Here is a 72,089-nt window from a genome sequence, read left to right as displayed (position 1 = left end):
TCAACTTTCAACTATCGCAAGTCGTTCGTAAAAACTCCTCTAGATGAGGGAGATACAAATGATTTACCGAGTAATGGTCTGAGTTAATACGCATAGATAGGAATACTTAAACGTGTACAAACTATCAAACACATAATATATTTTCTTTTCTACAGAAACTCGACAATAAAGTAATACTAATATTTATAATGACAATAAAATAAAAATATAAGAGATCACCACATGCCCTCCTTGTATGAACATGCAATACATGCATAAGTAATGGGAATTAAGGGACTAAGATTAACATATCCTAAGAACTTTTTCTCAGTAGAAATAAAAGAAAGAGCATACATATATGTATTTATTTGCAACATTGAAGCGTGTGCATGCACACACACTCACGAACATATGTACACACACATGTATGCACCTACGCACAACCACACGTTTACACATAAATATGTGTGCTTATAGGTATACCAAACAGGTAGTTTTCTCAAAGATTTTTATTGAAACTGAGTCAGCCCAGTTCACTGAAGGACTGACCTGACCCATTTCTAAGGCAGTTCAGAACTGATCCATGAGTGAGTCAATTCCTCGAACCATACCCCGAACAATCACCCTATAAAGATTTTTTTTGTGTTTTCTCTTGTATCTCGAAAGCCAGTTATATATATATATATATATATATATATATATATATATATATATATATATATATATATATATATATATATATATATTAGGGACTGAACTGACCCATCCCACTAAAGAACTGGTCAGGTTTAATCATCAGTTGGATCTGAATCTGAAAAAAACAATTAAGAAATTGAATTAACAATGCATGCAAAATAACCAAATTCGAAATAGTCAAATCTAAGATTTTTACATTACTGATATAGAATCCAAATTAAAGATATAGAATCCAAATTAAAGCATGTCTATCATATTTGAATTCATATTGAACTACTTCATAGTTGAACAATGAGTGGTTCAGCCCTCTACAACAATCCATTATCATCCTTTACAGTTAAGGTCCTTTATCATGGTTTAAAAAAACAAGAACTGAAATAAAGCAAAACAATTCATACCACATAAGTTTTAACATAAATCGAACAAAATCATTCATTAAAAAACTTCATCAAACACCTATGATCAGAGGTTTTTCTGGACCTTAATCAGGTCACAACTCATGACAGATCCACCTATGGATCAGTCACTCCAATGATTTTCAAAATCGGTTTCCGAAAACATCGATTTCTGATTTTTATCAAAAATATTTTCTTTTCTTTTTTTAGAATTGATCATATATATATATATATATATATATATATATATATATATATATATATATATATATATATATATATATATATATATATATATATATATATATAGTGTAGTCGATCAGTTTCACGTTGAACAATGCTCATGACTTGTCCATACTTAGATTAGTTCATGAAATCAGATATCAGTCTTGTGACTGATGTAATACTCAATAGGTTTGAACCGACGTCGGCCTTCACATATATAATTATCAATGTATGGGTTCAACCATTTTCAGCCTTGGAGTATGCTTGTGCACACGAGCCCTGATTTACGAATATCGGATAGAACCTTTTACCTTGAAAAACTATAGGAAATCGTCGGAGTCGAAACTACACCAACATCGTACTATCTAACGTGGACTCGAACTAGTTGCCTCCTTCAAAGTAGTTGTACTCATTGGTTGAGCTCCCTCTAATGGAGTTTTAGGTCTCCTCAACTGAATAGAGAAAGGAGAGAAGACAATAGAGAGAAAAGGAAAAAGAGGAGAGCAAAGAGAGTGAGGGGGTGTGAACCGCTCTTCTTATAGAGGCTCTAATAAGCCAAAACCTACTCTAACTCCAGCCTTCATAGTTTTCATCAAATTTTCTCTCCTCTTTCTTTGGACTCCTAAATACCTTTCTCACCTATATATGCATATGTATATTATCATTATGTTATATATTATATTGTATGTTATATATATATTTTACAACATAAACATAAATTGGTTTACCTCTTAAAGAGGTTTCAACTAAGCACATGGAGCTCATAAGTGTGGGGTGTCCCCTCTTATGCTCTCTAAGTTACTAAATATTAAAACCATATAGTTTAGGTATTAATACATTAACATCTATAACTTGTTTAGCAAGTTTTAACTTTTATTACTATTTATTATGAGATATTATTTCAACCAAGAGAGTTTACTAAGATGGGACATCTCATCCTAGGGAACTTCCTCTCTATGTTTTAAAAGTCCACACAAAGTTTCATTTGTATTGGCTTTTGACATCTACTTTATTTCTCTTCTTTTCTACTTTACTTAATTCTTTTAGAAAACTTAGAAATATCATTTACTAGGTTTTAACTTACTAATTTTTAAACTTGATTTCAATATGAAATGACATATAGGATGGGCCCATAGAGGGGGATGCTCCACCTTATATATAGACCTCTACCATATTCTAAAACCTAATTAATCTATTGTTTTCATTCCATAAAATCTTATGTAATATTTTATATTACTTTCAAATTTGGATTTCAAATCCATCCAAAACCAATTTTAATTTAATAAAATCATGTTACATATAAATCAAATTAAACCTAAATTTATCTAAAATCATATTCGATTTTATTTATACAAAATTTACTATTTATTTTATTAAAATTCTATTTTTTTCATAAGGTCAATTTTGAATGCGAATTTCACTAAAATCAAACTTTAATTCTTCATAAAATATCTTTTATAATTCAACTTAAACTAAATTATACTTTTACATTTCTTTCACATAAAATTTATTATTAATACTATTTTATACATTAAAAATACTTTAAAAAATCACAGGTATTACAAGGATTTGGTCTGAGATGAGTCTAGGTAAACCATACCTAGTGACACTCATAGGCATCTAGACCCCTACCAGTTATATAACTATACCATTGGGTTTTGAACCTACAACGTCCCATTACAAAGTGGCGTGCACTAGCCTACCAGACAAGTGGTGGAGCGCCCATTGATAACAGAGTCTAAATATATGAAATAAGCTAAACATGGACTTTTTTTTCAAAAAAAAAAATACTAAAGGAAATCTTACTTGCGAGCACATTGGTGTAAAAGTCCGACGAGAATGCACCTAGCTTCAACCTCGCAAGATTGCACGTGAACTTGTGAATTTCAAATCATGACGGCCCTTCAGCGAGTGGCCACTAGTGCACTACCAAAAAGTACAGTTTCACGTCATATGAGATATGATGGGTTTCATTCTACATTCAATCTTAAGTGTCTAATCAGCGGTTAAGATTGGTCCATATTTTCACTTGGATGTAGACTAATCCTAGCTGTCCATATGCTTTCAGCTTGATGGTTAGGATCCACATAAGATGGAACCCGTTCTATGTCTCAAACGATTGGATCTTTTCGGCTACCAAATGAGAGGGCATTTGTGGGCTCAATCACAATTAAAAAAAAAAAAAACTCAAGACATTGGGTTTTGACTCCCTGACGCGTCGAATAATACAGCCGAAGAACACAGAAGCTGGGCTGTTACTGAACAGTCAAACCCGGAAACCATATCTTTTATATAATATTCGGTTCTTTTGCGCGTTTTTTGGTTAAAACCTTCCTCAGGTAACAGTACTTTTGATGCCGTCGATTTCATTGCATCCACACATGAGTCCCATTTTTCTTGATTCAACCTTCTCCCGAGTAGACATGGACACATACCGGTACAATTTTAATATAAAAAAAAAGTAGAGAAATTTTCAAAAAACACATCTAAAGTAGTTTTGGAGAATAAAAAACGATAAGTTTTAAATATTATTACACATATCTACAAGGGGCCGATTGTACTGGTATTTTTTTATTAGATAAAATGTAGGACGACTCGTAGATGTCACCAAGTTGACGAGACGTCACAAGTTCAAAACCGTCTCTTGCCGGAAGGTTGAAACTGGACTGGGTGTGTACCCAATGGACATCAAAGACTTTAAGGGTAATAATATAGGACTAACATGTAACTTCAGTGTCTTTTTTTTAATCTTACAGACATCAGTTTCTTCGTCGGTGTAATAAGGTGCAATGTGATTGCACACTTTGAGGCTGGGCGACCACAGCAGCACACTTAGAGTGTATAATCACATTGCACCTGATCATCCCTCATCGGCCAAGAGGACCTAGGGTTTTTTACACCGACGAAGAAACTGATGTATATAAGATTTAAAAAAAAAAAAAAGTATTTGATGTTACATTTTACGTCCACGTGTCACATTATATTGCTTGGAACATGGCACGTTTCAGTGCATCCATGGGGAAAAGGATTTGAGCCCCACCATGCACCGACTTCTATGTGTTTTATATACTGGGTTTGGTACGAGTTCCCTATCCAATTAGGTCACTGATCCATTTCAAAACCTGATTTTCAAACTTGAATCTATTATTAATCTTGAAAGGATCCAAATTTGATGATAGTTTAAGTGGTGGTATATCATCTCATTATGACAGGTAATAGAGTGCTGACAAATGCAGGCATCCAGTCCAAGCCCATGGCTAAGCCAGTGCTAAAAAGTATATATAGGTCCCATTACAATTGATCCGGTTGCATGTATATTTATTAATAAAAACCGAGGGTTTACACCTATAATTCCACAAAACATTTTAATGTCGTATGTCAATTCAAGGGGCTGCATCTAGGGGTGGCAATTGGGTCGGGTTGGCGGGTCAGCATACCTCAACACGAACCCGACCCATTTATTAAATGGGTCGGCTGTGGCAAACATGAACCCAACCCATTTATTAAACGGTTAACCCGACTTGACACGGTTAACCCGTTTAATAAACGGGTCGGGTCAGGTAAACGGGTTGGTGGGTCGGGTTCGAGTAAACGGGTTGGCGGGCGGGTCGGGTAAACAGGTTGACCCACCCGCCTAACCCGTTTATTAAACAGGTCAGCCGGGTTGGTGGGTTGGCATGCCCCTAATACGAATCCGACCCGTTTAATAAATGGGTTAGGTGGGTTGACCCGTTTACAACACAAACCCGTTTAAGCCAAACCCAAACCCAGCTAAGAAGCGTGTTGGCGGGTAGAGGTTGGCGGATCGTGTCAGATTTTGCCACCCCTAGCTGCATCAATACTGTTGATGAGTTTGGACATTCTTCCTATGGTTGTCAGTGGGTTGAATCTGTATTGAGCATCAGGTACAATCCGAACCCAAATATATGATCATGGGCATAAAATTGCTGACCCGAGTAATATATGATCAGGGGACCTAGGGTTTTTCACACCGACGAAGAAACTGATGTATATAAGATTTAAAAAAAAAAAGTATTTGATGTTACATTTTACGTCCACGTGTCACATTATATTGCTTGGAACATGGCATGTTTCAGTGCATCCATGGGGAAAAGGATTTGAGCCGCAACATGCACCGACTTCTATGTGTTTTATATACTGGGTTTGGTACGAGTTCCCTATCCAATTATGTCACTGATCCATCCCAAAACCTGATTTTCAAACTTGAATCTATTATTAATCTTGAAAGGATCCAAATTTGATGATAGTTTAAGTGGTGGTATATCATCCCATTATGGGAGGTAATAGAGTGCTGACAAATGCAGGCATCCAGTCCAAGCCCATGGCTAAGCCAGTGCTAAAAAGTATAGGTCCCATTACACTTGATCCGGTTGCATGTATATTTATTAATAAAACTCGAGGGTTTACACCTATAATTCCACAAAACATTTTAATGTCTTATGTCAATTCAAGGGGCTGCATCAATGCTGTTGATGGGGTTGGACATTCTTCCTATGGTTGTCAGTGGGTTGGATCTGTATTGAGCATCAGGTACAACCCGAACCCAAATATATGATCATGGGCATAAAATTGCTGACCCGAGTATATTCAAGATGCCCCAAAACCAAACCTGAATAGCATTTGATTGGAGTAGCAGGACATGTATTGATGAGCATCTAAGACACGACCCTAATCCGAGAATTGCAAGTAGTAGTTATTTTAACGGAAAAACGCTTATGCAGTAATTCGGGTCTGTTTGGTCGTGTTGGATATCCAATATAAATCACATCTCAAACCTGACACGGGTATCAATTAGAGTTGCATATATAATGCCCCATATGTGGGTATATCACATTTGTATTCGGACTGGTCGGTTCTACTGGATCCCATCTCCAGACCCATTGACAGGCCCAAACCATATTATTATGGTTTTATCAGTTTAAATGAGCTCCAGGATCCTGTAATCAATTATAAGTGCATTCAATACATACTGTGGGATGCAGCTGACATAGTTTCCTGAGAAAGGTGTTCATCATGGGTGCAAATGGGTTGGACTTAGTCAGACATTTGGTCCAAGTTTAATGCATATTTCTTGCACAGTGATTTATAAATAAAATCCATATGCATATTTAGATAGGATTCATACTTATATAATCGAACCTTTTAATATTCAGATCCGGATTCGAATCAATGTTTTTTTTGTCTGATCTGTGTTTGGATCTGGACTTTATCTTATCTCTCAATAATTTCTACATGTAGGACTCTTGCTTGAAATCTTCTTCTGACCATATCCAGCATTTCCATATAATCTGGATTCAATTTTTAAACTGGAAATATTTTTGATCCACAACTGGATTTGGTCATGTTGCTTAGAATCTAAATATGGACTCGGATCTGCCATAATCCAACTCATTTCCGACCCGTTTTTACCGTAGTTTTCATGTAACCAGCGAGGAAGTCCAACATGTGCACCGGTGGATTTGACAAGTTTTAGTTTGACCGACATTTTCTTACAGACAGGTGGCCATTCAGCTAGAGTATCCATCTCTCTTGATCCTACGGCCCACATCTAGAGTTGTGGGAGGTATTTCGGTACGGATGGATGCATCTCCCACCGTTGGTGTGCGATGATGAAGGGCTGAGCTTACATTGGTTGGTCCAAATTAACATCTTTGCTTGACGCCTACGCAGGACAAGGTTCGCCATCAACATCTCGAGTCAAGTGTTGACTACAAGGCCATTGTACATGCAAGATTTTTCAAAGCATTTACACCGTCCGATATTCAGAGTTTGCGGCTCTGATTCTATGTTTTAAGCATCCAGTTTTATGGAAAACCAGAGGTGGGGACTAGACCGAGCCGAGTGGTGAATTGACCCACTTGGTCTAGCCTAAGCTTAAAGCCTATACCACCTGACCTAACTAGTTGCTAGGTCTCTCTAACACACTTCACAAAGGCATGGGTAGGATGTCTGACACGAGTTCGGACCAAGACATGAGTTTCTAACTTTTTTTTTTGAAAAATAGGGAACGAATAAATGAGTTTTTAATAAATAAAAAGCTACCTTTTTGATATTTTAATACATAAAAATATTTTTTGAAACATAACTAAAATTATTTAAAAATATTAAAATAATGTCGGTCAAGACCCAACGAGGGTCCACTCTCTGGAGACCATGTTTTTGTTCGGATCTACTTAAGTTTTATACTTATTTATTCATTAATATTGCAAATCTAGATCTTTAGATTTGCTTGGTGAGAGAAATTCTTGCAACAAACTAAAATTTTATTGCAAAAAAATATTAGAGCAAATGATAGCATACATAAAATTAACAAAACAAAGGAATATTTATAAATGTAAAAAAGTATGAAAATATAAAAAATATTAAACAGGTTTCGTATAGCAACAAAATTACATGATATTTTATACAATAAATGTCATTGATATTTGCAAACTTGATTTTCATCTAATCTGGTTAAGGGAAGCACCTATTGAGAACCGCAAGACTCTCTCTCTCTCTCTCTCTCTCTCTCTCTCTCTCTCTCTCTCTCTCTATATATATATATATATATATATATATATATATATATATATATATATATATATATATAGGGATGGCAGTGGACCGGGGCGAGGATGGGAAACAACCCCATCTCAAAATCCTACCCTCCATCCCAGCCTCCATCCCTGCACGGGTTTTGATTTCAACCTCCATCCCCGGTCCAAATAAGGCGGGGCGGGGCCACGTTTCTCCTCTGTCCTCTGCCATCCCTAAAGAAGGATTGGGGATGGGATGGGGCGGGGCGGGACAAGGCGGAGATAGGGATAGGGCCGGGTGGTGAAAAGCGTAAGTCCATCCCCACACGGGTTTTGATTTTAACCTTCATCCCCGCCCCCATCCCCAGTCCAAATGGAGCAAGATGGGCCAGTGTTTCCCTCGGTCCACTGCCATCCCTATCTCACTCACTTAAAGAGAGTATGCCAACTGAAATATGCGAAACAACCATGCAAGCTTGGGATTTTGGCACCTTTTTAACAAAATCGACCAAGTAGATGTACTTGGCAAGGTTGATTCGTGTTTTTTTAATGAAGGAAAATATATGATTTTTTGAGCATTGAAATTTATGAAAAATTTGGCCTATTATTTTAAGTTATATAAAAACCTACTCACATGTCAGAATGAAACGATCTAAGAGTTCATCCTTAAGAAATAAATAACATCATGTATAGTCAAAATTAGAAAAACTAAGATCTTTGAAGCCCCAGTTCGCATGATTGCTTATAATATTTCAGTTCTTATATTCTCATCACCCATATATATATATATATATATATATATATATATATATATATATATAGAGAGAGAGAGAGAGAGAGAGAGAGAGAGTGAGTGATTACGCGTTTTTTGTGGTTGACTCGCAGCTACCACCAAAGCAATTATTGTGAGATAAAACTAAACAACTACAACCAATCTCTATATAAGCACACCTCCTCCCTCTCTTCTCTCACACTTACCAACAAAGAAGAGAGCAAGAGGAGCTCCCAATATGACTCCTTCCACCACCTTCTTCCTTCTCCTAAAAACCATTCTTCTCCTCTTCACTCTCCTCCCCTCTTCCTCCTCACAGAACACCAACACCACTACCAACACCACCAACCCACTCCCCCCATCCACCGCTTGCAGCGTCACCACGAACCCTTCCTTCTGTAAGTCGGTCTTACCGCCTCAGTCACGCTCGAACCTCTACGGCTACGGCCGGTATCTAGTCAAGAAGTCGCTGGACCAGTCGGCGAGGTTTTCATCCCTCATCGACCAAACCATAAGGGACAATGCCACCCTGACCGCACCCGCGCTGGGCGCGCTCAAGGACTGCTTCTTCCTCTCCCAACTTACCAACGACTTCTTGGTCACCTCCTTCTCTACCCTCAACTACACCGATTCCACCACCCTCCAAGACACACAGGGAGACAACGTACAGGCCCTACTGAGTGCCATTGTCACAAACCAACAGACTTGCTATGATGGGCTCACCGTGGCTTCCTTTCTAAGGACAAAGAACTCACTCTATGCCCCACTGGTCAATGGGTCTCAACTCTACAGTGTGTCCCTAGCCATGTTCACCCATTCATGGACACCTAAAACCAGGAGGTCCGGGACCAAGAAGGCCAACAAGCCGGGCCGTAAATTGCTCGACGATTTGAGGGTAGGCCGAGAAGGTTTGCCCGACTGGGTGAACCGCGACGTCTTCCGGCTTGACCGGAGGATGGCGCTTCAGACCGGTGGGTTGACAGTGAAGTCCATTGTTACTGTTGCTCAAGATGGTAGTGGAAATTACAGCACCATCGGCGCCGCCGTCGCAGCCGCGTCAAATAACACCGCCGTTAGCAGCGGATACTACGTGATCTACGTAAAGGCCGGCGTCTACCAAGAGTATGTGTCTATAGACAAGAAGAAGACTAACATTTTGATGGTGGGGGATGGGATCAACCAGACGATCATCACCGGGAACCGAAGTGTGGGAGATGGCTTTACTACCTTCAACTCTGCAACTCTTGGTGAGTTATTCTTCTTATTTAAATATCCATTGTGGGTTATCTCCTATAGTTTGCTGGCTTTGGTCATATAGAATATGACGGTAAATCGGTAACTGCTCTCGTCGGTGGGATGGCTGGTGGTCCAGTCCCATACACATTAATTGCCAAGCTGGGATGGGTGTGACCTCTTAATATGATGGTTTAGAGATTGACTAACTCGGATGACGTGTTTCCTGCATCAGCCAACTGTGAAATTAAAGTCAAGGCAAAGCTTGGGGAGGGCCCTAAGTCACAGATACCAGTGTTATTTTAAAGAATGTTGCGACTTTGCAACGATATTTTAAAAGGGACGTAATATTAAAAAGATGTGATATTTCAAAATATCGTCTGTTTTGTGAATATCATGCTCTTGTCATGTTAAAAAGCCAAGTAATATTTAATATTCTATTTATTGTTTTACATATACTTTGAGTATTCTTATAATTTCTATATATACTGATATTTGGGGGGGGGGGGGATTATTTAAGAAAAACTAAACTTTAATTTGTCACAACCGTAGTCACAAATATCGGGAATTTTTCGGCCAGGGAATATCTCGAGGGATTTTAAAAAAAAACTGTTTTTCTCAGAAAAATCCATAAATTAAAAAATAAAAATTAAGAAAATTAGAAGAGCACCAAATTCCACCCCCAACAACCTCTTTCTTTTCTCATTTTGTTAGAGACAAGGAGAGGGAGTCACTGACTCACCGCTGGTGACCCCTTATGGGAAGGGGGTTACTATCGGTGACCCTTTCCCTATTCAGTTTTGAGAGATAAGGTTACAAGGGTGGAGGGGTCACTGCCAGCAACCCCTATCTAGGGGTCTCAACCAGTCGGGTTCGGATCCTGTTTGAACCAAACTCTAAGCAGATTTGAGATGGTGGTATCCAGTCCGGACCTGGGTCTAATCGGACCTTAATCTAAAATAATATTTTTTATTACTTTTACATTGAAAAATTTAAAATTTCACAAATCATGAGAAATACTATACCCGGTAAAATAATATTTTTTTAGCATTTTTACATTGAAAAATTACTAATCTTAATCAGAACTTGGGTTGGGATAGGGGTCTCGATTAAAATTTCACAAGCCATACATGGATCCATGTATTAATCAGACCCGAATTCTAATGGGGTTTTCATATTTATCATCAAACCCTGGCCTTATAGGGTTTGGTATGGGTTGGGTCCGGGTCAAACCCGACCAGTTAACACCCCTACCCCTATCCCTCTCATGAGAGAGAGAGAGAGAGAGAGAGAGAGAGAGAGAGAGAGAGAGAGCAGTGTGATCAAGGAAAGAGGAGAAACGTATAGAACAAGGCCGCTCACCGAAAATCGCGGCTCATGATATTCAAAATTGCATGGGAAATTTATAGTATGGTCATTGCAAATAGATGGTGGAATACCATGACAAACACAAGGTCGACTTTGACTTTATAAAGTGGAGATAGTGGAACCAAATCAGTTGCTCAATTCGTTAAGTGTCATCATTGATGATTTTGAGAAGTCAACATGATTTGAAATCACCCACATCGAGTTCATATTTTGATTTAGAGTAATGCCACCAAAAATTTCAGAAGTTTGCCGTATTGGAGCTGAAAACAAATAAGCTGAAAAACGTAATGTTTTTGCGAAATTTGGTGGGAGACTACTTGTTCTTTGCGTTGCAGAAAAGTCTTGAACAAACAAATTAACAACTCAGTCAAGGTTAGATTCTCATGGGTGTCCCCATCTGCGCAAGCTAATGGGTAGCATAGGATCTGGGGGCTGGGGTCCTAGCCTCGGAGTTTTACATTGCTCGACCACGTCTTTGCATTGGGTGCGGTTTTCTTCGAGTTATAAATTCAAAACACAAATTAACAACTAATCACTGACTTGCAAATCTAGCCAGAGAAAACCTTTCACAATATACAATTTCCCACATGGTACAATTTTTCATGTTCTTCTTTTGAATAACAGAAATTAGCATCCTAAATTTTTCTTTAGATACATTTCTAGAAGTTGCGAGAGAGAGAGAGAGAGAGAGACGGTACAATCTTTTGTCAAATATTTAGATTTAATCATGTTGGTGTAAGCAATAAATCAAGTTTTAAAGTTCTCTGAAAATCAATGGCCCACAATATACCTAAACTTTATAGAAATAAAAGGAAAAGGTTTACCCTTGAAGTTATCAAAGTAAAACCCACAGAAATTTGCACCAAAAGGGTTTGGGGTAGTGGGATAGGGCCTAGGACACTAGGCAAGCGGTCTAGGTTGGGTGTCACTCTTTGAGCAAGCCAAAGCGTGGTGACTCCCTGGAGGCAAGCAAGGGGTAAGCCCACGAAGTTTTATGCTGTCAGGACAGTGATCGTAAGTACACCAGTATGAGCCAGCAGGGTTAGGTCTCTGGTCCTGGGGTGGTTTCTCCGTGTAAATATTAAAAAAAAAAAACCCCATAGAAAATCATGCATACTTATACACACATGCATGAATTAATGCTTTGTTTGGTCATGTGGTGGGTACCAAATTGTTTAGTTGAAAAGTCATAGCTGCAGGTTTTATTTACAAGATACAGCCGCATAGATGCGGTGAATGCAGCTTGCTTTAGTACTAAATACACCTTGAATGGGGTTATTTCATCATTAAACTTGGATAATTTTGCACACTAAATTTCGTTAATTGTATGGTTCCATTGTTTTTTTAAGCTCTTGAAAACCAAAGTTGCAATTTCACAACCCAGTGCATGTTTCTCACGGGACATGCCATGTAGATCATATCTGTAAGACTTGGCTCACACAGCAGTAAAAAAAAAAAAAGTCTAAAATCTGGTGGGGCTTGACTAGATAGTACGGTACTAATGTCAGTTTATAGAATTGTATAACGTTGCTTGTTTCACATATCTCCTATCACTTCTTTTCGGTACTCTAATGCCAATTAATTATCATCTTTGTGCAGCTGTAGTTGGACAAAACTTTGTAGCAATGAACTTAACCGTTCGGAACACAGCTGGGGCAGCCAAAAACCAGGCAGTTGCGGTCCGGAACGGTGCTGATCTCTCCACATTCTACCGGTGCAGCTTCGAGGCATACCAAGACACACTCTACACTCACTCACTCCGTCAGTTCTACAGAGAATGTTCTATCTACGGCACCGTCGACTTCATCTTCGGCAATGCGGCGGTGGTCTTCCAAAACTGCAACCTCTATGCCAGACTACCAATGTCAGGCCAAACCAACATGTTCACAGCACAGGGCAGAACTGATCCTAATCAGAACACAGGCACCTCCATAATGAACTGCTCCATTTTGGCCACCCCAGAACTGGCTGCCAATGGCCAAATTAAGTCATATCTTGGAAGACCATGGAAGAATTATTCAAGAACAGTGTACATGGATTCTTTCATTGATAGTCTGATTGATCCTGCTGGTTGGTCTCCCTGGTCTGGTACTTTTGCTTTGAGCACACTGTACTATGGAGAGTACAACAACAGCGGCCCGGGTTCGAACACTAGCAGCAGAGTTAATTGGCCCGGATACCATATCATGACTTCAAGTGATGCTGCCAACTTTACTGTGTCTAATTTTGTGCAGGGTGATGTTTGGTTGCCTGCCACAACAGTACCTTTTTCAGGTGGGCTCGCTTGAGTGGAGCAGATTTGTTAGGAGAATTGGGGTTGAGATCATAATGACATAAGCTCCTTCATTTCTTCTTTCTTCAACAAGCGGGAAGACGTTAGGAAATAAATTCTATAATATGTACCAAATGTTTGAATTCAATTGTTGCATACTATAATACTTTGAGAGCTTAGAGTGTTCTAGTATACCACTGGGTCTTAATTAATAAAACTTATTACCTCTCTTGTACTTTACAAAAGTAGGTCCTTGATTTTCAATAAATAACACCTACAAAAGTTGGTCCGTCCTAAATAAATTGATAGCCCTTATTGTGTAATTGATTGATTGTTAGTTTGGTTTTGCTTTACCCTTTGTATTAATGCTAGTATCTTATTCTGCTTGTGGGCCACCAATAAGTGGCAATGTCCTGAAAACCTCTCCTTGTGCCGGCATAAAAAAACACTAATCTTCAACAGCACACACATACACAAAAAAAATTAAGCCTAAAGCCTAGACAATGAGGGATGTCAATGGATTGGATTTTATTCGATAACTGAGTAAATCCCAATATAATTGAATTAGTTAGATTGAGTAAGCCAAGTCAAATCCGATTAATAATTGGATTTGGATTTACTTTTGAATTTTACTTCTGAATCTAAATGATGTCTAGATTTGACATATATCTCCAATTGCATGTAAAAATTGGATTCAATATGAGGTCTTCTTCATCTTGTTGCAAAGTCAAGTGTTGAATTTGTCAGTAATTGGGAGTTGTTGGTAGTTTTGTTAATGTGTGGTATGTAGAGATTTTATGGGTAAGGTGTAGATGAATTTACTTTCAAGATTATTGCACTAACAACCAATTTAAAGTAAGCATGAGAGATTCTTCAAAATTACTACAGCAGAGCCAGAAAGGTGAAAAAGATTCAACTTCAAACTTTGAAAGCCGAGTTTAAAGAACTTTGAATGAAAAATTGTGGGTTCATATCAAACTTTTTTCAAGAGTTATCAAAGTATATAATCAATTGTAAACAAATGATGAAAATTTGAGTAATGTCTGAATCATGAAAAATATTCTAAGATCTTTTGATACAAAATTTGATTTCATTGTTGTGGTTATAAAATAACCCAAAGATCTAGAAACTATGACAATACACTAATGCTCTTCAAGCTCATGAACAAATATTCGCTTGAAAGACTAGTTTTTTATTAGAACAAGTTTTACAAAGCAAAATATACTTAAAAGAAACAATGGGAGGAAGATGCCAAAGAAGTTATGGTCAATCAAATATTAAAGGTGAATGTGACTTTGGCAATACCAATAATGAAATTAGAAGATGACAAGCACAAGAAAATAAAGGTTGTGGTGGTAAAATGGGCCTACTAACAAAGGTTTGATCGTTCTAATGTCCAATGCTTCAATTGTAATAAGTATTGTTATATAAGTACCGAATGTAAATTTAAAGACTCTAATGAAAATTAAGAATAGGCAAATCTTATAAAAAATAAGCTTGATCAAGTAACTTTAAGTCACTTGTTGGCATGCAAAGAATGAGACTTTGCTTAATGCAATTCTTGGTATCTTGATAGTGAGGCTAGCAATCACATGTGCAAAAAGAAGAAGATGTTTGTGAAACTTGATGAATCAACTAATGACAAAGTAATTGTTGGTGATGCTTCTTGACTTTTGGTTAAAGAAAAAAATTAACATTTTAATTCGGTTGAAGAATGGTAAGCATGACTTTATTAAAATGAGGTAGCAGAAAGGAAAATGAGAATAATTCTTGGCATGACAAGAAGCATATTAAAGTGCAAAAATATGCCCAATGAATTTTGCGCCAAAGTGATTGCATGTGTGATATATCTTTTGAATATATGTCTCACTAAAAAAGACTGTTTTATAACTCCACAAGAAGCATGAAATAGTTATAAATAACCAAGTGTTAGCCATTTGCGAGTTTTTTGTTGCATCACGTTTGCTCACATGTTAGATTTGTGCTTATGTTTCTCTCTTCTAATGTATTTTGTCCTTTTTAAGGCAAGCTGTTGTATAACTCTCGTGCGATTTGAATCTGAGACCCCTTGGTTATGACTATGCGACCTAACCATCCAATTGGTTCAATAATAATAAAAAGAAGCATCCCCTTGGTTAGGATCGATGGTGAGACCTAACCATCTGGGCTGTTTCATTGGACCTCCTAGTGTGAACTAGTTTGCAGTATAAAAATTCTAGAACGAAGTTGTCTGTTATAATGCCATTTAACTATCTAAGAACTTCACGGTCCAAATACGACTTTACCTGAATACACTTTAATCACCTTTATTGACTTCCATCCCCTGAAGAGCGGCGATTTGGCCGATTGTTGATGAGAGAGAGAGAGAGCTACGCGCTTTTGAGGGTTGAGTCAAAGGCATATAAAAAACCTACTGTTCATGAATCAAGAAGTAAAAACAATCAGTTCTCGCCTCCTCCATCACCTGTATATAAACTGCTCCCCTCCCTCCCTCTCACTCACACAAACACATACAATCAGAGAGAGAGAGAGAGAGGAGAGAGAGCCACACAATGTCTCTCTCAACCATTATGCTGCCTGCCTTCACTATCATCGCCCTCTTCTTCACCCTCCTCCCCTTCTCCCTCTCACAGAACGTCACTACCCTAGTCACCCCAGACAAGGCCTGCAATGTCACCACGAACCCTTCCTTCTGCAAGTCCCTCATACCTCCCAAGGCACGCTCCAACCTCTATGGCTACGGCCGATACCTCGTGAAGAAGTCTCTGGACCAATCGGCGAGGTTTTCCTCTCTCATAGATCAAACCATGAGGGACAATGCCACCCTCTCTCCCCAGGCAGCAGGCGCCCTCAAAGACTGCCTCCTCCTCTCCCAACTCACCACCGATTTCTTGCTCTCCTCACTCACCACCCTCAACTCCAACGACACCACCAACCTCCCGAACGCGCAGGGAGACACGGTAAAGACCCTCCTAAGCGCCATCGTCACCAACCAGCAGACTTGTTTGGATGGTCTCACCCAGGCCTCCTTCTTGAGGCAGAAGAACTCCCTCTACGCCCCACTGGTCAATGGCACCAATCTCTACAGCATCTCCCTCGCCATGTTCACCCACTCCTGGGTCCCCAAGATGAACAAAACCAAGAATGTCACCACCAAGAAGCCCGGCCGGCAACTTTCCGACGAGCTCGGGATCGGCCGAGACGGCTTCCCTTACTGGGTGAACCGAGACATCTTCAAGATGAATCGGAGGATGGCTCTAGAGGGCGACGGCGTTCTTGTGAGCGATGTGGTGTTCGTCGCCCAGGACGGCACCGGCAACTTCACCACGATCGGTGATGCCATTGCCGCCGCTCCGAACAACTCCGATGCCAGCAATGGCTACTTTGTGATCTACGTAGCGGCCGGCGTCTACCAGGAGTACGTGACCATTGACAAAAGGAAGAAGAACGTGATGATGGTGGGAGATGGGATCAACCAGACGATCATCACAGCGAACCGCAGCGTGGGGGATGGCTGGACCACCTTCAATTCTGCCACTCTTGGTAAGTTTACCGACAGACATAACGTTATCTGCTTCCCTGATTGCACCCAGTTGCGACCTAGTGCAGCCAATCATATTGCAGTATTTTTTGTGGGGCCACGAAAAGCCTCCATGTGATTGACTGTCAACCACCATATGCTCGCATTCTGTCTTTTGAATGCCCCGGGAAAACCAGTGTTTCCCCGTCTTTTTGACAAGATATTTTTGGTCCCTATTATCGAAAAAAAGATACTTTTGGCCTTGGAAGAATCCAAACGCAACCTTTAGCGTAGTTCCAATCGACAGATCATAAAGAATTGGATTTTTTGATTGTTGCAAGCCCTTTTTTTGTCTTTTTCTTTTAATAGTTCCAACTAAAAATATCGGATTTCGTCGAGATATTTTCAGAAGCCAATATCATCTTGAAAATATTTGGATTTTTTTTATAAAAAAATATCAGCTATTTTGAAAACATCGCGATATTAATTGAATAAAAGATAATTTTTAAAATTTTTGAAATATTTTTAATACTTTTTAACGTTTTACATCTGTGGTATTTCCTCGATCCTTTTGAACATGAAAATTTTTAATTTATCACGATTTTCCCTTGCCCAGAAAATTCTGATGCGGAGTTTCCTGACTTTGGTCCATATTAAATTGAGAAGAAGTGCAGTAATACATAATTGGAGTGAATTTCCATAGGTTCCATGGCATCTTTTTATGTTTTTTTTTTTACAGAAGCTTCATGGCACTTCTGCTACTAATATGAAAACTTCCTCATGGTGCAGGTGTTGTCGGACAAGGCTTCGTCGCAATCGGCATAACCGTTCAGAACACAGCCGGGCCGGCGAAAGGCCAAGCAGTTGCAGTAAGGAGTGGGGCTGATCTCTCCACATTCTACCAATGCAGCTTCGAAGGGTACCAAGACACGCTTTATACGCACTCCATGCGCCAGTTCTACAGAGAATGCGACGTCTACGGCACGGTGGACTTCATCTTTGGCAATGCAGCAGTGATCTTCCAAGACTGCAATCTCTATGCCAGGCTGCCGCAGCAGGGCCAAACCAACATGTTCACAGCCCAAGGCAGGTCTGACCCTAATCAGAACACGGGCACCTCCATAATAAACTGCTCCATACTGGCCACCCCAGACCTGGCAGCCAATGGTCAGATTCAGTCATATCTTGGCAGACCATGGAAGCAGTACTCAAGGACAGTATACATGCGTTCCTTCATTGATAGTTTGATCAATCCTGCTGGTTGGTCACTTTGGTCTGGTGACTTTGCCTTGAGTACCTTATACTATGGGGAGTATGAAAATACTGGTCCGGGTGCAGACACTAGCAACAGGGTTCAGTGGCCTGGTTACCATCTGATGACCTTGAATGACACCAGCAACTTCACCGTGGCCAACTTTGTGCAAGGTGATGTTTGGTTGCCTACCACATCCGTGACCTTCTCGGTTGGGCTGGATTGAGTGGAAGAGCTTCAGGGGAAAACATGAGCTCAGTCTTCTAGGTCACTGAAAAAATGTCAACAAAGTTGTGCAGTTTCCAAACAGAAGAAGACAGCAGACTACTTGGCATGCCACACACAAATTTCCTGTCTAAAATATTTTTTTCTCCAATTATTTTTTAGTTTAATTCTTGTATGAATATATGGATTTGTTGATCCAACATGTATTGTTTTATTGTTGACCTGCCCTTCTATGATATTTCCTTAATTCACACTGCGTCTGCTTTTATTCAAATATTTGGTGCTTATTCCTAATTGAGTGCATGTCAAGCCTAAGCACCCAATGAATTGGTTATTGGCTTTGATTCAAAAAGTGTGCTGTTGGGAAAGGGTATATATATATATATATGTTAATATTTAGTGCCTTTGAAGGCACCAAAATTAGAAGTAATGAACTGAAAATCATATATTTTTGTTTTTTTTTGTAAATTAAATCTTATGAAGGTGATCTACAATGTTTGTTTGGTGAAAAATGAGTTCTGAATCATATGATTGTGATACATAAGTAGACCTTTTAAAGGCTTAAAAAATTAATGGTCTACATTGCATTAAAATTTCATGACTTAAAAAATCATATTTTTGGATCTAAATAACAAGATTTAAGGCTTGATCCTTGGCAAACAAACCTTCATGAATATATCTATGTGGTCTGATTTTTAGCTCAATAATTTGGTGCCTTCAAAGACACCTAATATTAACCATATATAGGCATATCAAGTTTAAAAAATTGGCAGTAAACAGTCTCCTGTCGAAATTGAAGATTTTGCTTTTATTAATTTGGAAATTCAGATCGCATCTCCGAAAACACAACAGTTTTGACATTCGTTAATAACCAAGAGAATTGGGATAGTTAATTAGCCACTAAACCTAAGATATTGATTATTCAATTATCCAATCGACAGTACAATTATGAGGTGTGCAACGAGCTGATATTGCTTATTCAATTAGCCGATAGACGGTGCAGTACAGTATTTAACTAGTTTCTTTTTTTCCTCTTCTTTTTTATATTTCTAAGGTTGTAAATTCTAACACGTTACAAGGGACCACGGGAGACCTGCCTCAGCCCAGAACGTTGAGTAAAACCCCATATGACCCAGCAGACCAAATTGATAGGAGCTTAACCTAAGCTAAAAGTTGGGCGTTTTTAGTAAAGGAATGCCCCACCTGGGGTTTACCTTGCAGGGAGGTGGGCCCATATTAAGTGACCCAGTTCTCGGCGAGGGTTCTCATCATTAAAAAAAATTAAGACCTATTCTGACCAGCAGCTTAAATTTTAGACTAGCTCAGGAGTTGAGGTTGGTTGGACCTGGTAGGTTTGTTAGGCTATTCTAGCCTTACATACACACCTAAGCTCCTTGGGTCGGATAAGGTCCAGTTTGAAAGAGAAGGCAGATGTAAACGGGTTGGATTCAGTTCAGATGTGAACCGGTCAGATTTGTATATGAAAGGGAAAAAGCTATTACTGAAGCTTGTGAATGTATCCAAATTCCGCTGTTAGTTGCATTCAGATTAGGATGTAAAACTCTAACCCAAATCTGAATCGGAATACTTATGGATGTGGTTTCATTCATGATTCTGAACACACGGTTTCAGATCCTTGGGCTTGGGTCTGATCCAACTCATTGACCGTCTAACACACACACACACACATATATGTGTGTGTGTGTGTGTGAGAGAGAGAGAGAGAGAGAATTGAACATATTAGGCCCCATTTCTCATTCTGCCTTATAGGTTTTAGGTGTTTTATGATAGATCTGAACCGTGAGATGTGTTTAGCATGCTAGATTTAGCGGGAATCGACTCTTTGATCATGTTTTTTCAATGAAAAAAACATATTTTTCTGAACCGAGAAAACTGGTACCTTCATAGCCATTGATTTTGGATCACCAGAAAAATCTGTATACAGATCAGATTCCACCAATCCAAAAGCCGATTTTCACTAAACAAAACCTATAGATCACATCTACAGTGTCAGACATGAGAAAAAATACTTAAAATTTTGTTTTTTTAAAGGGCCTAACAAGACCTAACGAAAAAGGGGGCCTAAGGAATATATATATATATATATAGAGAGAGAGAGAGAGGTGGAAGCTGCTAACTACTTTTCTAGTTAACTGTTGTGCTAATTGGAACAGTACAGATGTGTTCGGCACGTTCCAGTTACTTGGAAATGATAGTTGGATCATATTTTTTTTATGAAAATATAGTTTTTTGAGCTTTAAATATTTAAAAAAAGTTAGACCATCAATTTCTTATACGAAATAAGATGATCTAAAAGTCGATTCTTATAAAATCAAGCATGTAGAATGCATCTCTATAGTCAGATTTAAAGAAAATATGAAAAAAATCATCTGTAAGCCTGGTTGGAATGGCAGATAGCTAGAAAGTGGTTAGCATCTTCCACCTTCTCTATCATGTGTTTATCATTACTTATTCAATAAAAACCATGCGTTGGATTAAATCAATTTAACAATAATTCTTGATTTCTAATTAATCAAGTTTTTTTTATGTAATATGAATAGTTAATTTTTTATTGAGCTAAAAATACATATAAAAATAAAAATACTTTGACTAATATATGATTTCTATTAAATAAAGTATAAAGATCACAACTATGGGTTTATGTTGAGAAAAACACATGCAAAGTATGATTTTTAAAAAAGGTATGACATACATGGTATGAAAGCCACACATTTCTCTCTCTCTCTCTCTCTCTCTCTCTCTCTCTCTATATATATATATATATATAGAGAGAGAGAGAGAGAGAGAGAGATGAAAGTGAAATCCCAGTTACCCTTTAAAATTAAGTTAAGAATGTGTATAATCACTTTTTCTTCCAACAATGTCCCTTCATGCTTGACCCGTTGCAGCGTGCCTTCATAGAAGTTCAGAAAAGCAGAAACATGTCACAAGGACACGGATAAAAAGGACACGAGACACACCATTTTTGTGCAATTTTCTATTAAAAATAGTATACAAAGGGACACGACTACATACCCTCATCTCCTAACTTTAAAGAAAACTATCATGACATAACACACAAAGTTTCTCTACGTGATTTTCCAAATTTCTGAAGAAGCAGAGGAATTTTTCACCATGCTACGGCGTCAACTTTTAATATATTTTAGCTTTCTTTAAGAAAAAAAAAAAGAGAAGAGAAGAGAAGACAAATGGATAGGAAAAATAAAATAAAATATAAACAGATAAGGAAGGGAGTGGGCGACGACTGCCATTGCAAAAAGATGGGGCCAGGAAAGCAGGCCAGCCTGTTTAACGCGCAGTCTATCTACAGGAAGCTTTCGAACAACCATGCTTCAATAATTTCCTATCCAAACTGCATTTAAAAATCATTTTCATCAGGTTTGGATCAAGGGAATATGGTTGTTAATTAGAGATGTCAATGGATCAAATTTTATCCGAATCCGACTTCATTTAGTTGGATTTGGCAAGCTAAAACTATATCTGGTTATAATCGGATGCCAATATGGTTTTGATTTTTTGCTATGGAATCCATTGACTGTCTGGGTTTGATGGATATTCAGATTCAATTGCATGTAAAAAACTGATTTGGTATGAGCTTAATTTCTAAAATCCAAATTAATCTGTATATAAATTTGAAGTAACCTGTTTAGCCAACACCTAATTAGTCAAATCCGGAATTTACCACATTGGACTCTAATCTGAACCGTTTATGTCCTGAATTATGGTTGTACACATTTTGGCAGTTTTTTTTTTTTGGATCTCTTGAATAAGGATCCAAATCGAACAACTAGGGTCACACATGACCCGAGCTCGACCCAAGCTAAGGTGTGGTCAAGCTCGGCTTGCTTAAAAAGCAGAACTCTTGAGCTCGCGTTTTATAGGAGGACTATTAGGCCCGCTTTACTATATAGTACGGAATGTTGGGCTGCCAAGAGACATCATATTCAAAAAATGAGTGTAGCTGAGATGTGTATGCTGAGATGGATGTGTGGAAATACAATAAAAGATAAGATTCGGAACGAAGAGATACGTAAGAAGGTAGACGTTGCACCCATTGTAAACAAGATGAGAGAGAATCGTTTACGGTGGTTTGGACATATTCGACGAAGGCCTAATGATGCTCCAGTTAGAAGGATGGAGAAATGGGAAAATATATTAGTTAAAAGAGGTCGGGGTAGGCCTAGGAAGACATGGATGGAGGTGATAAGAAAGGATATGAATGCTTTGAACCTCACCGAGGACATGGCATTGGATAGAAATGAATGGATGAGAAGGATTCATGTGGAAGACCCATAATGATTTTCTTTGTTGGTTCATATCGCCGACCCCAATTGTTTTGGGATGAAGGCATAGTTGTTGTTGTTGTTGTTGTTGTTGTTGTTGTTGTTGTTGTTGTAGAATAAGGATCCAAATCTAACAACTAGGGTCACACATGACCCGAGCTCGACCCAAGCTAAGGTGTGGTCAAGCTCGGCTTGCTTAAAAAGCAGAACTCTTGAGCTCGCGTAGGGGTGCACACCAGTCGGGTTTGAATTAATAAATATTTTGTTAAAATTACTTAAAATTAATAAATATAAAAAATTACTTAAAATTATTTTGTTAATACTATTTTAATAGCTTTAACACATGTTGCATTCTGATTGACATGTAATATTTTTAATTATTTTTTGGCTGATTTAGAATGATTCACTTATCGGTATCGGCGTATTTACCAAAATCGTTGGCCAAATGACACAGGGCCGATACCGATCAGATTTTAGAAATCATGAGGTTCATTTGTGACACTGGGTTGGATAGTGGTTTACAAATCCCAATATTTAGATCCAGACATCCATTTTCCAGTTTAGTCATTATTGGAAGATGGGATGAAAATATGTCGGATCCAGTATTTGGGTTTTGTTATTTTTGGCTGTTCTGACCTGATTCGGATCTGACTCTTTCATGTATTTTAGTTGTTCGGATCTGATCCCTTTGCATCCCTAATGTGATCTTGATTGATGGTCAAATGAAAATATATTGATCAACATTTGTTATGGAAATGTGGCCCCAAAAAGGCAAATACATAAATTGAGTAACCTAAATATAGGGAAGACAAGATCAAGCCAAATGTACATAACTATGTGCTGCATTTGGCATCCCCAAGAAACCTAAGCTCAGTTGGTGCGTAAATCCCACACAAATCACATGATTGAATGGTCTAAATCGTGGGGAACCCCTTGTTTAGGGTAACACATGAATAGAAAGAGGGGTGCTGATTCTGTTAGATCCAGATCCAAGTCCAATTGTGTCTGAACTTGCAGGGGTCTACCTAATCTTAGTTTGCTTACCCCCAAATAAGAAAAAGACAAAAAAAGATATATCAAAGGTCCAGTTAATCGGATTATGTATGGATTTAAAAATTAGATGTTTATGTTCGAATTTACTTAAAATGTAATCATTTTCAATTTTTCACATGTAGGAAGAATTTTGTTTCGAAAAAATGATCTACCGTATGGAAAAAATGACATGTTTTCCGAAATTTCTCTTAATTTCTTAGATCTGCCCCATGTTCAAATTTGCAAATGCCCAACTTTTTTAGAACTTTTTTACCCTTTTCTTTCTGACGTTCACACGATACATAGGTATGCTGTCCTGATCTTGCAACCTCTCACTAAAAAGTTCATTTGCATGATGATTTTGTGAACCTCACGAAGTTTGCATAACTAAATTTGTGAACCTCCTATAACTGAAATCTCCAAATACCGTATGAAATTTGCATATATATATATATATGATATTTGTGAGCTATCGTGTGAATTTTTTTTAAGCAACTGATCATTAAGGAGGTCCTCAAATGTGTGGCAACGTTCACATATTAGTGTTTGTGAATGTCCTTGACCTTCGCACTTTGGTCGTTCTCTGCAAATAAGGTACTAACTTTACATATATAGTACAGCATTTGTGAGCTACTATGTGAATCTCTTTTAAGTAAATGATCCTCAAAGAGGTCAACAAATGTGTGGCAGAGCATCACTCTTATATGAAGTTTGCAAATATGGTGCGACCTTTGTAAAGGGTGCGCATGAATCTCCTTTGACGAAATTCTCTTCAATGAGATCCACAAATATGTGTTGACATGAACAAATTTTTAGCATTCAAATTTTTGTACATTCGTATGCTTGTTAAATCATATATACAGTCATTTTTGTTCTTTTTTTTTGTTTTTTTTATTGTTTCTATATAGAACTCTAACCCTTTTTCCTGTGGAACCCTTAACCCCCTCTCTCCTTGTTATGATTACCGTGAAATCTTTTTGCTTCATTTTGACAAGGTTGTGATATTCTCATCGATTTTCTTGGTTAGATTGAAAGGTGAGTTCTATACAAGCAATATATATGCATATTGTTTTATTTCATTCAGGATTTTTTCTTTTTTTATGTAGATATGAGCATTTAATATCCTTGTGGTTCGGTGTTTGGTTGTTGTTGCTGATATTTTTATGTATGTGTACTTGTGTTTTCACTACAAGAAAAACCCTGATTAGCGACAGACATTTGTGACAAATTTTTTCCGTCACAAATTAGCGAGAGAACATTATTCGTCGCCAATATTGGAAATATTTCTGAAATTAGTGACGAAACAAAGTTCGTCGCTAATTACCGACAGATTGGTGACAAAAAATTTTTGTTGCAAAAACTATAGCAACTTAGCGACAAAATTAGCGAGGAAAATATTTTGTCGCAAATATGTCAGTAATTAGCGACGGATTTACGATGGAATATTTCTCTTGCTAATTTTGTGGCTAATTTTTTATTAAAGCTACCAAATTAGGGCGCTAAATTCTCCCTCCCTATGTCTCTCTCTCGTTGCGCTTAGGGCGCTTCACCTCCCTCCTCTCCAGGTCGACTTCGTCATCGTCCGCATTATCTCCGGCGACGACGACGGGGACAACCCTTCCTCGCTCGCCAGGTTCTCTTTGCAAACTTTCTTGTTTGTAAAGGTATACTTGTGTTCCTCCGGGTTCTCTTTGCACACTTTCCTGTTTATAAAGGTATAATTGTGTATGCATAAGTTTTTTTTAATCTATTTTTCTTTTTTCTCTTTGGTTAATGGTTATTCATGTATTGATTATTGGGTTTTAGAGGCTTGATTGCTTGCATGATGTTTCTCATGTTATGATTTATACTAAAATTTCAAACTACTGAAATTTCAATAGATCTGTGTTTTAGAGGCTTGATTGCTTGCATGATGTTTCTCATGTTATGATTTATACTGCAAATATGCCTACAGCTTGAGATATCCCACGTTCATTTCCACATCAAAAGTGATTGAACCATAAATTTTAAGGTTTTTCTGGTGTTTGAATTTTGATATTTAGGATTCATTAAAGGAGTCAAGAAATTTGACTTTTGATGCTTAGAAGGGGTGACAACCAATATACAGAAAGACATGGAATTTGGAGTTGTATTTTTGACATAACCCATCTCCTCTCCTTATCATTGCTATTTTATTGGCCTCATCTCTGAAACTTTTTTTTTCCTTTTTCTCTTGAATCTTTTTCCCTACATATATGAGGGGGTTCATGCTTCAGATTTATTGCATGGACGAATCATCTCATTCGTGTGGCTCCATCACTAAATGCCCACTACTTCATACCTTTTGAATTTGTAAAACGAATTCAACTTTGGACTGGTTTTATGTGATATTCATAACCATTACACAAAAACAAGAAACTTCATGTCATTATGCAGCAAAAGGGCTATTATGAAAATAAACAATGAATGCATGTGAGACCAAAGACTCTTACCTTGGGATTGCACTTGCCACAGCTGAGGCTATTGCTTCAGTGGAGCAGATGGAAGAAGCTTGGTATGGTAGGGTGGGTGTCTCCTTTGTGTGGGTTATGATTGATGGAAGGCGAGGTGGTGTTGTGTTGGGACCTTAGTTGGAGAGGCAGCACCTTAATGTTGCCTTGGTAGGGTTGAAGGAAGAAAGCAAGGAGGGGCGCCTTTTAAGATGGAAGGTTTGCTTCAAGGCTGTAGGTGGTCTGCACCTTGCTGCTACAAAGGAGTTGACATGGTGGCTGGAGATACTGATTGGAAGAGGTGCTATGGCTGCTGCTAGAGATGCCATGGCTGCAAGGGGATGTTGCTTCAGTGGTGTTGGGCGTCAACTGAAGGAAGGTTGGTGCAAGTGGCTTGATGTAGCTGAAGGAGCAATGGAGGTGGTCAGCTGGTGTCTTAAAGATGGAGGTTGCTGCTACAAGATCGAAGGAAGCTAGGAAGGGTGGAAGCTGCTGTAAGTAGAGGTTAGTGATGGTGCTGCTGAAGCTATGTGAGAGGGAGTGAATGAGAGAGAGGGAGAAGTCTTAGGGCAGAATGGGAGAGCTAATGGGAGAGGCATAAAGGATAATGGAAGATAGCCAGTCGCGAGGTGTTGTTAGTTTTTCATTAAATGGCAAACTTAGGTTTTTTAATAAAAAAAGATAGTTAGGGCTGAAATGGGTGTTTTTAATCAATGGCCATCTGTATGATGCCTTTTAGGCATTTAGCAAGGAGGGAAAGGAAGCCAAGGGAAAAGGAAAGAAGGAAAAGGGAAAAGGAAAAAGAGAGAGAAAAAGGAAGAAAGGAGAGAAAGAGGGGGGAAGAAAATCTGATTTTTTTTTTTTACATGTGGCGCCACCTTGGAGTGGGCCCACATGGTTTTTCAAAAGGGGGTTTAGAGTGGGCGCCACATTGGAGTGGGCCCACACGATTTCTAAAAGGGGAAATAAATGAAAGCCCGAAAGCTCCAGTGTGACACCACTTAGAGTGGGTCCCACTTATTATTTTGGAAACCAAAAGAGTGAAATGGTTTCTCAAAAAAAAATTAGATGAAATGAACTATTTTTGGCAGTTTTTGAAATAAGCTCAGAATTTGAAGTTCTATACCCCGTTATAGAGCAAATTCAGTTTATAATTTAAAAAATCAAGTTTGAAAAGAATTCAGATTATTTTCTCGGAAAAATATTTTCAAATTTAGAATCCCGAGAGTAAAATTGTCAGTTTTGAAAACCTAGGGTTTGAAATTAATTTTTGAAAACTTTAAAACTCAAATCTGGATTGGAATTTTCAAAACTGGAGTTCTGGATCTCAAAAATGAAATGAAATGTGATGAAATGTTATGAAATGATGAGAAATGATATGAAATACCATGCAAAATGCTAACCCTGGATGAAGAAATTTGGATATTAGACCCTGATTGACAGTTGTACCAGTTCAAAAAATGATAATTTTGACAGAAATGGGCAAAATGGTTCAAGAAATGATTTTTGTTTCTGCCGAGCCAGAGTGACATTAAAAATTAGGGTTTAAGCTGGATTAAACTGAAATGAACTAGATTGAGTTGGGTTTTAGGGTTTCAGAACTCAAGTGGACTGACAAGACACTGACTCGACCGAACTCTCAGACTGAATTGTCAAGAAAAGCTGCCATTTTTAGAGAAATAGTCACTAGAGTGAAGTGAATTACAGACCAGAACTGGGTTTGAGCTGGAACAAAGATTATTAATACTGAGACGAACTAAAACTAAATCTTAAACACTAGCTCAACTGACTGGACTTAGCTCAATTTCAGCTAAATGAGTTGAAATTGGCTAAAATGGGCTCCTAGACACTTGAAAGTGGATTTGAACTGAAACTGGAGTACTTGAACTTCTGGTGAGCTCAATCTAGACTCAGAGGAATAGGATTGACTGGGAATGACTGACTCGAAGACAATTGGCTTGGATTTGAGTGAGAAATGAGCTCATTTCTGGATAAATGCTCTCATTTTGGCAGGAATGGTCAGAAATGAACATGGTCTGCTCATCGTGAGCTCAGGTGAGCTTGAAATGATTAACATTCTAATTGTTCTAAGCTTAAGAATGAGCTTGGTCGACTTTGAATAGCCAGAGGTCTAGGATGACCTAGGGGTAAAATGGTAATTTTCCTAATAAAAGTAGGTAAAATGGTAATTTTTTAAGACAAACTCAAGTTGGACTCCTATACTGACCTACCAGGGTTTACATACACACGAGGGGTGTGTCTAAGAATGGATGAGGAAAATTTGGGGTGTTTACACAACCTTACAACACATATATGCAAGATTTCATCACTATAAATTTTTCTTAGTGCCTTATAACACATATATGCATGATTGAATCACTATAAAAAAATTTGACTGCCTTAGAACATGATACACATGATTGAATCACATATAAAGTTTTTTGACTGCCTTAAAACACATATGAGCATGATTGAATCACTATGAAAGTTTTTTGACTGCCTTATAACACATATGAGCATGATATTAGCATATATGAAAGTTTTTTTACTATCTTATAACACATATATGCATGATTGAATCAATATAAAAGTTTTTTGACAACCTTAGAACACATATATGCATGATTGAATCAATATAAAAGTTTTTTTACAACTTTAGAACACATATATGCATGATTGAATCACTATGAAAGTTTTTTGACAACCTTAGAACACATACATACAAGCATGCTTTCATCACGATAAAATTGTTTTACTGCCTTAGAACACACATATGCATGATTGAATTACTATAAAATTTTTCTTAGAACACATATATGCATGATTGAATCAATATGAAAGTTTTTTTACTGCCTTAGAACACATATGAGCATGATTGAATCACTATGAAAGTTTTTTGACAATGTTAGAACACATATAAGCATGATTTTATCACTATGAAAGTTTTTTGACTGCCTTGTAACACATATATGCATGATTGTGATACATAACACATTTATTTGACAGCCTTATAAACCATATATGCATGCGTGAATCACTGTGACATTCTTTGACAACCTTAGAACACATATATGTATGATTGAATCACTATAAAAAAAATTCCAGTCTTAGAACACATATCTAAATTCTATTAATGTCCTTCAGTTTATTGTTAGTCTATGTGTCATTCAGCCATTTACTTTGTTGCATTAGATTAGGTGCATTGCATATAATTTATTTCATTATATTTTATTTATAAATACTAATATTTTGGTTCTCTTGTAGGATGCTGGAGATGATCAGCGTAAAGGAGCTGATGGAGGCATGGAGGAAGGGGCAAATTCAGAAAATGAAGAGGATGATGCCCATAATCTTGGTGAGGATTAGATTCATGTGTTTAATTTTTTTGACGTACTTGTAACTAATTATAACTTGGCAAGGATTGTATTTGGTTGTTAAAGTTGTTTAACTTAGAACTTGTGTTAAATTTGTTTCATCTGTATATGTATTTTTATGTGTACTTTGTTTTTTATAAGCAGGTTATATGAATTGTATAACGAGAATTTTTTCTCAAGTTTCAGAATATTGCAAATTTTTTTTTTAAATTAGCGATGGATTAGCAACGGATATTAAACATCGCTACTCTGTCGCTAATTTAAATCAGTCATTGATTTGTGATGGAATTTAAGCAGTCACTGATGTCCATCGCCAAATTGGCGATGGATATTAGCGACGGATACGTATCCCTTATTACAGATTAGCGATGGATTAAATTCTGTCGCATAACCAAATCAGTCTCTATTTAGCGACAGATTAGCGACGAACATGATCTATCCCTAAGTAGCGACGGATTGGCGACAGATAAATTCTACCACAGTTTAGCGACTAGGGTTATGCGACGGATGTTATCAGTCGCTAAGTCATCGCTAAACACGTTAGCGACGAATTTTGCGACGGATAGCGCCCGTCGCTAATACGTATTTTTCTTGTAGTGGTTGCTCTTAATTTATTTTGGTAAGATTATTATTATATTAGATTAGATTTTTCTATTGGATTATGGGCAGTATCTGTTCTACAAAATTAAATAATACCTTTTTTAGAAAATCATTAAAAATTTAAAAAAAAACTATTTAAAAATAATCTTAAAAATATTATCAAAATTTTTACAGAGTTTCCCCCCCCTGTAATAACTCAATTATTTTAAAACGAGTTCGAACTCAAATTCTAGTTGTACAAATTTAAACATGACTTTGTATCACAAATATTTTTATAAAGGTTTTTCAAAAAAATTGACTCAAATATCTAAAATTGATTTTGAAATTTTTTGACAGAATCTCCTTTATAAAAATCAAATTTTTCAGAAAGATCAATAAAATTTCTACATAATTTCTACTAATTAAATAAGAAATTTCTGAAATGTCTAAAGAACTTTTGCCAAAATTCAGATTAAAATAATTTAAAAATTCAAAATTTTTGGCCAAAACTACTACTATACTAATTCTATTTTTCAAAAGTTTATAGAAGAATTTTGCCAAAAATTCTGCTATAATAGTTCTACTTCTCAATAATTCTTAGGAAAATTTTGCTAGACCTACTATAATAACTTTGTTTTTCAAAAATTCTTAATAAAAGTTGTTAAAACTTCTCCTATAGAAGTTCTGAATACTTAAAAATATTTACGAAAATTTTAACAAAACCTCCCCTACATAAAGGTTGGGTTGGATTAAATTTTGGAAAAATTATCAAAATTTAAATCCGAAAAGAAGACCTAGGGGTTTAGAGGGGGCATAAGAGGTCCTACAATTAGGAATTTCAATCTAGAAGAAGGATTTGGGTACTAACCTGATTTAGAAAATTTGGGCAATGCTTCCGCGATCCTAATTTGATATTTCTGCTAAATTTAGCAAAACTCCATCAAGCAGTACTTCTGAGGTTGATTCTAACTCGTCAAAGGTTCTACGAAGAAACAAATCTTGCCTGGGAAGAGAGGGAAGAGGCTAGAATGAGTTTGTTAGAAAAAATTTCAGTTTTGACGAAGGCTTGGGTTTGAATTCTAAAGAGAGAGAGCTTAGAGCCAGAGAGAGAAATAGGAGAGAGAGAGAGAAAGAGAGAGAGCTCAGGTTCAGAACATGGGAGAGAGAGAGGCGGGTGACGGGGTATTTATAGGGGAGAGAGGAGTTGTCGCCCCATTATGGGCCCCACTTTTATGACAAATGTCACTTTTTTAATAAAAAAATTTTTCTGACACTTATTAGAAGAAGAGGCAAGCTTGGTGTCACCTCCTCACTATGAGGTGACACATGTCTTCTATGGGTTTGGGCCTGTGGTTTTTTCAAAACCATGGATTTTTTATTAAAATAATATAAAATATTAATATTATATTATATTTTAATCTCTAGTTTTTAAACCTGGTCTACCGTTGATCAGATTCCAACTTTCAGAAATGCCATATGAGAATTACTAAGTTACTCTTTTATCCTTTGGTAGTTCAAAATTTTACTAAACCTGCCATTGGAGGTGGAAAATTATTGTTTTGCCCCTAACAAATTTATTAATTTCCTAAAAATATCCCTAAAAAATTGCCTTTTTACCCTTATATAGTTGGGGATTTTATTAAAAAATGTCACTAGCTTGGCAAATTACTATTTTACCCATGACAATTTAATTAATTATAAAATTAATTCTAAATTCTGGATTTTGAGCAATTCTCTACTTGATTCCATCAAGATTTCAATTATAAACTCAAATCCTCGTTTTGATCAATAATTACTTCAAAATCTACGTTTTTAGGCTATGACTCATATCTAAGATAGATTGAAATTGAAATCTTGAATCTTTTTCATAATTTATTAATTATTAAATTTTACAGATATTTCAAAAAGTGTGTTTCATTTCGGAAAGAATGGAAAGTTCAACCCCCGGTTCATTGGTCTCTTCAAAATTTTGAATAGGATCAGAGAGACCACATACCGAGTAGCATTGCCACCATAATATATGCAGATATATAATGTATTCATGTGTCAATGCTTAAAAAATGTGTTCACGACCCTTCCCACATCATCCAACATAAAAATATTGACATCACAGAAGATGTGACGGTAGAGAAAAGACCAGAAAAAATCATAGACCATCAAGAACAAGTGCTAAGAGCTAAGGTCATCACACTTGTTAAAGTGAGATGGCAACATCATAGCATAAACGATTACACTTGGGAACCCGAATCTAACATGCAAAAAAAGTATCGAGAGCTATTCACATAGTAATCTTAATAAAATTTTGTGGACGAAATTATTTTAAGGGGTAATGATGTAAGACCCAGAATGTTTTAGCAAAAATTATGAATAAATCTATGAGATATTTTATATAAAATAGCATATGAACCCGAAGTGTGAAATGAATAGATTTCAACGAACCAATTATACTTATGATGTACTCATAAATATATGCTCAAACAGTCAGAGAGTCATAACTTCTTTTCTGAGTAAAATTAGGAGATTTTAACAAGCCAACTAGCTTAGTGTCATCGATACGAAGAAAATGATGCTCACAATCATTTACAAAAAATATTGATGAAACTCCAAAAATATGCGGGACCCACAAAAATATCTGGTGGGTCTCACAAAAATATCTCACCAACAATATCCTGTAGGCCCCACAAAAATAACTCATAGAATTATTAGGTGGGCTTCATATGGATATAGAAGTCATTTTATTATTTTATCACCAAGTTTGGGTCTTGGATCAAGTAAGAAGTTTATTTCAGATCCACACCATATATGGATCCAAGATCCACATAAAAACTATAAATAGAGGTGACTCGCTCTCTTAAAAATCATCTTCCCCTCCTCTCTCCTCTTTCTCTCTAGCTCCTCTCTTCTCTCTCCTCTCTCTTGGTTTTAGCCTAGACCAAGTCTACTTGTAGTGAGCTTGGACCTTCTTAGCCCAAGCTGAGCCTAGTTCGTTAATACTCACTTGACCTACCAGGTTAGCTTTTCTCTCTCTGCTTTTATTTTGGTCTTAGCCAAGGTCAAACTTACTTGACCTAGACAACCTGGTTGAGGTGTGCTTGGATCCACTTGACCAAGTTCAAACTCAATTAGACCTAAGGTAGGTCCAAACCAGTTCTTCATCTAGACTTTGTCGGATCATCATTTCATCGAAAGTTGTAAGTGACACTCTTGGTTGAGATCGTACTGGACGTACAAGACGTAATAGCCATGACCTAGGAGTGCATCAACTGTCTTGTTGGAGCACTATCGCATAGCATGATAGATTTGCACAGTAAATAGTGTCAAAGTTCTACTCCTCTCGATATATATGTAATTACTTACGCTTCTAAGATTGTCATCACGTCGAACGATGCCAAGCCTCTTACTTTTTACCATATATATGTATTTGCTTATGCTTTTAAGATTGTTGTTGCATCAAATGATGTCAAAGCTCTTACTATATATATTTGTTGTTGCATCGAATGATGTCAAGGCGCTTGCTTTTCATAATATATATGTATTTTGTTATGCTTTAAGATTTTTGTCATGCCAAACGATGACAAGGCTTCTGCTTTTCATAATATATATATTTGCTTATGCTTTTGAGATTGCTTTCGTGTCAAATAATGTCAAGGCTTTTGCTTTCTGCATATACGTATATATGTATTTGCTTATGCATTTAAGATTATGGTTGCGTCGAACAATGTCAAGGCTCCTGCTTTTTGCAAATATGTATGTATTTATTTTCTGAAAGTTATTTGGTTTATTTTTCTCTGTCGAACATTAAATATGCCTTCATTTACATCATCACACTATATCACACAGGCTCCTGCTTATATTACATGTGGCTGCACATAAATGAGCATTCAAATAGAGAACAACTCCTATCATCAAATATGATTCTTTATGTGTGAACACCCCAAATTTTCCAAAAAATCCAAAAAATTCCCTTTTGCCCCTCACTCACCTCTTCTGAATAATCGGGTCAACTTCTGATCAAAAATCCATTCATTTCTCGGATTCACTGGAATCCAAATTCAATTCTTATTTCTGACCCAATTTCAGATCCAAATCGGATATTCAGATCCAATTCTGATCTTGGATCTCTTATTGTTCTAAAAAAATAATAATAATTTCTTCATATTTTCTCAGAGTTTTTTCTCAATTCAGGGTTCAAACTCAATTCGAAATCCGAAATCTGAAATCCAATGCTTCATCAAAATTCCTGGACCCAGATCCATTTCTGAAACCCAACTTTCAAAATTAGCCCTACTTTTCACAAAAACCTTGTTTTGAAAATCCTTATATCTCAAAATCAAAAATTTTAAAAAATACTTCAAAAACCTCGTTTTGATGCCATTTTCCTAAAATCCCCCGTATTTTCCTCATATCTTTAGAACTTTTATCAAAAATATATATATAAAGAAAAATTTCTAGAAAATATAGCTTTCTACACCATTTTTAAGAAAAACTTGTAGATAAGCCCTCTTTTTGAAAATCCCTAAAAATTAGGGGACCATTTTTTAGAAGGAGCCTAACGGCTTCCTTCTATTTAACCAACTGTGAGGCTCTTGAATTTTCCCATCGCTTTTCACCTCCGCACCTTTCTTCTTCTTCATTGATCCCTTCTCCTCCCTTCACATCTCTCTTCCTCACACATCTTCCTTGGGTGTTTTCCCTCCATTGAGGAAGGCCCTCCTCTCTCCTTTAGAATTTCTGCAAAACAAGGTAAGAAACCCCTCCCTTTCACAGTTTTTTCATGAATTTCTTTGGTTTTCATAGATGTTTATAGTTCGGATCCTTCTATTTTCGCCTTCATCGTCCATTTACATGTAATTCTCCATCTACATTTTGATTTCTAGTGTTTATTTTTGTTTTCAATTCATGATGGATTTTTTATTTTAGTTTTTCTTACATACCAATGATCAACGATGCCTCGCAATGGTATCGCCGATTCATCTGGGTTTTGAACTTCAATTTTATCTCTGTATTTACTTTACTTTTTCCCCTTTTATTTTGGTTTTTCGCAGAAGCCTCATCTTAATGCTCTGATTCTGTTTCTCATTTTCATTTCATCAAGAGGCACCGAAGGAGGGGTCGACCTGCATATAGCAGGATCGACCCACTCATTGTAATATTAACGGAACATCTATGTTCCGACATTTGTTTTATCTACAATGCCCTTCAGAATTTTTTTTCTCTCTTAATTCCTCTTGGTGTATTTCAGCATAATTTGCAAGTTGTTTCTGCGTCTGTTTCCTTTACAGTATACTTTCCCTTTTGGTTTTTATTTCAGTAGATTAAACGTTTATGTGACCTCTAATCAATATCTTTAGTTTAATTTGCATTTGTATTCTCGTTCCATTGGTCTTCATTCTGTCAGCTTTTGGTTTTGTTGTTCCTCATATTTTTTTTTACTCGTACATCTTATGTGAATTCAATCATCCCTTTTAAATTTTCTAATATCAAGTCATGATGTATTATGTGTAGCAGTGTCGCCTATTTAGATATAAAGGTGACTTTCGTAGTGGCATCCGATCTGATCTAGTATCAGATCGGATCCACTCTATGGCAGTCCTTCAATGATCTTAGGCATCATTTACAATCATTTTAGACTGATCTTTTGAGTTGTCCTTGGAAATCAAGGAGTCCTCAATGTCGGTCCTTCCTTCACTATCTGGTTCAGGATCAGTAGTATCCATGCATCTCTTTTCCCTTCCCCTTCTTCACTGCCAGCATTTATACATCGGCTTTTTGCTTCTGATATCGTGTGTTCACCCTCACCAATATATTTTAGACCACGCGTTTGTGTAATGCTTTACATTGTATTTAGTTAGTTAATTCATCTGTATTTTAGTATGTTGGTAGATACGAAATCTAGTAATGTGTAGCTTATCATCCAGGCTTATAAAGTTTTGCCTTAATCAATGCAATTCAGTGCTTTAACAGGCTGATTCAAATGGTAAATTTTTAGTCAGCATTTCCTGCTCCACTTTGCACTCTGATGACTTTTATATATATATATATATATATATATATATATATATATTGTCTAAAGCTTGCTTTGTCTTACTTTCTTAGTATTTTGTCGCATTCTCATGTAACCAATAGAAAGGGCGTAGTTGCAGCAGGGCATTGTTTTCCATTTTGTAATTTCTCTGGAGATGCCATAATCTGTTCTTATCTCATTTCAAGATTAGTCCGTCATGTAAGAAAGGTGGATTCACGGGGCTCAACAGGGGTATGAAAATGGATTAGGTTAAACCTGGCCTATATCTGGATAAAATTTTTGAAGATTGGTTCCAAATCTATCTGACTCAGATCTCACATTATAATCCTAGAACTGGTAATTGTTTTAGTTCCTATGACACGGAATCTGCTTTATATGGGAAAAATATAATGATTTTCACGTGGAAAAGTTATAACAGACCAACATGTTGGGTTGGGCTGAATTCTGACCCAGATCTGATCATATTTGTTTATCTGAATTTTGTAGGTATCCCAATAGATCATCCATATTTATTCTTGACCTAACCTGGATTTAGGTATATTACCCAGATCTAGTAATATGGGTCAGATCGGGTTTGCACCAGAGTCTGATATCTGATCAATATGCATCCCTGGAATAACATATCACAATAATCCATAATTTCTTTTTGCATAAGGAATAGGCAATTGAAATTTATTGTAAACTAAAGTGGTATAGGAATTATGTTGAGGGTGTGAACAATCATGAGGTTTTTATGCAGTGACTTACATGAACCAAGAGCAACCTGTCATTGAAGAACAATAAGTAGTTCAACCATTCAATCCGTACTTGATAGCTTTTTAAGTCATCATGCAAATTTATGATATTGGTCTCCTTTTTTTTTTACCTTGCACAGTTCTAACTTTATACAATGAAGATTTTTTTTTCTTTTTTCATAAATCCCCAAGTGTTTTCCATTCCTAAATCACTAAATTGCAAAATTTGTCTTTGCTGCGAATTAGTATGATCAATAATTTCTCTTCAGTAGACAGTTCCTCCTTTATTTCTTTTGTTGAAGAGGCACTTTTTTCTTTTTGTTCTATTTTGTTATTTTCTGTAAATTTGCTGAAGTTTTTGATATTATAATTAATCTCATGGAGTCCACCACCCATCATCTCCAACATAGCATTCTTCTTGTATGACTTTCATTTTATCTCTGCATCTCCTATCACCTGTATATCCATCCATTGTTATACATGTATAGACTTTACTTCAGCCCCTCCATATCATTACCTCCATACTTATTCCCCAGCTTACCTCCTGCAAATATCACTTGCATATACCCACCTTCACAAGCCACAGTTTTTGCACAATCTTCCTTCACAGCTCTGCACACCCCTATGCCTTCCAGCTACTAACTTATCTTCTCTATAGACCAAAATCTACCTACCTCTATTCTTCAGCACCATTTCCTATCATCACTGCATTGACCAGACCTCCTTTCGTTACTATAGTATCATTCACAGTGACCATACCCTGCCACCTAAGAGCTTCATCCAGAATACCTACCATACACCAGCATATCCCCTATATACCCCCAACACTATTAACACACAACATCCATCATCCAGCATCCGCACTGCATACTGTAGTTCACACCATCTCCCAACAACATTTATGTCCATCTAACCTTCAGCATACATTTCATATCCCAACCATATTCATCACATTCTGTCTATTGCATTCCAGCACCCAGTATCACACGCAACCTCCCTTCATAGCTTTAGCACCACCTTCATCCTGCTGGAATTTCACTCGTTCACATCACACACACCTACTGTCAATACTCTTCTCAGCTACACTTGCCTATTACAGCCATTTCTAGCATCACCTTCCATATACAGTCCCTTACACAACTTCTCCTCCTTGTTGCATCTACTCATCCTCTTACATTCATATCACCAGTACCTACAACAACCACTTGCTGCAGGTTCATACTTCCTCTCCCTGCTATATCAAAGCATTGTCTCCCTCTTTTTATTTCAAACCCAAACTAGATGCTTGTCTCAAAATCTCATATATGCATTATGTATATAAATACAAAACATATTTTGGCATGCGCATGGTATTCATATATATCATTTCCTCTCCATCTAGTATATGAGCATCCTTCGTTTGCATAAAGTATAATATCTCAAGCACATGTATATAGATTCACATTTTGCTCAAGGCATTTCATATCTCTCTCTTATGTGGATATTCATGTATATTTTGACTTTCATCTTTTTAATAGCATAGGATATCACACGTGCATTTGCGTTTGTAACATGATACTTTTCATTTCTTTCTACATTTATATTTTGCTAACTCGGTTTTGCAGGAGACATGTAAAAAGTGTTATTTTCTTTCTTAGCTTAGGAATGTTAATTTCAAATTCAATTCAATGTTGTAATGGTTAGATATCAATGAGAAATTTTTCTTTCCAGTATTAGAATAGAATGTATGAGCACGCATCTTTACAAAATTATGTGTTTCATATCACTTTTCTATTTATTTCCCAAAAATTCACTAATGGGAACACGAATGACACGTGCACCACTCTAATAAAAGGTGATTAAATCCTAAGTTGATGATTTTCATCAATGTCTCTAGTCAAGGTGTGAACAAAACTTAGGATTTTCATCTTTTATGGAATAACATTGGATCCACACTGGATCTTTTTCAAAAATCATCATACTTTTTGAAATATTTTCTTCCTTTATCAAAGTTTAACTTGAAATTAACTCAAAATATATATCATTTGCCATAGTCAAGATATATTGAGAGTTAATTTCATTTTAAACTCTATAAAGGCACCAAAATGTGTTTTATTCTTCATCTGAATTTAAATATAGATTATTATATAATACATTTTATGGCCATAATCAGAAATGTGTTATGTCTTCAATCTTATTTCAATTCATACAAAAAATGAAATATGATTTTCAATATTCATTTTTCAAAATTTTTTAATTCATTTCATCATTTAGGATAGAATCACATCATTATTTTCAAATCATTTCAAATTTTCTTCAAAAACCCAAGTGATTTTGAGATAATTCTTCAAATACCTTCTTCATTTCTCAAATCAATTCTTATATGTAGATTTAAATTCATCTTTCTATTCTCAATTCTATCTCATTTCAAAATTCAAACTTTAATTTCAAAGTCCAATTTGACTTTGTAATTTCGAATTTACTTCTATATTCAAAATTCAATTTCCAATTCAAATCCAATTTCAAAGTTCAATTCAACTTTGAAAATTAAAATTCATTTCTATTTTCAGGATTCGGATTTAAATTCAATTCAATATCCCAGATCGTATTTCAAAGTTCAAGTTAAACTTTGAAATTTCCAGATTCATCTCCTGGTTTTAAAATTCAAGTTTAAAATCAAGTTTATTCTTTATTTTTCAAAATCTCTAAAGTTCTATCTAAAGATTGAGTCTTGATTCTCAATTCAATTCATTTATCCAAAATCAAGGTTTCGAGATTGATTCTGAATCTCAAAATTTGAGCCCACTTTCAAAATTAATCTGGATTTCCAAAATCCAGATCCTTCTTCAAAGTCCCATTTGGATTTTCAAAATCCAATTCCATCTTGGATTCTAGATTTAGAACCCAATTTCACCTTGAATTTCAGATTGCAAAATTCAATTCCATCTTGGATTCCAGATTTCGGATCCAATCCCATCTAGGATTCCAGATTTCAGTACCAATTCCATCTAGGATTCCAGATTTCAAATCCCATTCATCTAGGATTCCATATTTCAAATCCCGTTCCATCTAGGACTCCAGACTTCAAATCCAATTCCATATTGGATTCCAGATTTAAAACCTAATTCCATCTTGGATTCTAGATTTTGGATCCAACCCCATCTAGAATTCCATATTTCAAAATCCAATTCCATCTAGGATTCCAGATTTCAAATTTGATTCCATCTTGGATTCAGATTTTTAAATCCAATCCCATTTTCTAATTTGATTTCCAATTTCAATTTCAATTTCAATTCCTATTTCCAAAACCATTTTTTCAAACCTATTTTCTGAGTCTGAAATCAATTTGATTCCTATTTCAGGTTCTAAAATTAAGGATTTCTTTTTCAAAATTGATCCATTCAAATTCAAATTCCATTGTTTGACTTTAAGACTCCATTTTCTTCAAAATTCTATCTCAAGTTCCAAAATCCTCCTTTTCTTTTCATTTCTTTAAATCCAAGAGCTATTTTCAAATCTTTGACTATTTCAAGACTTAGAATTTCAGATCTTTCAGATCCATTGTTCAAAATTCTAAGTTAGATTCAAAATCTAACTTTTTCAAACCAATTTCAAACTCTTCGAATCATTTCTCTGAGCATCTTCAAATTTATTTCAAAATCACTTGGAAAATTCTAAAAAATTCTGAATTATTCTTAAAAGAGCATACATCTTTGCATTGCACAAGCATGATTCTTTGTGCATCTTTTTAGACTTAGAATAAATTCTTAGACAATATTTAGGCAAAGCAACAAAGGCATAAATTTGATCCTTGGTTTGATTACCCCTAGTAAAGGCGTCAGGAACGGTTGAACCTCGTACCGACGAGTGAATCTCATCTCTTCATCATTTTCCTGCAAATTTTCAAAATAAATGCGAGTAATTTTTTAAAAAAAATCAAAATTTAGGTCAAGTGAGACCTTTGCAAAAGAATTTCTCTCTTTCTTTCTTTTTTCTTCTCTCTTCTTTTCTATCTTTTATCCCCCTTCAAAAAGGGAATAGAGGCTAGAAAGGGAAAGAGAAGAAAAAGAGGGAACACGAGAGGAAAAATTTTATAATAATCACAATATGCCACTACTCGGTCAAGATTTTGATTGGCGAAAGAAGCATCTATTGTAAAGGCTTCGCTCTTGCGCAAAACAACTTTTTCATAAAAACCTAAGTCACTTGCGTAAGGCTTAGCTAAGGGCTAAAGGTTCTAACAAACCATGATAGATACGAACTATACACAATGGTGCACTTCTATTCCCGAGTTAAGCATAGCATTTTCTCCATCAAAGAGAGGAAGTGTTCCTGAATTTTCTGAAAAATGCTCACCGAGTTTAAAAGAATGCAACGCTTTCTCCGTCAAAGAGAGGAAGTGTTGTTGAATTTTTTGAAAGAAACTCAACAAAGTTTAGAAATAGCATAGCATGTACTCCATCACACAGAGGAGGTGCTGTGAAAATTCTGACAAGTACTTTCTACAAGTAGAAAGGGTAGTCACGCTTCCTTTGTCAAACAGAGGAAGTGCTATCAAAATATTTGGCAAAAGGCTTGCCTGAACTAGTTTGAATGGCACGATGATGCCCTTCTTGTCGGAACCCTACCGGGATGGCTTGTTCCTCCTTCGCATGTAAGGGCACCCTACTCGTAAAGGCCGGTGTGCCAGAGTAGCTGTTCCGCCTTGACTAGGTCAAATGCTCGTTGTGGCTACATATGCCGAGCAGTCGATCCGATGTGATAATAGTATATGCATGCTCATATGAGATACAGTTATACAATTAAACTCGTAAGGGCCAGAGTAATGGAGTTTGTTGTTCACATGAAAGAGGTGAAGCACTCGTGAAGGCCATAAATACTGAGAGTGGAGTCATGCATGCATATGAATAAAACTTAACAATAATCCATTGGCCACATGATTGGACCGTGCTTCAAAATACTGGATGGGATTGGGGTACACATTTCCCTTAGTGCAGAAAGCACTGGTTTGCTCGAGTGGCATTTGAATGTCCTATAAAGAACAGTTATGTTATTGAAGCCCTTCGAGACTATTGCTCATCGTGAAAGATGGTGATAGTATAGCCGATGAGTGACATGTATTTATTATGAACTAAAGAGTTCAAGGAACCTTCTGTCACTCAAGAGGTTTGGAGGTCGGGTTGTCCTTAAGATCTAAGGATTAAACCCCACTACTGTAGTAAAGGATGCATCCGAAATGACCTGATGGGGTTATCTCGGTATGAGTTCTACCACCCCACCATAGACAGGGTCATCAGGCCTCTAGGATATATAAAATACATAGAATAATAAATCCCCAGAATGTCACGTTGATGCTGAAGTTCAAGCTTCTCTCATGTACTAGGGGGTGAACGGTTAATATCGAAACAAAGCATTAGTTTTAGGTTCAGCGATGTATGAATGAATGTACATTATTCTGAGAAGTCTTACATAACCTTGTGGAAGGTGTTGAGATCGGTATACTACTGGACCGATAGGGAAAAGACACATGTTATATCCGTATGACTAAGCTAAGCTCGTTGAGCGCTTGCTTGGATTTGTGGGATAGGGATGTCCCAAGTCTTGGAGACTTTAGCTTGATGTTCTAGTTGAGGCCCTAAAGAGGCTCACGTGATATATTCCAAGTCTTGAAGACTTAATCGTAATGTTCTAATTGTAGCCCTAAGGAGGCTTTCGTGATATACGCTAAGTCGTGAAGACTTGAGCATTGTTATTGCAAACTATGGCCCTAAGTGGTTCATGTATTTTAACGAGTTTATACTTAATTTGATTTGAATGCTTTTCTACCAGACCAGTTTTGGTTTTGACCTCATTTTATGAGGAATACATGTATTGAACCTTCGATGCGATATGCAGAGCAAGGCGGCATCGAGTTCAAGGGTTTCTCCAAACAGTATTGCACTACTTCCTTTATAAAACCAGTTTTATAGAATACTGCTTTTTTAAGCAGTGATATTTGTAATAAACAACTCATTTTGATAAATAGAATACTTTGGTGGTTAATGAGTGCTTGGCCACATACCTATGACTTGCCCAGTGTTTTCTAAAATTGACAAGTTATTATAATCCATTTTCACTGCTAAAAACCTTTTTTTTTAAATCCGTTGTGAAGGAAAAAAAATTCATGAATTTTTTACTAAGTATTGTTTCAAAAATCTGGGGTGTTACATAAAATTAAACAAAATGCAATTGGACATGATGTATAAAAAACTATTGATGAATAGAATAATGAAAATCCTATGAAGAATATGGATTTATCTCAGACACTATCTATTTAGCTTAATCCTTTGGCGAACATCCAATTGTTTCAAACAGTTGGCAATATTGATGTTCCAAACATTGAGTTCAGACACACAAAGGTCATACAGTTGCCAAAACTAATTAAGAATATAGATGTTCAATATGCAGGAAATGAAGAACTTCTACGAATAATTGATATTATACATGATCAAGAGATCGCTGAAGAGGATGTGAAACTATGTAGGCAAACCAATGCTATTGATCTTTATTGCAATAATTTGAATGGCATACAACCTTTCAGGGCAAATGACATAACTAGGTATAAGTTGTTGGACTTTGTAATGTATGCTTGAGATGTAGGTGTGATAATGGAGGCGTTATTTTTATGATTAATCTTGAAAGTTTGAAATAAAGGAAAGTTGCATACATCAAAGCAAAGAAAGTGATAGATACGAAATTTTTTGATCCAATTAGTGGTAGCAGTGATCTCGTTGACAGTGAAAAATCATATGATATTGATTATAATGACTATACCATATCAACTGAGCATGGTCAAGACACTTATGACCTGTGACAAATAATGGCTGATGAAAATGTTGTATAAATAGCAATTAGAAAGTCAAACCCTTGATATGTTGTATAAGTTATACGAGCATTTGTTGGAAAGTGGAACTGTTTTATGTTTTTACACTAATGAGAGATGGTTGAATAGGTTCTCGTTCAATACATTCTCATATAATAAAAAACAGTTAAAAATTATTGAAGTGGAGGCATATCAGTTATATGACTAGTTACGTAACGTAAAACTTAATGATTGAGAACCTTTCTAGCGGGTAATAACAGTCTCAAATGATTGAGAAATTATTTTTGGTCGAAGGTTTAATGATATTCAGTACTGTCATGAGTTTTTGAAAGATCATATTATGAGGAATAACTATAAAGCAAAATTTGTAAAGAGCTACACTGATAGAATCAATGTTATATACACAAAAAAGAACCCACAGACGACAGTATTGATTAATTGAAATGAGTTTGGATCCAAAATAATAAATGTTTGTACTAGATTAAGGGAAAAAGACAAAAAAAATGAGAATTGACTAGGTACCCAACAAGTTGGCAGATATTGGCCCGTTGTCGGTTGGGATCAAGTTGCAAAATGAAGAAGATCAGATTCGATTAACTTGGGGCAAGCTCGGCCAGTAAAGTAATTATTTTTGAAACCATAGTGACAAAAGTTTAAGATGACAAAACGTCAGCTGCCAAAAACTCGTGAGAATTTTTTTTTTTTTGAAAAACTTGTGTTTTTCATTAAAATATCGACAATAATAAAAAATTTAAAATATTACAAATTAAAAAATTATAAAAAAAATAAAAATAAAATCTATTTAAAAATTAAAAATGTGTTTTTTCATGATAAATAACCATTAAAAACATAAATATAGCATTTAAATCATGATGTTTATGTTTTGTACGAAAAATGCAATATTTTGAATATATCAGGAGAAATTATCGTTTAAAACGTTCGCGATATTTGTCACTGCTCGAAACAAGCTGGCCCCATTTGTAAAAATACAGACGGCATGAGCCCGATTACAATTGAGTCGGGCCGGGCCGGCTCCACCCCTATCTACACAAACTCAAGACTTATTGCTTGCATTTCGGATTCGGATCAAGCAAAATTCAGCACGTGTCTGATCCGTTTGCAGCCAAAGCCGTAGGGTCAACTGTGTCAAGCATCCCAACACCGTTTGACGTACCATTTAACTAAAATTCCATGACAGATGCCATTTTTTATGAAATTCCTGATATAGTTCTAAGTTTTCTCTGACAATGAGGTGCAACACACGTTTTAAAGTGTTCTAAAATTTTATTTAACATGCATATATTTCACTAAAAATACATGGTTATTCTTCTTATATCTTATGAACTTATATCCACCCACTCTTAAATGTTATGAACTTACAAATAATCAAAACAGATCAGAGTCCTGACCAAGTCTGAAATAAATCTTATACATAATTTCAGTTTTGGATAGCATGTATCAGAATTTGGGTCAGATCCTAAAGGATGAATACATTTAACTAAAGTATTTAAAAATATTTAACTCAAGTTAATTTGCTGAGGATAACGTAGAAAGATATTTTTAGTATTTTAAAACATTTAACTTATAGGTCAGGTAAGTGGGGATAAGATAGGTTAAAACATGTCGTTTTTAATACCATTGTTAGAATAACCAAGGACTGTATCAGGAATTTCAGATGAATGGTAGGTCTGCTCAAGAAATTGCCCTAAAAAAAAACCGGGTAACTTCTCTCGCTTGAAACTTCATTGAAAATACGCAAAAGATCAGATCGTAAGTTACCGGTTGACCCGGTGCGGTAAATGTGGCAAAGGGGCTCCACGATAGACAGCACCTAGTTTTCTGGAAACCGGGGTGAAAGGCTAAACCGAATCGACCCAATTATAGTCAGAGTCAAGTGATAACATGGACTAGACCGGATCAATGACCTACTCTAGTCTCGGTAACGGTTGAACCCTAGTGAATTTAAGTTATATATTAGGCTCAACTCTATGCTGGAATATTAAATAAAAATGTCATATTCTTAAAAATAATGATATATATATATATATATATATATATATAGAGAGAGAGAGAGAGAGAGAGAGAGAGAGAGAGCTGCTACTGCTAGCTTAACGTACGCAAGCGAAAGGGTGTTTCTAGATTGTTTTTCGCAAATCTAATCATGCAGATGTGTTTGGCATGATCCATTTGTTTGGAAATGATAGTTGAATTGTGATTTTTAGATTAAAAAAATGACCTTTTAAATGGCTCAGCCCATGATTTTTATGCTTTGCTGCCCAATCTAACTATTGCAACCGAAGAGTCGGCTCAACGAGATGAATTAAACCGACTCGAGTCGAATGTGAGTGTGTGAGTTCAACACGCTTGCGTACACAATTGCACACGAAGTCTGCAGCAGCGTGGAACAATCAATCAAAGTAAACGCGAAATCAGTATAAATAGCTCTCTTTCCCCTTCTCTCGAGCTCACGTACTAACACAGAGAGATTGAGAGACACCTTCAAACACGAAGATGGTTCACTCCACGACCCTCTTCATCACCTTCATTACTCTCTTTTTGCTCACCCTCATCCCCTCTTCCCTCTCACAGAATGTAAGCGCCCCACTCACCCCAGCCAACGCCTGCAACTTCACCACGAACCCTTCCTTCTGCAAGTCCCTCATACCCCCACAATCGCGCTCCAACCTCTACGGCTATGGCCGGTACCTCGTGAAGAAGTCCCTGGACCAGTCAGCCATGTTTTCGTCCTTCATCTACCGAACCATTAGAGAGAACAGCACGCTCACAACACAGGCAGCAGGCGCACTCAACGACTGCCTCCTCCTCTCACAACTCACCACCGACTTCTTGACCTCCTCCCTCTCCACCCTCAACTCCAACGACACCACCAACCTGCCAACCGACCAAGCCGACTTGGTGCAGACCCTGCTGAGCGGCATCATCACGAACCAGCAGACGTGCTTGGATGGGCTCACCCAGGCGTCATTCCTGCAACGAGGGCACAAACTCTACGCCCCACTGGTGAATGGGACTCAGCTCTACAGCGTCTCACTGGCCATGTTCGCCCATTCCTGGAATCCTAAGAACAAGCCGAAGAAGTCTAATCCGGGCAGGCAATTGCTGGATGAGCTGAGAGTAGGGAGTGATGGTGCCCCTCTCTGGATGAACAAGCACATCTTCCGGTTTAGTTCCGGAAGGAGGATGGCTCAGCAAAAGGTGGGCAGCGTTGTGGTCGCTCAGGACGGGAGTGGGAACTACCGGAGGATCGGTGACGCCATTGCTGCTGCTCCAAACAAAAAAGACAGTAGCAAGGGCTACTTTGTGATCAAAATAAAGGCTGGTGTGTACCAGGAGTACGTGACTATAGACAAGAAGAAGAAGTACATAATGATGGTGGGAGATGGGATCGGGAACACAATCATCACTGGCCAACGTAGCGTCGGGGACGGCTTCACCACCTTCAACTCTGCAACTCTTGGTGAGCTCACGTCTCGCTGATGCTTAGTTCATTTATGCAACTCTATGGAAAAATGAATGAAATGCAAGGTCCGCTATATGGAAAGTTCACACGGCTCTTTTCCATATATATACTAGGCAAGAAATCCTTACGAAAGATAAGATACAGGACCAGTTATTTATTTATTTATTTGAGAGAGAGAGAAACCTGTTATTTCTTGGTACAACCCGTCTTCCTTGTCCCAACTGATGGAAAGAGTTGGCCTGGGAACATTTTCACCAGTCACCCGCAGCTTCTGCATCCTTGGACACTCACTTCTCTGCCTGTTTCCCAAGCATATACAAGAAGACAAGGGTTCCGCTCATATGGTAGAGGCGACTTGGGAATGTCACCAAGCTGGTGAGACGTTACAAGTTTGAAACCAGCGATGGCGTCCCTTGCTACAAGGTCTTAGCTGAGTGTACTCGCCGGTGGGGGCAGGAAAGACCTCAAGGGCAGGGCAGGAGGCCAGGTAATGTGCGGTGTGATGGGGATTTTTTTTTTTGAATTATCCAAAAAAAATGTGTTTTTCTTCAAGCATCTGAAAACTTCATGAGAAGCTCGCTTCTCAAAAAATGAAAAGCAATTGTTTTTTAGAATATGATGCGGAGGTTTTTTGACGATGAAAATGCATTTTGACGAATAGAACTTTTTAAATTATGTTTTTATTGTCAAACATTTTTTTTAATGAGAGAAGTTTTTATTGTAGAACTTAAATATATGGTAAACAACTTTCGGTAAATCTATGGTAGACAACTTTATTATTTTATCACTTTCTACTCGCTCAATGGCTACTTTTCCTGCTGTTTCTTGAACGCTTCGCCCTTGTCACATATATATATTTTTTTACACACGCGCTTTCACTTCGAGCTTTGTATTGTATATCGCACCCAGTGCTCTCCACTTGTTCATGGTTTGAGTCGCTCTGCTTTGACTCTGCAAGGAGTTTAACACTTACAAGAATGAAACCCTGACCACCGGTCCAGTAGCCAAGAACCCTTCCACTGGGCCAAACTCGGAACTTACTCAAAAAGGTTTACTACATAAAAACTCTCTCTCTCTCTCTCTCTCTCTCTCTCTCTCTCTCTCTCTCTCTCTAGGAAAAGACAAATAGTAATATGAATAAGGTTATCAATGGGCCGGGTTTCATTCGGATCTTGCCCATATCAAGACCTATTGGGTCAGGTTTTAGTGATAAAAGAAGCCCAACTGGAATTTGGGACAAACCCAAACAGTCCAATTAGTATATGGAGCCAGATATGGTTTGTTAAATTTCATACAAGATTCGGGTTCCACTTGGGTTTCAATTAGGATCCACAAGCTTTCAATGTAAAAAAGTAAAAAAAATTGCTAGGGGCGCCTCTTGTAGCTATAGATTCATGTTGATAGAGAGGGTGCTTTTTATTTAAACTTTTTCTGTGTGGCTAAACAGGTTAAGAGAGAGAAAGAGAGAGAGAGAGATTTTTATTGTGCTAAATTTTGGAGCCTGATATGGTTTGTTAAATTTCATACCAGATCTGGGTTCGACCTGGGTTCCAATTAGGATCCACAATTTTTCAATCTAATAAAAAAAATGATAGGGTTGCCTCTTGTGGCTATAGATTCATGTTGACAGAGAGAGCGATAGAGGTTTCCTTTTTTTTATTGTGGTAAACTTTTTTCTGTGTGGCTAAACATGTTGAGAGAGGTTTTTTTATTGCCGTCAAATTTCTTTTGTGGTATACTCGTAACTAACGGTTCGTGTTCCACTAAGTGTCAAAGATTCAAGAGAGAGAGAGAGAGAGACCGCTTTGGGAATCTAAAGTTGCTCTACCCATTGGAGGTGGCTCCAAGCTATATAGCTATAGCATTTCCCTTTTAATATTGTGTTGAGTATTTTGATGTTAGAAGTTGCGTGGAGATATAGCGGTGCTGCAAAACTCAAATGAGTTTAGCATAAAATGGCACTCTAACTGTGTTTCTAACATAGTATCAATCTTGGCATTACTGCAGCTGTACTTGGTGAAGGATTCGTAGCAATCGGCATCACAGTCCGCAACACGGCAGGTCCAGCCAAGCATCAGGCAGTGGCAGTCAGGAATGGCGCCGATCTCTCCACCTTCTATCAGTGCAGCTTCGAGGGATACCAGGACACCCTCTACACCTACTCCCTCCGTCAGTTCTACAGAGAGTGCGACATCTACGGCACCGTCGACTTCATCTTCGGCAACGCAGCAGTCGTCTTCCAAAACTGCAACATCTATGTCAGGCTGCCTCTTGCAGGGCAGTTCAGCACGGTCACAGCTCAAGGCAGAACGGACCCGAACCAAAACACGGGCACCTCCATCATAAACTGCAACGTCTTGGCTGCTTCAGATCTAACTGGCCATTCCAATGTCAAGACCTATCTGGGTAGGCCATGGCAGCAATACTCGAGAACCGTGTTCATGCAATCCACTCTTGGTAGCTTGATCGACCCTGCCGGTTGGACGCCTTGGTCCGGTAATTTTGGTCTGACCACGTTATACTACGGGGAGTATAACAACCTTGGCTCGGGTGCAGCTACTAGTGGGAGAGTGAAATGGCCTGGCTTCCATGTGATGACCGCAAGCGATGCGACCAAGTTCACCGTGTCCAATTTTGTGCTAGGAGATGTTTGGCTTCCCAAGACAAGTGTTCCCTTCACGGCCTGATTAGGATGAAGGATAAGAAGATTACAACAAAAGGGTACTTAAACCATCATTAGATACATTCTTTTAGGAGGATAGTCAAATAAATGACCTTGATTTAGTTTTTATTTTTATGTTTGTCTTTCAGGGCACAACCCTCCTTATATTTGATTAATTTGTTGTACAAGCACAATTGCTGCGAAGTATGTCTCCTTGTTTTTTCCACTAAAGATTTAATGCATCATTATTTTGACAAAGTATGACAAGAAAAAAAACTCCTCCTAATTTATCGATTTTTTTTCTGGTTTTACAATACAAGAATACATAATAGATAGAAAAGCAAACCATATATTTACAAGAACATTTAATTTGAGTATGTTCTATATTCATATTTACACAAATAATATCAATAGACACAAGATCATTACAACCGATCCCAATTACACATGTAGAGGTGCCGTTCATCTTGAGGATGAATGGTCATAAAGGAGACTTGGCCAGGCTGCTTGGACCTGATCCACTGTCATCACCTGCCTGGTTTGGGTCAAGAACGGTTAGATGTTGGAATTATATTCATAGGTGGAGCCACATAGGGGCTAATGTGGCCGTGACTCAAATAATATATACATATAAATATAAATAACTTACGGTTGTATACACTTTATTTAAATAGATCTAAGCTCAAAAGTCAGAATCTAACACTACAAGGAAGAGGGTCAATAGCGGCGACTCTGGTGACTCTTTAACAGCGAGACAAAAACTCATTGCTATTGATCAAGCAATAACGGTGATAATTTTGTCCCCACAAATTGATAGGTAATAACGACAACATAAATATGTCGCCGTTATTACTGTACTAAGTCCATGAATCTCATCATTATTCCTTCATCAATAACGATGAGCTGGATGAAGCCTGAATTGAATGTGTTGCTAGAGCTAAAGATCTCACCATTAAATATTGTTGTTAAAACACTTTAACGACTATATTTAACAGGTAGAAGATCTCATCATTATAGGGTTTTATTCTATAATGGCAAGAGGTATATCTCTCTTAAAGACATGTATAACAGCGAGATTCTCTGTTAATATTTAACGGCCATAAAATCTCATTGTTATAAATCAATAACGATGAGATTTGTATCTCATCGTTAGAAGGTTTTACTTTATAACGACGATGGTTATGTTGCCTTGATAAGGTTTTACTCTATAACGGTCACACTACAAGGATAAGGGTCAATAGTGGTGACTCTTTAACAGCGAGACAAAAACTTGTTGTTATTGATCAAGCAATAACAACGAGAATTTTGTCTCCGCAAATTGATAGGTAATAACGGCGACATGAATATCCCATCATTATTAATGTACTAAGGCCATGAATTTCAATGTTATTACTTCATCAATAACGGTGAGCTGGACAAGGCCTTGAATGCCTTGCCTGAGCTAGAGATCTCGCCTTTAAATATTGCCATTAAAACACTTTAATGACTATATTTACAGGGTTGAACGAAATGAACAAAAAAGGATAGAATAGAACATTAGTTATGTTCCTTTCATAACAACTATTCCAAGTCTAACGTTAGTTTAGACCATACACAGATGTTATATTTCAAATGTCCGTTGTTTGATGTCTAGTATGGTAGGAACATCTTCTTTCTCATTTTCTCCACTTGCGCCCTCTTTGTCGCATAGTGCAACTCATGTGCCAAGCTGAAGTTTGCAAATTTATTTGTTATGACAATCAGTATAAAAGATTTAGGTGACATAACCTAAACACTCAAAGAATCTTAATATCTTGCAATATGGTATTTGATGAATCTAATTTCAGTAGTCGAGAAACGTGTAATAATGTCCCAAACTGAGCATCCTGAAGGAAACAAGTATTTTCTGTTTCAAAAAAAGACTTATCATAGGGTCATAAATTTTATAAACTCTAGATCTTTTAAAATACCCAACAAAAATGGTAGTTAACCGTTCTTGAGTCAAGTTTCTTTTTATACGGCTTGTATGGCCTAGCTTGAGCTGAACATCTCCAAAAATTGAAAATACTTCACACTATACTTTTTACCTGTCCACATTTCATATAGGGTCTTTGTTACTGCTTTAAATAGTACCTTGTTCAATATATAAGCTGCAATCTTGAATGCCTCTCCTCATAGAGACTCTGGTAAGGTAGAATGGGAAATCATACTCATTATCATATCCTTTAAGGTCATGTTTCATCTATCAACAACATCATTCATGCTAGAAGTGTCTAGTATGGTATATTGAGGGACGATACCATGTTCCTTTAGGAATTTACCAAAGAGCTCTGAACGTTATTCACTTGATCCATCATATCTACCATGATTTTCACCACCGCAGCCAAATTTGACGGCCTAAATCATTTTGCCAAGTTGGTTTTCAACTTTAGCCTTAAATGATTTGAAAGCATCCAGAGACTGAGACTTTTCATGAATTAAATATAGATACTCATAACAAGAATAGTTGTCTATAAACATAATAAAATATTGTTGACCATTCCAAGAAGTCGTAGGGAATGACCCACAAATATCTGTATGAATTAATTTCAAGACATTTTTTCTACTTTCGATACATAATTTTCTTTTGTTTGTTTGTTTCTGTTTTATATACTCAACATAAACCTAAAAGTCAGAGAAATCAAGGGAATCAAGAATTTCATTTGTCACAAGCCTTTAAATTCTTTGTTTAGAAATATGACCTAAGCGCTTGTGCCATAATAAAGCGGAATTCTCATTTGTTAATTTTTATTTTGTACCACAAGAACTTGAATGCAAGGTTTCATTATATGCGGCTACAGTATTAAGCAAATATAAGTTATCAACCACAAATAAAGAATCGGTTCCAATAAGATTTGAATCAAGAAACTATTTAAATTGACTATTTCTAAATAAACAAGAATAATCAGATTTGTCTAATATGGAAATAGAAACCAAGTTTAGGGTTTAGGGTTAATTTAGGGTTTAGAGTTTAGGGTTAGAAACCAAATTTCATCTAAAAGATGGTACAATGTATGTTTCTTTCAAATCTAAATAACTACCAATCTTTAATAGTAACATATATGTCTCTATTGCTTTAACTTTAACTAATTTGTCATCGCCCACATAGATGAATCTTTCAGCATTAATTGGTGTTCGATAACTTAGTCAACCCTGCAATGACACACTTATTTGAGTGGTAGTACCAGAATTCATCCACCAAGTGTATTTGGGTATAGAAGTCAAATTAACCTCAGAACAAACCAAAGCAAAGAGCATACCTTTCTTTTTTATGCCAAGCATGATATTTGGTACAATCATTCTTCATGTGACTCTCATGTTTGCAAAAGAAATAATTGGACTTTTGATCCTGATGTCTCTTTTGTTTCTTCGGCAATTGAGGATCCATTGTAGCTTCCTTATTCCTTTCTTTTTCTTAAATTTGTCCTTAGAGGCTATTGCCAAGTGAGCACTTTATGTTTTTTCTTGCTTCATCATTTTCAGTTCTTGCACACAGTGGAAAATAAGCTCGTTAAGAGTTTATTTGTTCTTGTGGCAGTTATAACTGACCTTAAACTGATTGTATCGTGCAGAAAGAAATATCAAAACTAAGTGCATGAGTAAGTCCTTAGACAACTCTAATTTTAGTGTCTTTAGTTTCAAAGTAAAATGGGATATTTTCATAATGTACTATCTGATGTTCCATTTTTTTTATACCTCATTGAAACAAGACTCGAAAGGAGAGTGCTTGTCTCATCCTTTTCATTTTTAGCAAAACACTTTTCAATTTTCTCAAGAAACCTCTTGGCATTAACCTCTTCAGACATAGTGCCCCTGAAGGATTTCAGAATTGCATATTTTATGATCATAAGACTCATGTGAATGGATCGATCCCACTGCTCAGAGTTTCTTTTATCCTCAACAGAACTCCTATCCGTAAGTGCAAGTGGTTGATCATCTCGAAGTGCAAGATTCAAATTCATACATTCGATAATATTCATAACGTTCTCTTTCTAGTTTTTAAAATTAGAACCACTCAAAACAGGGATTGAATTTATATTTGCAGATATCGTAGAAGCAGAAATATTAACTAAATCAAGAACAAAACAAGCTCATAATTAACATATATTTTTACATGCATTTTAACATAAAATAACATATTTAAACTGTGGTTAACCTCATCACAAGATACCCAGGATAACATTGACATTTAGTCTTTGAACAGAAATGTCAACTTGTAAGTGGTACTCTCATTACAGTAATCAAACATGGACAATTAATCCTATCAAACAACAAGCATTTCTTTAGACCGACTCGTTATTCACATAGAAAACTGTACAATTATCTTATATTTATTACTAAAAAATATATATTTGGGCTCAGCCAAATATTAATTTTTCTTTGGGCTAATCACTATTCGCATGAACCCCAAATATATAAACATCTCAATATTCGAAATGAGTCAATCGACATAGGAGATGTTACTTTTGTAATATATTATTTCAATCAACTTAATTAGAATATTGAACCCTTATTCTGAAAAGAATAACATAGTTCAAATATGTAAATACATGCATATGAACAAAAAAAATATAATCGTAATCCATATAAGGTCAAAAAGTAACCGAAGTCGACCCTCTAAAGGGACCCTTAATGCATACTTAATGGCCCTGAATTCAATAATAAAAGTCCTTATAATTTTTTTTTTAGTCTCAAGGTACATACGAGGGTCAAAACAGGTCTAACCCGTCACAAGTCAGATTTGAATGCACCATAGCTCGGTATAGGGCTACACCAGGCCCGACCCACACAGTGGCACCGCCTGACTCAGTTCAATCCTTGCAACTAAATGAGGACTGAATCGGGTCAACTGCCCCCTTCCCCAAATGAAACCTAAGCTGGCCCAGTCCCAGCTGGAGGCTGAACCCAGCTCGGGTCACTGGTGAAAGCTTTACCCAGCATGATGCAGGGTCGAACCAGTCCCAGTCTCGGTCGATAAAAGGCCAAATCGGCTCTGGTTCGGTCGGCTAAAGGCCAAATCATCCAAGGCTTAATGGCCGAATCGGCATGGCCCGACCCGAGTAAGCAGAATAGGGTCGAATCGGCACTGCGGATCATTGCGGTGGCTGAAACAAAATGTCTCGGGTCATCGATTCGGCTTATAGCTGAACCTACTCCTACAGACAGAGGCTGAATCAAAGAGGTCTCCGGCTATCGCCAGTCTTGAGTCACCTAACGACGGTGACTAGAGTGAGTCGGATGCACCCTCGTCGGTCACGACTGGCCCCGTATGGTCACCGACGGTGGCTGGGGCAAACCGTATGCCCAGACCACCGTCGGTTTTCATATGGTTTGCCATGATCCTCTTTCTCTAGTATCCTACGACCTGGACAACGACAACCCCCCATCTGGCGTTTGGGAATCTGAACGACAGCAACTCATCATCCAGCAATCGAGGATCTAAACGATGATAACTCTCCCGAGTCCGATGAACGAAAAGAGGCAAACCTTTTTTTATCCGGCGGCAACCCATCCAACAAAGAGAAGAGGGAGAACCAAGTAAACAGAAAGGGGAAGGGCCGATCAGACCAAAAATGTCTTTGAATAACCATCGGATCCAATATCGATGGGTCGGCTTAGTGTCCGCCCTCCCTCCGTCCAGCAGGTAGAGAAAGAAAGACCATCATTTGCCGCCCAGCGTCTGACGATCTGAAGGAGGAGGAGGGTCCTCCCATCGTTCGATGATCAGACTTGCAATGGCACTCCTCGCCAGAACGAAATGGTCTATCGCCCGATGAATCGGGCATCAGGTGAGCGATAATTGTTCTGTCATTCGACAAACAGAGGAAAAGTTGAGGGAGGGCCGAACGACCCTTCCATTTGATCTTTTGAAGGGGAAGGGCCTTTCGATCGTTCCCGTCTGATCCACTGAAGGGCAAGGGCCTTTCGGCCCTTTCCATTCGGCTAATCGAAAGGAAAGGGTCTGTCGGCCCTTCCTGTCCAACTGACCTAATAAGGATAAACCCTTATACGGTCGGCCATGATCCGGTATGCTAAAAAGAGGGGGGACGATCGGCCCTCTCTGCATTCGGGTATGACCAAATGGTATGAGAAGGGTCGATCAGCCCTCCTGGGTCTGTGCCCTAACGCCGATCGTACCAGATTGATGCCACCAAAAGAAAAAGAAACATAATATATTGAAAAGATCAATTTTTTTAACGATTCAGCATAAAAGAAACAAGTCGCTCTGATGCCAACTGTTGGATTTTAAATATACCAAAAAAACTAAAAGGATTGTCAAACATGTTAAAACTAAATTGTTGAAAGCAAGACAAACCAAATCTTAATGCGGAAACGTTCCTGAATCTATTGGTTCTCCAACAGATCTTTAACAGGTATGATCTTTCATAACCTATATGCGTGACCCGTGCCTTTCTCTTAACTTTATGACAGAGGGACTGATTTTTCTTATTAATGGCGAGGAGCCTGAAAAGAAGGCTACTATATAAGGTTTAAAATATCATAACCTAATTTGTAACCAACTGAAAGTCGTTCTTCAATTCAGACCATTATAAAATTAAAAATAAACAGATAAGAGCATAAGAGGTATCTTCACATATTAAGATTATAACATATGAGATATCATATGGGCCAACCAAATTAGATCATATAAAGAGGGCCTAAACCATAGACAGCATATAACGTGTGACTTATCATATATATATGCCCACACAATTTTTCCCATGTTCTTCAATGCAACTATTTAAACTGGGCCTTCAGTAGTATCATAGCTATGTCTGAACACCAATATCACAAAATCCATGTATGTTTTTATCGTTTGGGTTTGCAGCCCGTCTGAGGCATTTAATCTAACACTTGATATGCAAATACTTTTCTGCACACGTCTCTCATGTTTTGTGACATCATACATACATTTACTTCATGTAATGAGCATGAAAACTTCAGCACATACATCATCATGCATATTTTCAAATGCACATACATGATGCATATGAAACAAGCATAACACATAAAACACACATGGTTCAAGCGCACAAGCATGTCCCACATAAATGTCATGATATTATGACTACGAAAAATCAAATACATACATCAGTTTAGATGCATATATACATAGACACTTGTATACAATGCACAATTTTATAAAAAGAAAATCATATTTTGTTTCATAGATGCATGCCTGAATCACTTGTACATATATGAATTGGAACATGCGGTTTTGCACAAACATACAACCTAAAACAATTATTAATATGAAAAATAAAAAAAAAAAGTAATTTTGGGTTCGTGCTTGTTTTGTGCAACACGGTTTTCCTTTTTCTCCATGTTTTCGACATCAAAGAGATTGTTGTTCCATACTTTTTGAACAACCGACACTCAATAAAAGGAGATAATAACAAAGAAAATATGACAAATAATAATAATAATAGTAAACTCAAAGGGAAGATAACAAAAAAAGGGGGCAAATCAGAGAGCGAAAAAAGCCATTGTTGTGAGGGGCTTATCTGGTACAGATATGGGTGTCAACAGGTCAGGTTTGGTTTGGACCTAGGTGCAACCAGACTTGAACCAAATTTTCGGGTATGGGATCGGGTCTAATATAAGAGAAACCATAGCCAGATCTAATAAAAACTATATAAAGCAGACACGGACCATACTCGGAAAAATAATATTTTTTATCATTTTTATATTGAAAATTTAAGAGTCTTAATCAGAACTCGGGTCGGGTCCTGGTCTGGTATAAAATTTTACAAATTATACTCGGGTCCATGTATTAATCGAACCTTCAAGTTTGGACCTGGGTCTTAATCAAGTTTTCTTATTTGTCACCTTACCCGCACCTTATAGAGTTTGGTTTGGGTCGGGTCTGGGTAAACTAGACCCGTTGACACCCCTAGGTACAGAGATACAACGGCTTATCCAGTAACAAGAGATTTTTTTTGTGATGAAGGCTAACCATGGATAAATATAGATCTTCATGAATTACCTAACTCATTATCAAATGTGTTGGAATTATTACACATAATTTAGCATGCATGTAAAAAAAAATAGGTATAATCTCCCTATTTCTGTGTCTAGCATGTTGCATGAAATTATTGAATGTGTAAGCATATAATAACCATTCATAATTCAGCCATCATACAATAAGTTTTTATATATTACATATTGTGTAGATTTAACTTTGTATTTTTTTTTTGTACACATATGACATAGATTTGACTTTGTACTTCCAAGTATCGATGAGGTATCATAATAGGTTTTAATCATTAAACCTTTGAAGAAGAAAAATTAACAAGATTATGATTGAAGTTAGTGTCATCTTTCATGCATGATCAAAGTTTACGAGTTAAACATTTATTTGAGTTTTTTTGCATTTTTTTGAGTTATAACAAAAAAGTAAAGAAGAATGAAATCCTCTCCCGATCTGCCACTAACAAAGATCTTCCTAACAAAAAAGTAAACAGCAGCCCACGATCTTCCCCAATCAAATCTGTTGGAAAAAAACTCACTTTCCCACAAGTGTGAATCAATTGAGGCAATACAATGATGACAGTGGAAGAAAGGTAAATCAACAGCGAAAACAAAAAAAGCACACAAAGATTTACGTGGTTTCCTCTCAAACTGAGATACGTCCACGGTGACTGATAGGTCAACACCTTCCACTATCTCTAAACAAAGTTACAAAGTAGCCAAAAGGCATAAGCCTTACAAACACACACGGTGTAACAAAATTAAACAAAGAGTATATACCTCACTGAAGAACAAAGAACAAATGCTCTGAAGAACCAACCTCACGAAGTTGTCCTGAAAGAAGTATAACAACACTTCTTGCTTTATTCTCTTCACACCCTTTTGGTGCCCTAAAAGTGTTTCTCACACTTTCTTTTTGCTTTTTCAGCTCTCTCTTTCTCTCTCTCTCTCTCATCCATCCCTTAAATAGACGACGAGACCCCATTTAATGCAGAAGACTAAATGTCTTGCATAACTTACAATGCGCCTGAATCGCCTTATCATAAATCGCTATTCAGCGAGTACTACAAATCGCGATGTAGCTTAAAGCACTAACCACAAATCGCCATTGACAAATCGCTGATCCTCAAAACTCTGAACAACTGAATCATCATTCAGTTGTGAGGACTTCTACAAATCGCTATCCAGCGAATACTGAAACAAATCGCTATCCAGCGAGTTTTGAAGTCGTCCTCGAGAAGATTAAGCATCGTGCTTAAACATTATGTTGCGATAATGAGTATACGTCAAACTACTGATGATACCATAAATGATCAGTTATCAAACGATCCATTTTCAAGATAGATGGGTCCCATAAGGAGGGAAACCCAACAATTCTCCCCCTTCTCGACTTATGGGGAGGCTTTAACCATTCCTGCTAGTAATCGACACTTCTCAAGTTTGTCCTTGGGCAATGCCTTAGTCAACATATCTGATGTATTATCATCAGTGTGAACTTTCTCAAGTTGCAGCAATTTGTCATTTAAGACATCTTAAATCCAGTGGTATCGAACATCAATATGTTTTGATCTTGAATGAAATGAGAAATTCTTACTCAAGTGAATTGCACTCTGGCTATCACAATGAAGAACATATCTTTCTTGTTTTAAGCCCAACTCTTGTAAGAATTTATTCAACCACAATAATTCCTTACTTGCTTCTTCAATGGCGTTGAACTCAGCTTCTGCGGTGGAGAGAGCTACACATTTTTGTAATTTTGACTGTCATGCAACTGCTCCTCCTGCAAAAGTAATCAAATACCCAGAAGTAGATTTCCTACTATCGACATCACCAGACATATCAGAATCTGTGAACCCATCGAGAATAGGTTCACCATTTCCAAAACACAGACTCATCTTCGAAGTGCTTTGAAGATACCTTAAAATCCATTTCATTGTTGCCCAATGTTTTTTCTTTGGATTTGATAGAAATCGACTAACAACTCCAACAGCATGAACTATGTTTGGTCGAGTACAGACCATAACATACATCAAAGAACCTACTGTCAAAGTATAGGTAATTTTCTACATCTCGATTTCTTTTTCATCATTTGTAGGACATTAACTTTAGCTAAGTTTGAAATGCCCTCCAAGAGGATAATTGACAGGATTTGCTTTATCCATGTTGAACCACTCAAAAACCTTTTTGATATAATTCTCTTGAGATAACCAGATCGGCCTATGTGATCTGTCATGAACGATTCTCATCCCAAGAATCTGCTTTGCTGGACCTAAATACTTTATGGCAAAGGTCTCACTCAGCTCCAACTTCAGCTTGCTTATCCTGCTGATGTCTTGGCCTACAATCGGCATATCATCCACATAAAGCAAGAGAATGGTATAGTTTTCATCTGAAAATTTCTTCACAAACACATAATGGTCTGTGGAGGTTCTTGAATATCCATGCTCAGTCATAAAAGAATCAAACTTTTTGTACCACTGCCTTGGTGTTTGCTTCAATCCATACAAGTTTTTTTTCAGCTTGCAGACAAGGTATTCTTTACCCTTGTCAATGAAACCTTTAGGTTGCTCCATATAAATTTCTTCTTCCAAGTCACCATGCAACAATGCAGTCTTCACATCAAACTGCTCAACTTCTAAGTTCATGCTTGCTGCTATACCGAGCACAGTTCGGATGAAAGACATCTTCACAACTGGTGAGAAGATCTCATCAAAGTCAACTCCTTTTTTCTGACCAAAACCTTTCACAACAAGTCGTGCCTTGAATCTAGGTTGAGACTTGTTCCCATCAATCTTCTGCCTGAAGACCCACTTGTTCTTCAACACCTTCTTCCCTTTAGGTGCCTTTACTAGATCAAAGGTGTGATTCTCATGCAATGAATTTATTTCTTCTTTCATTGCCTTGAGCCACTCAGACTTGTTTTCATTTTCCAAAACTTCTTCAAAAGTTTTTGGCTCTCTTTGATCTGTTGTCATCACATACTCATTTGATGAGTATTTTCTAGATGGTTGTTTATCTCCAGTGGACCTTCTTACCGGAGTCTGAGGAAGTGGCTATTGGAGTATTGACGCCCCCTTAATTTTTGTCTCAGCGCTTTTTTCCTCTGCATCATTATGAGATCGTGGCATCTCTTCCATGAAATCATGAACAATGGGTGCATCAAGGAGATCTAAGTCAACAAGATCACCTTTACTGGACTCTGATGACTCATACTTACCAATGTCTTCAATGGTCTGATCTTCCAAGAAAACAACATCTTGACTTCTGATCACCTTTTTATCAATAGGGTCATACAGTCTGTAGTCAAATTCTTCATGGCCATAGCCAAAAAATATGCACTGCTTGGACTTTGGATCAAGCTTGGACCTCTCTTTCTTTGGAACATGAACAAAAGCTCTGCAGTCGAACACTCTTAAGTGATTATAGGAAGCTTCTTTCTCAGTCCAAACTTTCTCTGGAACATTTTCCTTCAAGGGAATAGAAGAAGACAAGTTGATAAGATCAACTATTGTCCTTATTGTCTTATCCTAGAAAGATCTTAGCAATTTAGAGTATGACAGCAAACATCTGACTCTCTCAAGAATGGTGTGATTCATTCTCTCAGCAACCCCATTCTGTTGAGGCATCATTCTCATTGTCCTTTCATGCTTGATGCCATGATTGATGCAATACTGATCAAATGGCCCAATGTATTCGCCATCATTATCTGAGCGAACACTTTTCAACTGTCTGTCAGTTTCTCTTTCAGTCATGGTCTGAAAATGCTTAAATACATCTAGAACTTGGTCTTTATTTTTCAATGTATAAGCCCAGACTTTCCTAGAGTGATCATCTATGAAAGTCACAAAATACAATGCACCACCAAGTGTCTTGACCTTCAAAGGTCCACACACATTAGAATATATAAGATCTAGAACATGAGATTTTCTAGATACAATGTTTCTATGAAAAGAAACCCCATTTTGTTTACCATGAAAGCAATGAACACATGGTTCCAAAGATGTATATTTTGCCCTTGCTAGGAGCTCTTTCTTGACCAAGACTTGCAGCCCCTTCTCGCTTATATTCTCGAGCTTTTTATGCCATAATTCTATGGATGGGCCATTCTCCATAGCATTCACAACACTCTTGCAGATCTTCGTTTGCAAAGTGTAGAGGAAGCAGGTCTTCGTTTCTCTTGCTACCACCAAGGTGCGTTTGGTTAGCTTCCACCTTTTGTCACTGAATGTGTTGTTGTAGCCTTCATCATCCAACTTTTCGGCAGAGATCAGATTCAGTCAGATGTCAGGTACATGCTTAACATCTTTGAGCAACAATTTGCAGCCAATATTTGTTTCCAAGCAAATGTCGCTTATGCCAATAGTCTTTGACACATCTTCATTTCCCATTTGGACATTCTCGAAATCACCTTGCGAATAGAAAGTAAAGAAATCAGCCTGCGAGGTAACATGAAATGAAGCTCCAGAATGAATTATCTAATCAGTCTCTCGACTAATCAAATTGATGCTAGTACCATCACAAATAACCATGAGCTCTCCATCTGTGACTGCAGTTGTGACCCTTTGCTTTTCTTCTGAGCTTTTCTCTTTGTTCTCCTCCTTGAACTTGAGTTTTCTATACTCCCGCTTCATGCGCCCTTTCTTGTGGTAATAATAACACTTGACGTCTTTCTTTGAACTCGAGTGTGAGTGACCTCTAGATTTGTTATGATAGTGCAGAGTCTTGCTCTTACTCCTCCTCCGATTTTCAATCACAAGTGCCTCAGAGAGGGAAGGACCTGATGATTTTCTTCTAGTTTCTTCATTCAACAGACTGCTGGTAACTTGGCTCATCATTATCGTTCCATCAGGTGCAGAGTTATTAACTGTGACCACCAAGGTTTTTCAACTCTCAAAAAGGGAACTAAGGAGCGACAAGACTTGCAACTCATCATCAAAAGTGATTTTTATTGTAATTAACTGATTTACAATGCTTTTGATCTCATTTAGATGCTCTGCAGTGGAGCTGCCCTCTTTATATTTAAGGTTCACAAGCTTTCAAAATAGAAAGAACTTATTCACTTCCATCTTTCTATCATAAAGACTTTTCAGTTTAGTCCAAAGATCATGCGCAGAAGTTTCTGTAGATACATGATAAAAAAACACTATCATTGATCCATTGCCGAATGAAACCGACAACTTTTCTATCTAGCTTTTTTCACTCATCATCTTTCATCTCTTCTGGTTTGCCGCTATCACCCTCTATAGGTTCATCCAAATCTTTACAAACTAAGAGGTCTTTCATTTTGGTTTTTCAGGTCATCCAGTTTATGTCATTCAAACTGATCATACGATCGACGTTATTCTTCATGACTTCACAAACAAATATAACGAACTGAGACTAGAGAAACCATGGATTTGATACCAGATGTTAAAAAAAACTCACTTTCTCATAAGTGTGAATCGATGGAGGTAATACAACGATGACAATGGAAGAAAGGTAAATCAACAACAGAAACAAAAAAAGTACATAAAGATTTACGTGATTTCCTCTCAAACTGAAGTACGTCCATGATGACTGATAGGTCAGCACCTTCCACTATCTCCAAACAGAGTTACAGAGTGGCCAAAAGGCATAAGCCTTACAAACACACACGGTGTAACGAAATTAAACAAAGAGGATATACCTCACTAAAGAACAAAGAACAAATGCTCTGAAGAACCAGCCTCACGAAGCTGTCCTGAAAGAAGTATAGCAGTACTTCTTGCTTTGTTCTCTTCACACCCTTTCGATGCCCTAAAAGTGTTTCTCACACTTTCTTTTTGCTTTTCCAGCTCTCTCTTTCTCTCTCTCATCCATCCCTTAAATAGAGGACAAGACTCGCATTTAATGCAGAAGACTAAATGTCTTTCACAACTTACAATGCATCTGAATCGTCTTATCACAAATTGCTATCTAGCGAGTACTATAAATTGCTATCCAACGAGTACTGAAATAAATCGTTATGCAGCTTAAAGCACTAACCATAAATTATCATCGACAAATCGCTGATCCTTAAAACTCTGAATAGCTGAATCATCATTCAGTTGTGAGGACTACTACAAATCGTTGTCCAGCGAATACTGAAACAAATCGCTATCCAGTGAGTACTGAAGTCATCCTCAAGAAGATCAAGCATCGTGCTTGGGAATTCTGCTGTGATAATGAATATGCATCGAACTATTGATGATGCCATAAATGATCAGTTATCAGACGATCCATTTTCAAGATAGATGGGTCCCATAAGGAGGGAAACCCAACAAAATCCTCTTGCGATCTGACACTAACAAAGATATTCATGATAAAGAAAGCCAATCCCTAGTTGGAAGACAAAAGAAGAGAAACCCTAATTGGAAAAACCTTCTAGTGCCACAAGATCCAAACCCTAATGGGAAAACAAACAAAAATGATCTGACAACTGCAAGATCCCAAACATGCCACTAATGCGAAGAGGGGGTCGGATACCTACCTTGGTGGGCAAAAATCCGACAGGCACTTAGGAAAAACAACAAATCAGAAAAAAAAAAAACCGAAATAAAAGGTGAACAAGAAAGAATAGGGTAAGCATATGGTAGTGCATCAATCTCACTTGGAGCCCACCATCTGAACTCAGATTTTGTTCATGGGGCAGGTCCATTAAGTGGCTCGTTTCTCGGTAAGGGTTCCTCTTCATAAAAACAAAATAGACAAAACAAAAACTCTTGCTTTTTATACTTATATATTTTCTTAGTTACCTGTATGCGTAGGTTGGGGTGACAATTGGTTTGGTTTGGTTTGGACATAGATGGAACCAAACCTAGCCCCAATTTTAGGGTATGGTATCAGGTTCAAACCCAAGTCTAATCGGACCCACCATAAGAGAAACCATACTCAGACCCGATAATAACTACATGGCCCTGACCCAAGCCATACCTGGTAAAAAATAATTTTTATCATTTTTACATTGAAAATTTGCAGGTCTTCATCGAAACTTGAGTCAAACCCCAGTTTGCTATAAAATTTCATAAATTATACCTAGATCCATGTATTAATCAAACTTTCATGTCTGAACCCGAGTTTTAATCAAGTCTTATCAATTATTTATCACCATACTCGGACCCTATAGGGTTTGGTATAGGTCAGGTCAGGTAAACCCGACCCGTTGACACCCCTAAGAAAGAAAAATGAAGAGGAGGAGGGAGGGACTGACCTACCCTAGGTCGGTTCTTCCTTCATTTCTTCCTTTAGCAAGGATGCTCACCACTCAGCCATGTCAGAACGAAAGAGAGAGCAGCTCCATGGGCGAGCTAGCTCACCGAAAATATAGAGGAGATGGTGGTGGAGGTGGTGGCGCACCACCAGCGGTGATAAGGAGAAGGACATACAATGAAGAAGAAGAGGGAGTTTGGGAGAGGGAGGGGGCAGCGTGAGAGGGGTTAGTGTAAAAAGAGGGGAGAGAGAGAATGTCGTGAGAGAGAGAATGTCGTGAGAGAGAGAAAGAGAAAAAGGAAAAAAAGAGAAATATAAAAAGGACTTGTGAGGCCCTTTTAATAAAAATCGCTCTAGAATAGTGACATAATTATTATCGTTATAGAGTAAAAATCTATAACGGTGAGAGCAAGATCTTACTGTTATTGATCTATAACAGCAAGATCTTTTGGCAGTTAAATATAATCCTTAAAGTATTTTAACGGCAATATCTAATGGCCAAAGAATCGCGTCGTTATAGAGTAACCTTATAACAACGGAAGACATATCTCGCTATTATTGATAGATAACAATGAGATATTCGGGCTATTAAAATGCTTTAATGGCAATATCTACTTCCAGTGAATCTCATCGTTATACATGTCTTTAACGGTGAGATGTGTATAGGGGCAAAGCATTACAGGGGATATCCAGCTTGCCATTATTGATGAAGCTAATAGCGGCAAAAAAAATTCTTGTAGTAGAATAATAATGGTGAGATATTTATGTCCCTGCTATTAGCTATCAATTAACGGGGACAAAACTCATCCTTATTGCATGATCATTAGCAACAAGATTTTTTTTTGCTGAAAAAGAGTTGTTGCTATTGACCCTCATCCTTGTAGTGATCCACTAAACTAAGCATGTCACCAATATGATCCTAGGGAAAATCTATCTTGGGCAAGATCGGGTTCCACCGGCACTATAACAAAAAGTAGCGATAGTGGCAGTCAAAACTGCCGCTATATCCTTGTGTAAAAGCCATTTCAAAAAAAAAAATCAAAATTTTATTAATAATAAATCAAAACAGCATCACGATGATTTTTTTTTCTTTCAACCCAGCTTCCTGGTGATCATTGTGAGTAATTTCAAGGTTAATTTTTTTGTCTTTTGTCTTATTTTTTTGCAAGAGCTGAATCTCATGCTTATAATACATCAATAACTCATTAACGAATTTATCTTGTATGATTCCAAAAAGATTCTTCGGTTCTTTTCGAAAATATATGATTATGCATCTTTTTTTCACGTTCTGTGAATAGCTAGGACATTGACGAATATTCAAAGAGTATTTCAGGAATTGATCTAATTTTATCTCTGTTTGTTCCATTTGAAGAGAGGAAGGATCCCAAAAAATCAAATTTTCTTTTAGTTGTTGAATATTTGTTTAATTGATCAACATGTGATATTTTGAATCCTCATTACTAATGAAATGGAAATTCTATGTGGATTGATCCGAAGATCCATTCAATTGGCTAGAATTTGTTACTTGAACGGAAATAGATCTTGTGGAATCATATTGAATATTTGATGATGCAGTCTGCACCATGGGTCGGATACCTTCATCTATGTCTTTGGATATATATGTGGGTCATGATTGGGGTGGATCAAACTTGTTGCTTGGCTCATTGGACCCTAGCTGATCAGCATTGAGATTTTGTGGATCTAACTTAGTCCAGTATCTAACACATTTATTTCCCCATGTGGGTGAAACCCAATAATTAAAAGAACACAAATTATTGGCCAACGTGGCATTGTAAGCTTGATTGCTATGGGTGCAGATGGATCAAACTGGGTCGGATCTCTGATTTTAATCTGATGCAGTATCTTTGGGCATGGATTTTAAAATAAGATATTAATGTACTCTTGGAGTGGATTTGAACTTACATGATTGGATCTTTTTAGTTTCGTATAAGAATTCGGACTGGTGATTTTCGTTGGACTGACAATCGGATATATCCAACTATATGGATAAAATACAATTTATTTTGCATGCTTTACGTGTGAACTTATTTTCAACCTTTTTCCAAGTCTGGTATTATCATTGTGAATTATGATTCAGCTCTTGCATGGGAGTGGGGTTATTGATGTATTATAAACATGAGATTCAACTCTTGCAAAGAAAGAAGACAAAAGTCACAAAAGATTTGACCTTGAAAATACTCACAATGATCACCAAGAAAAGTTGGAGAAAAAATCATGTTGCTATTTCCATTTATTATTAATAAAATCTTGATTTTTTTTTAAAGAGGGAAGAACCCGGTCTTGCCCAAGATCCCTGGGATCATATTGTTGGCTTGCCTGGTGAATGTTCTTTGCAAACCCTAAAACACTCACCCCAAATTTACTACCTAAGAATATTCCCATTAAGAAATCTCTAATTCTAGGCAGGTTCTTTGTCATCAAAATAATAATAATAATAAATATAAGTTTTCAATTCTTTCTTTAACAAACGAAAAGATAAAACTTATACATATGAAGAAGTGGTAGACATTAACCTAAAATAAAACCAAGCAAGCTAACCACTAACATATAAGCACATGTCCCTGTTTTGATGTGATGAGAACAATTTCTTTATCCCTAAAAGGCAGGGATTACAGTAATCAATCATCTTCTCTCCTCTATTCCTTAAAAAGCACTAGTTTTCACACCTCTAATTAGATTAATAGAAAAGCAAAGAGTCTTTTCAAATAATATATAATACAAGTTTTCTTAAAACGGAAGTGTCACTAGAATAGAGTGTCGCTAAAAAAATGTCTGAAAGGGAGTGTCTCTAAAAAATGAGTTTCACTAATAGAGAGTGTCATTAAAAATGAGTGTCACTAATAGAGAGTGACGCTAAAAGGAATCACTAAAAAAGAGTGCCACTAAAAAGGAGCGTTGCTAAAATACTGCAGCGACAATCGTAGGACAGTCTCTAACAAAAGGGTAAATGCATCACAAATGCCCAAAAGTTTACCCAAATATAAACTGGTGGGTATGTGAGGAATACTGTAATATCTTCTTGTCACACTATGAAATACCATTATTTTTAAGGATAGTATAGTTATTTTCTTATTCTTGTTTTATTAAAAGAATAAAATAATCTTTATATTCAAGATGAATCAGAACATATGACATTTTTAATTTGAAGGCAAGTACTATAAAATAAATACAACTCAAACACAAAAGCTTTTCCTTTCAAGAAAAAACAAACTCAAACACAAAAGCTAGTGCAAGTAATTGCACAAATAAAAAAGTGTTGTTCCATCTCTTTGTTTGACACATGTCGATTTAGAATCATGACAAAACAGGTTTACATCCGATCTGTTTTTAGCCCATGCCCATCTCTACTAACCTGTACAAACACTTTTTAGATATCAGTGACAGGTAAGAGAGCAAGCGAAACGGCTTTGTGCTTTTTAGTGTCCAAATATAGAAATAGAAAAATGATATTAAGAAAGAAAGAAAAAAAACAGCAGAGAAAACTCATTAATAGATCTCTACCAACCGTCACCCCTAACCGTTTTGAACCCCTCCCCCCACCTAAAATAACACAAACAAAACTTTCATAAACAAATTCATCAAAACAACCAACCTTAACACGCATTCATGGACGGCTCCCCTAAAGCCTAGGGCTAATTGTCTTCACTCACCATTCCACAACCACTAAAGCCCCTTCCTGTTTTTGTTACAACAAGATTGATCTCCACTGTTTCTCTTGATTGCCAACCCACCACATCAAAAAAGCCAGCTAAACAACGCCAAGGGGGACACAGAAAGAAGGAGCCCCAGCTCTTCTTTCTCTCTTCTTTAAACATATAAATATATATATAGATAGATAGATAGATAGATAGATATATCTTCCTCTCTCTCTTTTTCTCAACCAACAAAAGCACACAGAGAGGAGTGGGAGAGAGAAGGAACCCCATCTCTCCTATCTCTTCTCTAAACATCTCTCTCAGAGCAGCCAAAGAACGCAAAGGAGGAGAGAAAAGGACCCTACCTCTTCTATCTCTAGCTCTTCTTCAAACAGCTCTCTCTCTCTCTCTCTCTCTCTCTCTCTCTCTGAAAACCTTTTTTTGTCTTTGAGCGAAAAATATCTCTGAAACCCCAATCCATTATTGTCAAAAGAAAGAACTACAAAAGGATGGAATCTTTTAGAAGCTATGGGAGCAGCCTTGCAGACCAGGCACGTGCAGAGAGGCAGAACAAGAAACGCATTATTATCATAACCATCTCCTCAGTTATTCTAGTGATCATGGTCTTAGCTGTTATCTTGGGCGTGACACTAAGCGAGCATAATGGGAGCTTCAAAGCTACCCCTGCTTCTGGTGGTCTCAGTGAAACTTCCAAGGCAATCACTGCCCTCTGCCAATCCACAGACTACAAGCAAACTTGCATCTCTGGCCTCTCTTCTGCTGCTGCTGGCTCCAATACCAGAGACCCTAAAGAGCTTGTCAAGCTCTCTTTCAAGCTGGCTATGGACCACATCCACAAGGCTCTAAACCAATCTGTGTTGTTGAAGGAAATAGAAAAGGAGCCTAGAGCAAAGATGGCACTTGAGAGCTGCAGGGAGCTCTTGGACTACTCTGTTGCTGATCTCAAGAGGTCTTTTGATCATATAGGCAAGATTAATAATAACGGTGATATGGATGCAATGATACATGACCTCAAGGTTTGGCTCAGTGCTTCCATCACCCACCAGGAGACTTGCTTGGATGGCTTCCAAAACGCCACTGGTGATGCTAGTGTGAGGATGGAGAAGATCATGAAAACTGGCACCGAGCTCACCAAGAACTCCCTAGCCATCGTCGATGAGGTACTGACGATCTTGGATTCGCTCGACCTCAACATGTTCAACCGTCGGCGCCGCCTCTTGTCAAACGCCCCCGGCAGAAAAGATGGGTTCCCGACATGGGTGACGGCCGGGAAGCGGAGGTTGCTTGCCCAGAGTACCTCTCACATTGTTCCTGATCTTGTGGTAGCCAAGGATGGGAGTGGTAACTATACCACCGTTAATGATGCACTTGAGACTGTGCCAAAGTGGAGGAATACCACATTTGTGGTGTATATCAAGGCTGGTGTGTACAAGGAGATGGTTCAGATCAACAGGAGCATGACCCATATTATGTTGTTGGGAGATGGGCCAAACAAGACCAGGATCACTGGGAACAAGAATTTTATTGATGGAACTCCCACGTTCAAGACTGCCACTGTTGGTAAGTAGAACATACACATATATGCAATTCCTTTCATATTCATTAATTAGTTTACTGTTTAGGCTACAGAGAAATTAAATCAGTTGCCAAAGTTCAATTTTGAAACACAATTATATCTTCTTAGGGCACATGCATGTCTTAACACTTGTTTGAATCACCTAGTATGTCTAAATGTCATCGAGGCCAATTGCTACCTAATCCTGTGTCAGCCTAGTCTCATAATGGATCATTCTTTGGTACACTGTCACAAGCAGTTTTGTCATAATTTGGTTGATTAACTTTCACATCTATGTCACAAATATCACCAGTTATTTGAAAACTCAAAAGTCGATATTAAACCAAAAGAAAGTATTACTTTTTAAATATAGCCTACTTTGAAAATATATAATTCTTATTGTGATAAAATAAACACTTTTTGCAGACTCTTTTGTACTTTTATATTATTTATATTTGTATATACCAATAATTTTTCTATATTTTCTCGAGAGAAAAGAGTTCCTTTCATATTATCAAATTTTTCCTTTCCAACTTTTTTCCCGCAAACAAGAATTGTGACATTGTTACAAATCATGAATTGATCATACATTTCATGCTTTGCAGCTGTAATTGGAGACGGGTTTGTTGCAAGAGACGTTGGATTCGAGAACAGCGCAGGAGCTGAGAAGCACCAAGCAGTGGCCCTCCGGGTGCAATCAGACATGTCCATCTTCTACAATTGCCAGATGGACGGCTACCAAGACACGCTCTACGCGCACACCAACCGGCAATTTTACCGGGACTGCACCATCTCCGGCACCATCGACTTCATCTTCGGCAACTCTGTCGCCATCTTCCAGAACTGCCTCATGGTTGTGAGGAAGCCATTGAGCAACCAGCAGAACATCATTACAGCACAAGGGAGGGGGGACAGGCATGATCCCACTGCTCTCATTCTCCACAGCTGCACCATAGTTGCAGACCCTGCCTACTACCCTGTGAGGAACCAGCTCCCTACTTATCTGGGGAGGCCATGGAGGCAACACTCTAGGACCATCATCATGCAGTCATGGATCGACGACCTCGTGCATCCTGCTGGTTGGTTGCCATGGAATGGGGATTTTGCCCTCAACACCCTCGTATACTCTGAGTTTGATAACAGGGGGCCTGGTGCTAACATTACACAGAGAGTGAAATGGGTGGGACTCAAAAACATAACAGCTGAACATGCAGACAAGTACACAGTTGCAACGTTCTATAGGAGAAGCCAGTGGCTCAAGGCCAGTGGGGTGCCCTACATTTCTGGTCTATTGCCCCTTGGCTCCAAAGCCGTCCCTCCTGCAGCACAGAATGTCACTGGCGTCTAGATGTGTGCAGAAAGCATTGTAGATTATTTTGGGCTAGTAATTGTTTGGAAGCAAAACAAAATAAATTTGTTTGCCAAGTGTTGCAGAAAAGAAGGAAAAAATAATAAAAGTTGTGACAAATTCTTTCCTTCCTGCCTTCATTTTTTACTCATTCTCTTTATTTTCTTCAAAAAAAAAAAGTTTTCATTTATTTTTTTTATGTAACGGCAGTAAAAGTGGTTGGCAAATCTTTTTAACAAAATTTGACGGAAAAATAAGATGCCTAATGAGTGGAGGAAGAGTACTTTGGTGTCTCTATATAAGAATAATGGTGATATACAATATTGCACAAACTATCGTGG

At 37.3% G+C, this 72,089-nt stretch overlaps 2 protein-coding genes and 2 pseudogenes across 2 annotated transcripts; all 4 read left to right on the top strand.

Moving 5' to 3' along the window:
• The first annotated feature begins 8,776 nt into the window (after positions 1–8,776).
• LOC149839071 (pectinesterase-like) lies at positions 8,777–13,869 on the top strand. The gene is made up of 2 exons (XM_090003994.1): positions 8,777–9,850; positions 12,804–13,869. Exons 1-2 carry the CDS (start codon positions 8,842–8,844, stop codon positions 13,490–13,492), a joined length of 1,698 nt encoding a protein of 565 aa, XP_089860120.1. The 5' UTR covers positions 8,777–8,841; the 3' UTR covers positions 13,493–13,869.
• Positions 13,870–16,006: 2,137 nt separating this feature from the next.
• Positions 16,007–18,496, top strand: LOC149839070 (pectinesterase-like). The gene is made up of 2 exons (XM_090003993.1): positions 16,007–17,019; positions 17,786–18,496. The coding sequence occupies exons 1-2, from the start codon at positions 16,029–16,031 to the stop codon at positions 18,472–18,474; spliced, it is 1,680 nt and encodes a 559-aa protein (XP_089860119.1). The 5' UTR covers positions 16,007–16,028; the 3' UTR covers positions 18,475–18,496.
• A 27,845-nt stretch (positions 18,497–46,341) lies between these two features.
• On the top strand, positions 46,342–49,998 carry LOC149839069 (pectinesterase pseudogene; annotated as a pseudogene).
• Positions 49,999–69,333: 19,335 nt separating this feature from the next.
• On the top strand, positions 69,334–71,748 carry LOC149839068 (putative pectinesterase/pectinesterase inhibitor 21 pseudogene; annotated as a pseudogene).
• Positions 71,749–72,089: the final 341 nt, after the last annotated feature.

Source organism: Nuphar pumila, chromosome 4 (genome assembly GCF_984573655.1).
Source record: "Nuphar pumila chromosome 4, dmNupPumi1.hap1.1, whole genome shotgun sequence".
Taxonomy (NCBI): domain Eukaryota; kingdom Viridiplantae; phylum Streptophyta; class Magnoliopsida; order Nymphaeales; family Nymphaeaceae; genus Nuphar; species Nuphar pumila.
Note: the sequence above shows the minus strand (reverse complement) of the source record. Positions and strands in the feature narration are given on the sequence as shown.

Bases quoted from the DNA above. Each gene is read 5' to 3' on its own strand.
- LOC149839071 (XM_090003994.1), top strand. From the start codon at position 8,842: ATGACTCCTTCCACCACCTTCTTCCTTCTCCTAAAAACCATTCTTCTC. The intron at 9,851-12,803 runs GTGAGTTATTCT...ATCTTTGTGCAG, and splicing joins CTTCAACTCTGCAACTCTTG to CTGTAGTTGGACAAAACTTT.
- LOC149839070 (XM_090003993.1), top strand. From the start codon at position 16,029: ATGTCTCTCTCAACCATTATGCTGCCTGCCTTCACTATCATCGCCCTC. The intron at 17,020-17,785 runs GTAAGTTTACCG...CTCATGGTGCAG, and splicing joins CTTCAATTCTGCCACTCTTG to GTGTTGTCGGACAAGGCTTC.